The sequence below is a fragment of the Dermacentor albipictus genome, chromosome 7, assembly GCF_038994185.2.
Source record: "Dermacentor albipictus isolate Rhodes 1998 colony chromosome 7, USDA_Dalb.pri_finalv2, whole genome shotgun sequence".
Classification (NCBI taxonomy): Eukaryota; Metazoa; Arthropoda; class Arachnida; order Ixodida; family Ixodidae; genus Dermacentor; species Dermacentor albipictus.
This window is the reverse complement of record NC_091827.1, coordinates 119,987,728-120,059,816: the sequence shown is the minus strand read 5'-3', so window position 1 is coordinate 120,059,816 and position 72,089 is coordinate 119,987,728. Positions and strand designations below refer to the sequence as shown.

Genomic DNA, 72,089 nt, shown 5'->3' with positions numbered 1-72,089 from the left:
TTTGCGGTTTATGCGATCGTCAGTCGGGACGAGAAAAGATTAACTTGGCTTTCGGCAAGACGAAAAAAAGCAGGCAGAACGTATTCCAAAACAATACTCGGAAAACTTATTGCTGCCAAGATTCAACATTAAATAGGCTTCATCGCATGTTGTGTTTGTGTAGAAATTGCTTCATTCGGAACATTGCGTCCGCAGCATCCATACGCGCGAATACGACAGTTTCGAGTAGCTGAAGAAAATGGTCCGAACATTAAAAGAAACCCACCCAGATCAAACAAAATGTTGCAATTTAACTGACATGAACCTTGTTTAGGTTGGCGAGGTAGCAGCAGCAGCACCAGATCACGCGAGCGCGGCATCGTCGCTCACAGTCAGGATGACGAAGGTGATGTGTGACGCTTGTCGAGTGAATAAGATTTGTCATAGCAAAAGCTGCGCTAAAGAAACAGCAACACAAGGCAGAGAAGTACACAGGACTGGCGCTTGTCATCAACATTAATGATGAAATGTTTATGCAGTAGGAAGTACGGCGCACATTTCAGTTCATTTAAAGGAGACAAAGAGAAGAGAGGAAGGAAAGGCAGAGAGGTTAACTATACTTAGTTCCAGTTCGCTGCCCAACACATGGGAAGGCGGATGGGGAGTGAAACAAAGAGGAAGAGAGGACACGAGTCTTGATGGCACATTCACGTGCACTAAGCCAGCTGCAGCATATCTAAAGTCAACCACTCAAGTCTGTCACCTTCAGGTACGGTAGAAGACCTCGAGTGGCGTTCTGGCCTGATGAGCTGTGAGGCCACGCTCCCATGACCTTCACTTCTGTAAATGGTCTATAGTTCAGTCTATTCAAGGCACACTGGAGGGTCTGGCGTTGTTATCGAAGCGAGAACAGCGACATAGGAGATCATCGATCGCCTCTTCAAACATGGGTGAGTGAGCTACTCAAATGCGATAGTTGTACGACATAGTGAAGGCTACTGCTACCCACAGCCGACACAGAAATGCTGCGTCCCGTCGTGAAAGGTTTGTTGGTAACTGCAGTTTTAACGATGCTGTATAAGCGAGGCAACATAATCAACGGTCAGAGTTCCACGGAGTATTCCAGTGACTCAACGCGATCATACGCGTGAGATGCGAAGCTCTCTTGCAGCGTCTATTCTCCATAAAGGTACAAGAAGCGTCGGTGCTCCAGCCTGAGCATGTCGAGCAGCGTCATCGGCGAGACGTTTGCCGACGATGCCACGATGACCCGGCAGCTGTTGAAAGATTATATCACGTCCTCGTTCAGAAACGCAATGGGAAACTTCGTTGATTAGGGAAACCAGTTGGTCGTACTTTCCCCGTCGTAACCTTCGCGAGCTTCTGCAGGCTTCTGTCGAATAGTAAAGTAATGCCCATTTGCTAGGCGGTTCTCTTTCAATGTATTCCACAGCAGCGCGAAGAGCGGCTAGTTCAAAACCCGTAGGCGTCGTGCACATGACTTGCGAAGTCTTAAACTTGACGACGACCGATGGAGAAGGTATTGCGATGACACTCGTCGAAGTTTCCGAGACCGAACCGTCCGCGTGACTATTGTGCGAAGTATGTAAAAGCCGCGATCTGATCTGCTTGATAACCGCGCAGGTTAGGCTAGAATTCTTCGTGTTGGGCCCTTCTCATGGCGCGACGGCGCATGCGCCTTGCCCAAACGGATTAGTCGCGAAACATTTTAGAGGGGTCGCACGCGTCGGAAAGCCCCCCGAAAAATAAAATAAGCACTCGGACGCGCGCCGCAGCAAACACTCGTGCCATGTACCGCGTTGAAATTCCTTATGGTAGCTCGACGTCGTTTCGATGCCGAAAACGTGCGTAGCGTAAAACTGCGACTCCACTTTAAAACAGAAAGTGGCCAGGACTTCGTCTGCGTGGTTCGGACTGTACCGTGAACAATGTAGTCCTCGCCTTTCATTGATGGCTAGCAAATTTAACGAAAAAAACCGTGCGTTACACATGGGCGACGCTTAAAAGCATCACGTTGCTGATGAAATCTTCTTGCAGCGTTGGTCCTCACTTGCTGGTGGTGGCAGTGCGTGCCTGACTTCACGTATTAAGACGCGGAAACAATGGGCCGATACGAGACCGACAAGACCCTCACACCAACGACTGACCGACTATTCAGTAGAGTACGTCACTGAAAGCATTTTATCGTTCCCTGCCGAAAACGACGTAACCGACGAGCGCGCGTTGTCGCACTGCGACGGGCATTCTTGTCGACGGCATCGGCAAAATAAGCGTGCCGACCATCATTCGACCGAACCCTGCGCGATCGGCCCTCGAGCTGACAACGCGATCGCAACAGCGCCTTCGCTTGTATATATAATTAATCGCGCTCTAGGTAAGTGAGAACATGCCTACGAAGTTCAAATGCACGAGCTTGAACTATCTCAAGCCGTGCCAACATCTGTACCTCACCGTACCGTACGGTAGGCTGCCGGTCACATTGGGTGGGTCTGTACGTGTTGTTAGGCTGACACATTTCTCAATTCCAGAGATGTACTGTTTACCTCTGCGTCAAGCAGGAAACAAGAGACGGTGCATGTCGGTATATACCAGCATAAACAACCGCCAACAACAACAAATGCGATCGGCCACCAGCATAAACAACCGTCTCGCTTAGTTATACCAATGGTATCAGTTATGGTATCATATATATCATATGAACAACGCAGCACCTAATTTATGCCAGCACAGTTTTCTCTAATAATGTTTTATAGCACGCGCAAACTGCAAGTATGAGGGAGTTAACGGAAAACGAGAATCAGAAATAAGTTAATAGCCCGTAATGTGTTATCTGTAATATAGTTACCATTGTTTGAGTGGTTCCGCCGCTCATATTGACTCGTCTGAGGGTGGAACAACACATATGCACAGATATGTATGCTTTGCTACGTTTTGACATTATTTCATATGAGCGATGCACCTTTTTCCACAATATTCGACGCTAACAACGATTTGTGTCTGCAGATGTCGACGTAAACAAGTGCACCGCTTCTATAAATCCGACGCAGAAGGCTGCGTTCAAAGACTTCTTGAATGTGCAAAATGTATAAATAAACTTTAAGACGATTACAAAAAGCGAGCTCCAAGTGCAAAAATCAGCGACAACAAACTGCAACGCAGCCGTGTCGGCAAAGGGAACTCGGCGTGCCTTTATCGGCCGCACTGTTAGCACAACAGTGCACTCAGGCCTGGTCACCCAGTAGTCATTGAGTGCTTCATGGCTTCGATGAACGACATGCTGTCACAGAGAAACCATTAATAATGTTTCGCAAATCCACGAACAACTGACGCGCACTCAACGTGGGCGCACACACCCCACATCAAGCGGCGAAAGCCCCGGCACCCTTCCAAAACGTGTCTAGCGGCGTGCGGCAGAGGGCAGCACAGGAAAATGAAAAAGGTGGATCTCGTAAACAGCAAGGTGCACAGGACGCTTTCTCAGGCGCCACAGAGGAGACAGCGTTCTTGTTGAGGGCCCTTGTTGTTGGGGAAGACGACGAGTGATAGGCTCGCTTCCGAACGCCCGTCTGTAATTTTAAGTCTTCTTTAGCCAGTGTAGAGCTCATTTTTACTCTTTGTGCCTCTCTGTCACCGAACGCCGGTCTGGGGGTCACCGTCCTGCGAGAGAAGCACAGCAAGCGGCTCCCGAAGCGCCCCGGACCGAAGCAGCGAGGCGAGCCTCCGCCGTCGGCCGCCCTTCGTGATGCTCTGATGGCATCCGTCGCAAGCAATCAGCAATCAGGTCAGCACGTTGCTTCTGTAGACCACGGAGAAGAAGAGCAAGCAAGGAAAAGGCTACGTGAAGATGACATCGACACAGGAGAATCTGCAGGAGAAAATGAAGAGATGGATCAGACAGCCTTCACTGTTGTCTCTTACAAAAAGAAAAGAGCCGCAGGTGTTCCTGTTATATTCAAGCCAACTCAGCCTGACAGCAGCTTATGGAGAGTAAACCCAAATCTTCTGGCTTCAGCGGTCGTGACAACAGCCCAAGAAAAGCTACTCAGCCATCGTCTCAACAAGGATGGAAGCCTCTTGGTGACAGTGTCTACACTTCCCGCAGCCAATCGTCTCCTCACAGTGACAGATCTATCGGGTATTCCCGTAGAAGCTCGAGTTCCATACTCCTACTCTGCCACGTACGGGAGGATACAGGACGTTCCTGACGAATACTCAGATGACGACCTCAAGGAGTATTTGAGCGAACAAGGAGTCATATCTGCTAAAAGGCAAGTTTTCTACGTCCCTAACGAAGATGGCGTAGTAACGGAAATCCGAAGACGCTCGGTCATCCTGGAATTCTCTAAGGACGCCCCTTTACCAAACCGAGTGTCACTTGGATTCTGCAGTCATCCCGTGACGGAATACATGGGATCTGCTACTCAATGTTTCAGATGTCAAAGACACGGACATATAGCGAAATATTGTAAAGGCCCCATCCGCTGCAAGATATGCGCTGGTCCACATACGCATAAGGAGTGTACGTCACGTTCCCAGCCTCGGTGTGCCAACTGTGGAGCTGAGCATGCTGCGTCATACGGAGGGTGTCCTAAAAAGAAATCAGCCACTCTTGCACGGACGATGGAGCAAATCCAAGGAAAAGTACGGAAACGACGAGAACCACCACCGAATCCGGATGTGATGTATACATCTACAAACCAAAATCAACACGACACGGTGCAGCGCAGCGACACAGCTTTGAAGAAGTCCTACGCCTCAGTCGTGAAAGAAAACCAGCAAAGGCCTTCAACTGCAACGAATCCATCAAAGACCTCAAGTGATATAACCTCAACCCTACAACAGCAACAAGTGTCCTCAAGGTCGCAGCAGAAGAACAAGAAGAACCAAGAAAGGTTGTTAGATGGTAGCACTGCAAATGAGATATCAAGTATGCTGATTCCCATGATGTTCGCCGCAATCAAGGCTATTCTCCGCGCCAGCCCATCGTTTAAGAGCATCCCTGAAGTAGAGGCCGTCCTGGCTTTGGAACCGCTAGTGTCGTCTTCTTTCACGGCGCAAAGCCGTGATTCTTCGCAGTAGCAACGATGGCTTCGCCAACAATCGTCTCACAAGCGGTGTCCACCAACAAACACTTCCGCACATGTACTATATTCCAGTGGAACGCTCGCGGATTGCGCTCAAAGTTAGCAGACTTTAAGCATCTTACGCGAGTGTACCGATTCCCTTTTTTAGTTATTTCCGAGTCTCGCGTCGACGAGCACTTTAGGATAAAGGGGTATTATTTTCTTCATTCAAGGCGACAAAATGGAATTAGCCGACTGCTCGTTGGATTTCGCAACGACATACCTGTCTCTGCGATTGACCTAACTCCACATGACAAGAACGAATATATTTGCGCAACCACAGTGATTGCATCCAAAGTGTTTACCCTGATCGGCGTCTACTTGGAACCAGGATCACCTTTCGACGTGACCAGATTGGAAAACTTGTTGACAAACACTCAGTCTCCACATATTATTTGTGGCGATTTCAACGCACATAACGAGATCTGGGGCAGTTCACATACATGTGCTCGGGGTGCCAAGCTGGCGAAGCTTTTTGCAAAATACAATATAGAGCCCTTGAACGATGGCAGCATAACATACCTGAAAAATCCGACGACTGTTAGCTGCATTGACGTCACATTCGTATCAAGTCAAGTGGCCCCTATGTTCGGATGGTGTACAGATTTCGAGACTCGAGGTAGTGATCACTACCCGATCCTAATCTCTGCCCTTCATTTTCGGACGTTGCCCAGAAAAGTGAAACTGAAGTCGGTAGACTGGCAAGCTTACACAGCAGCCGTAGACAAAGGAATCACAGCCTCGACTACGAATACAGAAATAATACCGACAATAGCTCATTGCCTCAAACAAAGTACCCGCTCTGCCACTAAGCATTGTAATGTACCAACAAACGACGAGGAATTTGAAAGGTTATGTGCAATTCGAAGGCGTGCCGAAAGGAAGGCTCTACGTACTAAGAATATCGAAGACCTCAGAACTTGTCGACGGGCACAAAGACATATACGACGTTACCTCACCAAACTGGACCGAAAAAGGTGGAGGGACTTTTGTGGGACACTGGACATACGACAACCGCTGAGCAAAATCTGGAGAGTCGTCAGAGGCATTCGCAAAGAACCGCAACAGCTTTATCCTTTTATCGCCCTCTCATTACATGAGCGCGCATCCCTGAAAGAGGTGGCAGAGCAGTACTGCAGGCTCCTTTCCAACGGGGCACAACCTTTGCGGCAAATTGCAAGTCGTCAGCCTAGTCCACCTCGAGCTACCCTTCCTGACTTAGAATTACCATTCACCATCGAAGAGCTCACGGCAGCAATCAGCGACGTAAACAAGCGATCATCACCTGGCCATGACGGCGTGAGTTATGAAGCGCTCGCATATCTATGTCACACATCTCGCCTACGCCTTCTGGAGTACTACAACGCCTCATGGATAACTGGGGAGGTTCCTACGGAATGGAAGCTTGCGAAAGTCATTCCTATATTGAAACCATCGAAGCAGCCAGCAAATTACGCCTCCTTCAGACCCATATCTCTGCTTAGCTGCGTAGGGAAGCTATTCGAAAAAATGATCTACAAACGACTAAATTGGTTCCTGGAAACTGCAAAAGTTTACCCGGAGGAAATGAATGGCTTCCGGCAAAATAGATCCGCAATTGATAATGTCATTGCCTTGGTCTCATCAATTGAAGAGGAATTGGTCTCTGGCAACATACCTACTGCATTATTTTTAGACATTAAGGCAGCATATGATTCGGTCTATCATACAGCAATACTTGACGCTTTGGAAACCCTTGGTCTTGGAGGGCGGCTCTACGCATGGATTGCAGACTATCTTCAAGGACGCCAACTTTTTATGTGTACCCCGGATGGCCCCACGGCGCTTTATGCCGTCGAGAAGGGAGTGCCACAAGGAGCTGTGTTAAGCCCGGTATTATTTAATTTAGTCCTCATCCATCTGAAAAGAAACCTGCCCCCTGGCGTCAAAATCACACTGTATGCGGACGACATCTGCATTTGGAGTGCGGCGCGTTCCCGCAGTACCACCCAACAACGCCTCCAGAGAGCGCTAGCAAATATATCGGCCTACCTAAATCCAAGGGGTCTGAAATTGTCCCCCGACAAAAGCGTTGCCATGGCTTTCACGCGGAGGTGTATGGAAAAATACCCACTAGTGTTGGGTGGTCGCGCCCTTCCATACGTCAAGACGCAAAGGTTTCTTGGAGTGACGATCGACAGGAACCTCACATGGTCGCCCCAAGTGAAAAAACTGAGTGAGAAGATTTCCTCGGCGTCCCACGTATTCCGATTTCTAGCCGGATCACAGTGGGGCAGCACCTGTCGATCAATGGTGCTCCTCCATAAGGCCTACGTCGATGGAACACTCCGATATTACCTCCCGATCCTGCACAAAATATCTCCCACAAGCAAGAGAAAACTTGAGGCAGCACGAAACAACTGCCTTCGCGTATGTCTTGGCCTTCCGAAGGGGTCGTCCCGCCCAGGGACTGTAGCAGAAGCTGGATGCCTGCCTCTGGAAGTGCTATGTTCGCAGGAGACACTTCGGATACACCTCCGCCACGTCATTCATACGAAGACTCAATTTTTAAAGGATATTTCCAGAACCCGTGCTACATCTAGCTTTGGGCAGGCCGTCGGAAGCATATCTATTTCGATTCCTGCTCAGGCGTCACAAATTATGCCGCGAAACATTTCACCATGGACACTGTCCCCACTGGAAATCGTGCCATACATACCTGGAATCAGTGCGAAAAAGAAAATGCCTCAAGCAGCGACTTATCAGATAGCTTTAGAATATATACACAAAGAATACGCAGCCGCAACGCACATTTTCACAGATGGCTCTACAACTCCACATCGTTCATCATGCGGACTTTTTGTTCCCTCTACAGGACAACGATTCTCGTTTCGTCTTGAGCGAGCGACATCATCTACTTCAGCGGAGCTCTATGGCATTAAGGAGGCCCTTGTGTATATACTTCGACAGCAGCCGCCAAAGACATGGGCGATATTCACAGACTCAAAAGCAGCCCTACAAAGTATGTGGAACAGACACAAGCGTTGCAATAACCAACCAGCAGCATTTGACATTACTTATCTTCACCACAGGGCTAAGATTGCAGGGCATTGCATAAAGTTCCAGTGGATACCTGGCCATGCCGGCATTTCGGGAAATGAAAGAGCGGACGAAGCTGCCAGAAATGGACTCCAATACCGCAAATTCAGAAGAGCATACTTTACAAAAGCCGACGCTTCAACCATGGCAAAAAAATATGCCTATCAAGAGAAAAACCGCATCTTGAATCTGCCGCTTCACCAAGATAACTTCCTACGTTACATTGATCCAGAAATGAGACCGAAAATTCCACGACCACTTCCTCGACACTTAGAGACATTGTACCATCGTTTCGACTGAACCTGGCATATACGAACAATTATCTGTACCGCATAGGACTTACCACTAACCCATACTGTGATAACTGTCGCAACTTAGAGACAATTGAGCACATATTACTAGAATGCCCCGCGTACCGCGACGAGAGACAATTTTTTGAGCACCAAATGGACATGATTCGCCACGAACCGTTAACATTACCCAGCATCTTAGGTCCAATGCCCGGCCCATCAAAACAGCGACGGGTTTTGGATTTACTGTTCAAATACCTGACAGAAATTGGTCAAATAGGAAAACTTTAAAAATTGCATCCTTCCCATACAAAAGCCTAAGTTAACCCGCCATGTCACGTGTAAAAATTAGTATCAGGTCCACTCGGACATTTCATATTTATTTTTATCCTTTTTTTTCTCCCACTCTTTTCTGGAATCTTTTAATCCCATTCCCCATCCCTATACAGAGTAGCATGCCAGCGGTTATATACGCGCCGGCAAAATTCTCTGTTCTTCTAATAAAGAGCCCTCTCTCTCTCTCTCTCTCTCTCTCTTGAGGGCGATTATCGCAATCCTTTGTCTCTCTCAGGCAAGCGAGCAAGATGGTGGTCAGGAACTCGGGATATATGGCTTACATGCCCCAGAGTGCGTCGGCTGCAGAAGTTGTTAGTGGGTGGTCTATCACAATGGCAATTGTTACTACGTTTGAATCACACCGTGGTAGCCCTGACATTTTCGAAGGGTTTGGCCTTAGAAGCTCTGTAGGACACAAATGTTAGTTTTTTAGCATTGGATATCACTGGTGTGCTATATCGGAAATATCCTAGGAAGAGCTGCCTGCATAGTTGGAGCACCGATGCCACGGACGTGCCCCACGTTTTACCGGCAAGAAACCTTAGTTATGGGCGACAGAAGCCTCTTCTTCAAGTTTGAGATGTAGGGGCTTCATGAAAGGTCTCTGTCGATAATAACGCCTAGGAATTGGTGAGATTTTGTGCATTAAATTGTTTGGTGGTCAATATAATTGAGGTACCACCAGGTCGTGGGCTTTTGGGTAAAAGCGACTAAGGCGCACTTCTCGGTCGAAACGCTGAGGCCTTGAGCGCGCAGGTACGACGATGTCAGGGTCACTGCTTTTCGGAGCCGTGCACGCAAGTGAGGACTTGTAACTGCCGAGGTCCAGATGCTTATGTCGCCAGCATATGTAGAAAGGTTGACTGTATGTGGCAGTCTGTATGTGGCAGAAGCTCGGCGCATCCAGTGGGTGCAAGATTGAACAAAGTGGGGCTAAGAACCCCGCCCTGCGCGACGCCACGGCAATGGCCAGCGGATCGGCCATCCGTATTTCGCACAAAGAAGGATCCTTTGAATACATATCTCCATATCCCTCGAAACATTCATCCACCCATTCTATTGTTTTCTAGGTCATCAAGAATAGCTTCGTGTGTTAGGGCTCATTCACACAGGTAACTTGGGGAAGGCACACGATCGATTGCGACTGGATACCAAAAAGCGACTCAAAGCGACCGATGTTCACACCGGCAAGCGTGATCGACCAGTCGCCTCGCGATATGCTGTTCGCGAGGCGACTCGATATCCTGTTCACGTCTCGCGATATGCTGTTCACGTCTGCTTGCAATGCCATCACCTCGTTAAATAAGCTTCGGCGTACGCAGACGCCCTGTTTATGAGCATCTGATTGGTTCAGCAGTGTTGCGATTGCGGTCGTGCGACTGGCCCAAAAGTCGCTTTTCGAGAAAAGCGCCGATTTGCGACCAGCTTGATCACACGACCTCTGTCGGTTGCCAAAGTTATCATTATCATAGGCGCCTTTCACATCACGGAAAAGTGCAAGCGATATACGTTTGACGAGCTTTTCTTGTTACACAGATGTCACGATGTCGATGACTTTGTCAACAGAGGAGCAGCCTCTTCTAAATCCAGCTACGGCTTTGGGATATATGTTTTGGTGCTCAAGATACTACTCGAGCCGTGTGAGAACCCTTCTTTCCATGACCTTCCCAACGCAGCTGGACAGCGCTAGGTAAAATGATGATTTTCCAGTCTTCAGGGGCGCTTTAATGTAAAACTATTCCAAACTTTTCTATTACATTTCTGCTATCAGCCATCCGCGATTGGTCAAAAACTTTTTTGGACCACACCTACTTCACCTGTTTGTCACGCGATGTCACGAAAACCAAGATGGCTCCCCATCTGGTATGACGTGCACACGCTGATTATGCATGATTTGACCGAACAAAAGAAAAACAATTATTTCTGATTCGACGCCTTTTCGCTATTAGCCCTCGGCTATTGTTAAAAAGTTTTCGGGCTACACCCACTTCACTGGCTACTCGCAGCTTCCGGAGAGCATGAGTTTATTTGCGTATAATAAATCTTTTTGTGTGGCTGTGTAACGTTTTCGAGTGCTTTCGGGACGTTTACGACCTCGCTCAGTAAAATTTTCTTTGCTGAGGATCCTTTTTAGCGGCATTCTTAACCTTTCGTTGCACGCCACCGCAATTTTCGACCACACACCGCAAGATAACTAAGGGAAAGCGGACCAGTCGCAGACGCCAGCACTACCCTCTTCATCCGGTTATCTATTTTCAGTGCACTGGCTCAGCCCCATCTAATCCCTCTCCAGTTGCGCGTGCTCCTCGCCTCTTGTCAGCCAATTAGATAAGACAAGCCGCTCAGTGTTAGCAGCGTTATTCGTTTTTAAAGCAAACAAAAGTGACCTCCTATAAACAAGATGAGCGTTTTATAGGTCTCTTCAGACAACCCTGCGGGTCACCACCCGATGCTTGCGTCGGCTGCTACGCAAATTTGACATCAGGAGATTGTAATAAAAACATATTGGAATAGTTTTACGTTATAGGGCCCCAGGAGTGGTATCAAACGGATGTACTTCCATCATTCAGAAACGATGCCATCATTTCATGACTGTAACATTCCAGAAGTCGACCTCAGCCATCTTCACTTAGGTGGCATAAAGTAGGGTATGTGATGCCGTTCGGCCCCGGCAACGATAATCGCCAGCATGTTGCCAGAGCAGCATCCAGGTCCTCAAATGAGAAGAACACACTCAATTCTGAGAAGCGTGTCACAGAAAGGTGGCCCAAAGTTTCAACATTGATGGTGACCACACTACCCGCAATCTTCAGACAGAAGTATTCAGCTATATCAACTAAGGAACGGTCATGATGGAGGGCTTGGACGCAAGATGTATGTCATTGTCGTGGAGACAAGCGAACACAGCAGACCGTCCTCGATATGATGGATTGTGGCTTGCGAGGGTCAAGGGATTCGCAAAATGTCTTCCATCCAGCTTGTCCATACGGTATTGGATTTACTTTTTTTTTGTGCGTGTAGCGTCTCTAATGACATGAATTGACTTGGTGCGCCAGTATCATCTCTCAGCCTTTCTACGAATTCTTCGAATTCGCTCAAGTTTCACGTCTAAATCCTTACGTTTTTCGCGCATATAGAAGTGTACTTAGACCCTTTCAGCACAGTTGTAATGCGGTCATCATTGCTGCAGGCTAGACCTTCCTTGCATGCCTATTCACCTTTGTCTTATGCGTTGACCATGTTACCTGGCAAGAAGTAGAAAAGGAGGAGCTGCTAAACCCTATGATTCTCAAGGTCAAATCCAAGCAACTGCTATAAGTGGAGCCACGCTAATACGTTGCACTGCCATCGTTCATGATGCTCAGTTCCTGGTCGGAAGCCAATTCCACAAGTTCTTAAAAAAATTAAATTATGGGGTTTTACGCGCCAAAACCACTTTCTGATTATGAGGCACGCCGTAGAGTGGGACTCCGGAAATGTCGACCACCTGGGGTTCTTTAACGTGCGCCTAAATCTAAGTGCACGGGTGTTTTTGGATTTCGCCCCCATCGAAATGCAGCCGCCGTGGCCGGGATTCAATCCCGCGACTTCGTGCTTAGCAGCCCAACACCATCGCCACTAAGCAACCACGGCGGGTGACACAAGTTTTGGGTGCTTCTCCAAATTTTGCAGCTTCCCCAAAGCAAATGTCTAGCATTGAAGTCATCAGTCCAAGAGTCGCCGTCAGGATGTCTCGCTGTCTGTCGCCATCGAGCCGACTCGATAGAGCGATGTAGCCACCGATAAGGGTTAAGACCACTATCTTAACGTCGAGGCACACGTATTGGTTTCTATCATGAATTTGCACCAAATGGGGCCTGTAGGTTAGCTCTGTACGGCTGTAAACATTTACTTTGCTGTACTCCCCGCACGCCGATGACCTAAAGTCTTCGTACCCTGGGAGCCTCATTGGTTCTGACTCTTTTGGTTCACATGTACGAAATCGGTTGGTAAAAACGTATTGACGAAAACACGAGATCCGTGATTCAAGTCATCTGGTATTTCCATTGGAAGATTGTTGCACTTCGCATTTCATCACTGAGTTAAAACAGCGGACGTGCTATTCTGCCTACGGAAGATTCATTTAAGGCTTCTATAGAGCATATTGCATAGTGGCGCAACCATTCTTTGAGATGTGGACAGAATAGATGCACACACGCAATGACACGTACCCAATAGCCCTAGTTGTTTACGTGGCAAGAAGCGCCTCGCAAAGCGAAGTGCCAAGGAAAGTTTTCGTTGAAGAAAGGTGCTGGGAGGTAATAACTGAGCTAAGCGAAAACGTATTCAAACTATCCACGGCAGTCCAGAACATAATGCAATGGCTTTTATCGGTTGTTCCAGAACTCAAAAACTATAGTAAACATGTTTATGAGCTGGGTTCCATCGAACTTCATATAAGCACCAATGAGAAAACCGCACGTGCCGAATAGACTACTTGTAAAAATACCCATCGAAACGGTGCCTCTATCATAAACTGAGACTAGCTCCTACGATCGTGGATGGACAGATAAAAGAAACTGCATGCAATGAAATGTTAAAGATGGTGCACCAGGCATGGTACCCTCATGCTCGTCGAACTCCTACCAAAGCACAAGCTGGCCACGAAGCGCAAATCACTTGCATAACGCACTAAAAGCAGCGCATAGGAACGACCGTTGCCACCTCCGATGTGAAATACATTTCTAGAAATTTATTGAAATAGAAAGAGATTTCCTACACATAGGAGACATTTAAGCAGTTAAATCACTACTAACAAGGCATGAAAAATGTTGCAGTGATGCGTGGTGGCGGCACAATCGAACCAGACCCCATATCCCGAATTCATGTGTATGAGTTACCTCCCGTTGTACTTTTTGCGTAACCGAAGTACTGTCTTGAAACGTACTAATGCACAGTTCTGTTTAGTTGTCTATTTTAATCATGTGAATAAGCTTCATCAAGATGATCATTTTCCTTAGATGATAAACTTGATCTTCTGATAGCTATGCGTAAAACGAGAAACGAACATAGAAGAAACACAGCATTGACTTCTAACTGGTCGTTATCTGTATCTTTCATGTCTTGTATGTCTCTTCTATCTTCATTCCTCTTTTTTGCGCACTGGTATTCGATGTTCACGCATAACCGAATAGAACGAACGAACATGAAAGTGACGTGTGTACTTCTTGGAAGCAAATTGATGTCACCTTTCCTTTTTTTCCTAGGTTTATATTAGCTTGTTCTGTCACTTTTACACTCTCTGTCAAGTGCTACCCGTAAAACCACTGTGCACTTTTGGAGGCCTTATGTCCTACATAGTATCTTTTTGCGCAATACAGATAGAGAGAAAGACACACACACACACACACACAATCTTTAATTAAATTATGAGGTTTTACGTGCCAAAACCACTTTCTGATTATGAGGAGCGCCGTATTGGAGGACTCCGGAAATTTCGACTACCTGGGGTTCCTCAGCGTGCACCTAAATCTAAGTATACTAGTGTTGTCGCACTTAGCCCTCATCGAAATGCGGCCGCCGTGACCGGGATTCGATCCCGCGACCTCGTGCCCAGCAGCCCAACACCATAGCCACTGAGCAACCACAGTGGGTGCACACTCAATCTTTACTAATATGTTAGAGAAGTTAGCGTAGCAGATCGCCTGACATATTAAATGACGCCTCTTTGTTAAACAAGTTGTAAACTTATACGGGCTAGAATGTGCAGTGCTTCTGCGACAATGAACTGTTAATCGCAGCTCGTTTGCGAATAGCGCTTTCACGAATCGCCACTGCGTGATAACCTTTCCTAGGGGGAATTCGTGCTCCCCGTGCTAATTGCAGCATCGCACGAGGTTCCCGCTCGTGGTCTTCCATACTCAACGCTGGACGGAGCAGAGACGAGCGCTGAACCATGCACTGGGCCGTGTCCTCCTTTCTGCTGTGCGCCACGCTCACGTCACCGACGCTCCTGGCAACCGCTGCTGCAGCCAAGGACGCTGCCCCTTCGGCCCAGCTTACGGTTCAGGACACGCTGAACGAGGTACGTCCTAACAAGCATCCCGTTAGCGGCGCATTCTTGCCACAAAAGAAAGTGCATTCGTCGTACAAATTGCCACCCAAATCTACGTATTCATCTTCATCAGCCCCCTGCAGGAGGAAGGCCACTTCCAAGAATTTCTAATTACTCCATTTTTTCGTGAGAAAACCTCCACATTATCACTTAGTCGATCAATCCATCAAACTTCATTTTTCATCTATACAAAAATACAGACAGAGGAGTGAGTGAAAAAAATAAAAAGAAAAGAAAAAGACTGCAATGACAGCTTGGCAAGGTCGCAGCCCTTTAAATATTTCGAAACGGTTAAGAAGAAAATATTTGAAAGTAAATCACTGTAGAAAATTTCAGGCCGCCTTCTCAGAGCAACTGAACAAATAATTATTGATTATATGTTAAATAATAGCTCTATATTACCTAATCCAATAACATCACCCATCCTGCCGGCCTCAAATCCGTTTTCCTTTCCTTTTCTATTACCTATTACCTATTCTATTACATTATTAGACAACCACTTGTTTACATCTTGTGCAGAGGGCCCCCAATCCTATAGAAAGGGTAAAATACGTATTAAAACAGGGCGAGTAAGCTAGCAGCATGCACAAAGTTCAGAAAGTTTCGTACACAAGCGTTCACGTTTACCCATGTGCGGCCTGACTTCCGGGTCCGCTGACCGTGTCCCCGCCTGTTATCAGTTAGGTCACCGGAAAGCCAGTTATGTGCTGCACGCGTTTCCCGATAAGCCCAACCGTGCTTCTTGCACTTAATCTTAGCCGTTCAGTGACGCCATAAAGCAGCACGCTTTCACATTTTTGTGGGTAACCGCCACTCCTTACATTAAATCATTGACACAACCACTCCAGACAATGTGTATAGAATAGACGTTTTAATGCAGTGGCATGATAGGCGGATTTCACCACCTTGCAGGTATCCATTCCTCTGACCCAAAATAGGGACTAATCTCGAAAGCCGTGCACTCTGACATCCTTGTTAGACGTGTGCCCTTAACGGCGGGTAAACTTACGGGAGGTTACTCACTGAAACAAAGTTAACCCCAACCACATTCCGAAGGACCTAAATGGGCATTCATATTCATGATTCACGGTGGCGATGAACAAGTCGTTAGTTTGAATTTCCACTATAATGCCAACACAGTGCAGTGGAAAATGGTAAACCAAGCTCCAAAATTAGCGTTACGTTTCACACCAGATCTGTACAGTCTGAACAGCAAGGCAATACGGCCCGCAGACACGCCACGTCTGGCAACTTGACAGGTGTCTCGCCGTGTTTGCTATCGAAGCGATCGATGCAGCTGGCGCTTGTGCGCAGAACTCCGATGGAGACGCATCGGCACATAATGACGGCAGGTTTTCTTGCACATAATTCGTCATGCATGTTCGCTAAACCGTGTCACGCGCATAATTCGATTGGTATAGGAAGTTACCGCTATCACTTGCTCATATTGTCGTGATTCAGCTGCGCTTCTTTCTTTTTGTACCGTCCTTCGTATGCGGGAAGAGTGCTCTGTGCGTTGCATCATCCTCGCATGCAGATACGCACATTCCTAGTATTTCGCCGCAGTGGAGCCAGACAATCCTCCCAAATTATTATCATTGCCTCCGTAGGCGCGCCACATCAGTTCACGCGGTTTTAGGAGAACTACGAAGAACTAGGTTAAAACACGTTGGCGGGCTAGTTGGTTAGGAAGGAAGGAAGGAAAAAGTGGAGAAGGAAAGGTAGGGTGGTTAACCAGTTTAGCTTAACCGGTTTGCTACCCTACACATGGGAGAGGGAAGGGGGAGATTAAAGATGGGGAAGGGGGAGAGGGAGAGAGAGCACATAGCACAGCACACACACATCGTCCGTTGGAGTCCATCAATCTGGCATGGTACGTGACATCACTCTCACAGCCGCTTGTCCAATCCCGTCTCTTTCAAAAACTGAAGTAGTCCCTTTGTCGCCTTCACCTGCGATGTCTTCTGTCGGCGGCATGTGAAAATCGTGTCGAGAGACAATGGTCTACTGTCAAGGTGCGCCAGAACAGATGCCAGTAGTTGGTTAGAATCCATGGTAGAGTGTATAAGCGCGACTGGACGAGGACGAAGAAAGAAACAGATATGCAGATATAACAGATATGCAGCTGTTGACGTGCCGTCCGCCATCTTGACCATTTGGGAAAATTCGCTTACTCTAAACGCAGGTTACCAAGCTCAGTATGCAGTTAGCGGCCTAACCACCATTTCGCCGCCTGTGCAACTCCGTTAACCGCGTTTAGTATAACCTCCGTTACATTACCTACGCCTAAGGCCACCCGTGTAGCAAGGCTATAACATAGCGTCTCAAAGCGCCAGCTGCCATGAGAGAAGAATGCGAGAAACTGGCACGTGACACACGCATCACACATATCGAAGAGTGGCTATCGCTCTAGAAATTAAGCGTGCGTCCGATCGTGGTCTAAGAGTTACAGCATCGGGCTGCTGTGCTGCGAGGCAGAGGTTATATGCCTCCGAAGGTAACGCATGGCTCATTAGGCCGTTTCAGAATAGCGTTTGCAACCACAGGTAAACGCATTACGCACGTAATGAAATGGTTCGGTCCACACTACGCATGCTCCGGACGTTATTGGGCTCCTGTGGTTTGCGTGCGCTATGATAATGTACGTTAATTCAAGAATTTAATGTTCGCAATGTTAGCGGACGCTAAGAAATAGCGTTGTCGAACATGGCGGCACTCATGACTCCCGCCTCAGCGTGAATTTTCGTGATTGCTGCGCTTTGACTCGAGTTGATCACCAGTAACTATTGAAATCAGCTTTCCCTTTCTTTAAACTCACCTGAAACGTTAGTCATTGGTCCGTAGCACGTCCAGTTTTTGAGATCAACAGGCCTGATCATTGGGCTAGTTGGTACGGTTTTCGAGTGCCCGTATAGCCTAACGAGACGCGTCGGCATAGTAACAGCAGGATGGTTGCTAATGCATTATCTAATCATTATCTTGGCTTGGATACGTTTGGCACGAGGCACCCGCGTCCGATGCCGATAGCGACGTCCGACGCTGTACGCTGACGCCGGATTTTCTGCGCCTTGGGTCCCTTAACACTACCGCGTTAACAAGAAAAGCGAAGCACTACAGAAATGAAAACACGTTCAAAAGCCAGGCAAGCAGGTGCAAGCGTCCAATAAAGGCATCCAGACCGGCACTGTTTTTTGTGCAACAGTACGAAAGTAGAACAAATTCCCGAAAAAGCGACTGATTGCTTCCGCCTTTAAACTTTTTCACGAAGATACTTCGTTTTTCGGAGAACCTCAAACGAAATTCGTAAAATTGAGGAATAAGCCCGATATTGTAAACTTTACGAAGGATTCGGGAGAGTTTAAGGCAGCGCCTTGCACTGCAGGTCCGCCAGGTGCTGCCGGTGTTCGGGCGCATGCTGCGGCCGGCGTTCCAGTCTGCGCTGGACCTGCTGAGCCAGCATGTCAGCTACAACGTGTTGGGAGCCCTGGCCGTGCTGCTCACCAGCGCGGCTACGTTCGTCTTCTGGTTCCCAGGTACGCTCGGCTACGTCGGATTCACGCCGGGTAAGTCACCGCCGCCTTTGTAGCCTATGGGCTTTGAGTTCAACGGCAGTGTTTTTGTGGGCTATCTGTTGCGCCAACACGAGGCAGCATCTCTTGAATGCTGAATTTCTGCAACATCCGGTACATCTGTACAGCTGAGACGTGCACGGAGTCCACGTTTCGTAATGCGCTTATTTTTAATGAGTGCGCGTTTCCTAACGGCGTTGTCTCGTGCCTCACTGGTAATGACCAACGTACGGAAAGTGGTACTGGCTACTCGCTTCGTCAGATCTCCGGAGCTTATCATTTCTCGATGAAACGCCTACTGGCGACTACGCACTTTCTATATGAAAGCAAGTACAGTGAGGAGTGCATTCGGTTAGGCAATGGAATGACATTGCGGAATGATATTGTCAGGGATTGCGCTTACACTACGGTGCCATAGTTTATCAGTGTGCTACTCCGAGTGCATTGAAGATGCTGAATGTTGACCATTTATGCATTCGCCTGGCCGCAGGGGCCTTCAGAACGAGTCCTATGCAAAGTATCTGCGTGGAATAAAATGAGAGGTCACTGCACCTGCAAAGAACATAATCCAGCTTTACATATTTAGTGAATATAGGCTATAACTGTGAACTTCCTTGTTATACAACCGTAAACTATTTGGCGTAAGCTACACTTTTCTTTATCTTCGACCAACACAGAGAGTCTTTCTTCTCCTTGCATGTGAGGAATCTCAGTGAAGACATGGGTGTTCCACAAATCATACGTCGCCTAATGACTCCAACGAAGCTGTCACCGCCAGAGATGCACATCAGGATGCACTTCCTTAACTTGTGTCCGGTAGTCTTGCTAGCAATTTCACGCCGACGCATAAAAGTCGCACGTCGGCGTATCTTACGCAGCAGTCGTTTCATTTTGGTCAGAATCTCATGTTCTCCTTATGCAAACTAGTATACCTTTGTGACAGAGGCGTTTGCAATATTGCCAGCAGCGGAACTGATCAAGAAATTTACTGCCTCTTTAGGCGTCGTAAAAGCTTGAGCGTCTATAAAATAGAAAAAAAACTAATTTTTTCACTTTGTTCATTCCTGTACGCTATTTATACATCTCATCGACATGTAATAATGTGCCGAGTGCCTGGCTACAATGGTATCGACGTTAACATGCTTGCCGATGAAATCACCACTTCGATGGCAACTAAACGTAACAATTCTCGTATAGCTGTACCTGCTACAGATTTGCAGCGTTTCTTGCGCAAGAAATTGGAGCGCTATTGGCAACGTATGCGGGACTGTGAAACCTTTAATAGGCTGCATAGTAGCAACCCCAACATAGGAAAAATACATAAGCGCGACAAACTGATGTCATCTTCTGTTGACTCAGAATACGTCACATGTAACAGCACAAACATTTATTCATTGGCCGGTGGTAGACAGCCAAGCTGCGATATATGGCAGGAGATGCTGACCATCGTCTACGCGTGGCTAGAATGTCGAGAAACAGAGCCCTAAATAATAACGTACTATTATGCTAAATGACAACATATTCCTCTCCATCCGGCAATATTCTTTGGCACAGGCTTGTTGTTGACAAGAGAAAGGTTTAAGCTGATGTTTAAGCTCACATGATGTTGGCTCATTTCGTGTTATCAGCCCAAAACATTTCCAGCACATCCTTTCACCAGAGGCTGCTGCTGTGACACTATCGCTCTTATAGGTCGTGGTTTCGTGCCCTGGCGTTCAAGGGCTATGTTAAGAAGTCGTGCTTTACGCGAATTGTTGCCATTGACACGTTTTAGCACACTGCCCCTTTGTAACCTAAATCAGATCTTTATAGCACACCTCACGTGTCACTGACATAGTTTTAATACATACATAATTCACACACTTCCGTTACGCGCCCCCGTTGATCAGTGGCTATGCCGTTGTGCTACTGAGCTGAAGGTCGTAGGTTCGATGCCAGCTGCGCCGGTCGCATCCCAGTAGAGTCGGAATGCAGAAACGGTCGTCCACCGTTGCAATGCGTGCACGTTAAATAAGCCCTGCCGGTCAAAATTAAACACGGCGTGCGTCATAATTAAATCGTGGTTTTGAAGCGTAAGACCTCAGAATTTGATTTTTAGCAACGTCTGCGGCTAGACCTTTTTAGAGCTATGTTACATCCGCCCTACGTAAGTCATTGGTTCATCGATAATTCATCACCACTTGCATGGTGTTCCTTGGCCACACCTGACCCTTGATCCGCAAAACGCCGCATCACCGCGAAGATAACGTGAATTCACGTAAAGATACAGAAATGTATTACATGCTAGTACTCAGGCATTGCATAAGTGGCAAAACTACAGTGTGGCCAAAAAGCAAAAATTAATAAAAAAGCAAGTAAATATTTAAGTTAAACTCATTTTCATAACAAAGTTAGGTACTGAAAATATGTGTAGGCCTCACTATGCACTATAATCGAGATGCACATCCTAGTATACGGCTGTTATCTGCCATATTTCAGAAATATTTGAACTTGACCATGGTGAAAACCTCTTGTAAGCTTACTGAAATTTTCCCACAAGGTCAAGTTGGTGGTAGACAAGTTTTGTGCAATTATAAGCCTACTTCCTAATATGTTATTCACGTAAACTGTTGGAGCACATCATCGATAAGCACATCGTCATTCACTCACATCATTCACATGTTATTTTTGCTTTTAAGGGGTACCCCAGGAATTGGTCTTGGATTACTGACTGTCTTCTTAACTATATGAACTATCTCCCGCATACTATCACGTCTAATATCCGCCTAGATGCATATGATTTTGCTCTTATTAGCATAATTACTTGTACAACAGATCATTATTGTTTCAATTACCTTCACTCACATTCTGTACATAATGCGAGAAAGGTGAATATAAATTTTCGGAGGACAGCTTTAGTGTCATTCAGCCCCAAACTAACCCCATCATGTTTTGATTATTTCTATAATGACATTGATATAAGAGTATCATCATCATCACTAGCAGCAGCAGCGTGGCTACGCCCACTGCAGTGCAAAGAGTGTATAAGAATTCAAATAATTAGATGTCGTCTGTATGACTAAGTTATCGCGGCAGAAGCAAATCAACCCAATTTGTGGTGAAACTATAAAAGTTGAGTATTGCCGTCAGTTACCTATTGCATCTGAAGATGCTACATTGCTACAATACAGATCGTTAGTCCGCCCGATTCTCTCATATGCTTTGGTGGTCCAGAACGCTTATAAGGATCTCGAAACTTATACTTTAGAAGGCCTAGGTGCTGTGCGTTGTCCTGTTCAGCAACACTTGAGATGAATTGCAACAAATGTTTGGTGATATTAAACGAGAGCGTGTAAGGCTAGGGTTCTAGATTAATATGCAGAAGAGAAAGGTAATGTTCAAGAGTCTGTCAAGGTAACAAGATATCATGTTCGCCAGTCAGTACTCTAGAGTCTGAGCAGAAGTAACTTTATCTAGGGCTATTGCTCACAGGGGACTCTGATCATGAGAAGGAAATTTGCAGAAGACTCAAAATGGGTTGGAGGTACATACGGCAGGCATTGCGAAATGCTGACTGGGACTTTGAAAAGAAAAGTGTACTATCATTTCATTCTGCTGTACTAAAGTATCGGATAGCCTGGCACGGCAAGAAGTGCCTAAGGCAGATAACCGGTACACGATTAGAGGTAAAAATGGGTGCAAAGGGAAGGGAATCGCAATCGAGGACGTCAGAAAATAAGGTGGGGTGATGAAATCAGGAAATTCGCTGGCGCAAGTTGGAATCAGCTAGCGCAAGGCAGATGTATAAGGGGAGATCACTGGGAGAGGCCATCTTTCTGCAGTGGACTTCAAAGTATGATGATGATTATGATTATGGTTAGGATTATGATGATGCATACGAAAAAGCAACTTCTTTAGTTTTCCAGAGGAATGGCGGCAACGAAACTCGGCACTCCAATCTGTAAACGTACAATAGATTTGTTGTCGCTTGTGTGTCGACTCCTTCAACTTGGTGAAAAGGTATACAAGACCAGACGGGCTTCCGTCAAACATTGAACTTCACTCCTTAAACTTGCTCATCAATGACGGGAAATATGTAACATTAGCAAAAAATTCTCTACTTATAGACACCGGGACGTTACCACCACCTCTCTTCCATTCTCGCACAAATATCTTTAAATACAGTTTTTTTTCTCCTTCTGACGACACTTGTACCTTCTTACCCACTTCTAGTCATTCCTATCAGTTGCCTAAATTGACTTTTTTATAAATAGTCATTGTTCACAGATCGTTTCCTGCCAGCTTTCTGGGTTTCTTTTGTTTGCGGTTGGCATTTATAAGCGCTGTATTATTCGTTGCCTTGCTTTCATAATGTAAAATATGTATTTTCTTTAGTGTATTTCCTTGTTTTTCATGCGTGTCAACTTTCATCACTGTGTACTGCTTTCACCACTCTTGCTATAGGCCAATAGGACTGTAGTACGTCAAAATCAATAAATAAAACGTGCGCTTATGCTCAAGCGACAACAGAGCATGGAAGTGACAAAAGTGCGTAGTTTATGAATATACATCGCACATACGTTGCATTTTTTTCTAAGAGAGAACAAGCAGTTCATAATATACTTAAGCTCATAAGCCTACATTATCTTCTTTGTTTTTCAATTTTGATCACCCTGTGAGAAAGGTACCAAGAAATGGTCATTTTGTAATCGCACCCGTAGGCCAGTTCCTTTAACGAGTGTTGCAGGTACCACGATTGCGCCCCGTCGACGCGCGCGAGCTTAGCTTCCAAATCACTGGAAGGGCCACGTGCCGAGACAGTGCAGGCAGTTGCGCACAATCGCACAGTGCTGCCTTGAGAGCGAAGGCACCCTTTCCGTGTTGTGCGTAGCGGGCGTTGTGTGGCCGGCGGTGACCCTGAGTAGCACGTTCCGGCCGCTGCCCTACGTGCGTCTGGCCGTCAACGTGAGCCTGCTGACGTCAGCCCCAGTCGCCGCGGCCACTCCCGCTGAACCCTCGCCCATCCTCGTGGCCGCCACACGTCGGCACGGTCAGATGCGCACTTCTTGTGTATCCAATATCGCGTCCATGTTTGGTAACAACGCTGCACGAAAAACGAAGACGAAGGTGTGTGCCTTCGTCCACATTCACTACAGGCGCTGATTACCGACAGGAAAATTCACTGAGGAAACGAGTTCCTCAATGTACACCAAACAACTTTCTAATATAAACTAAACGAGTTCCTAATATACACTTCGATTGTTCAACTGTGCGTGCAGTTCAAGTGCACACGCTGTTGAAGTGAATATTAGGAACTTGTTAATGTATATTGATGAACTTGTGTCTTCAATAAGTTCTCTAGCTGATAGTCAAGGTTTCTGTTGGGTCTAGCCTTCGTCTTTGTTTTCGGTGCGCTGCAATTTTAGGCATGAACCAACTTGCAGTTTTCTGTCTTCATCAATATCGCATCGTTCCGACACGACATGATAGTGTAGAGCTCCCGCAGTTCCCGCTAGCTTGTGACATGTGATGCGCAAAAACATACACAATGGATGACATTACACGTCGCATGGGATGACAATAAACACAACTAAACGCAACGAATTTAACTGCGTGACATTTCATTGCCTACTTCCATAAAGTTTCGCTTCGCTAAGATTCGAACATGTTCGCTAACTTTTTTTTTTATCTGTGTGAGATTGTGCCGCTTCAAGGACGCAAGCCAAATCCACCATTGACGAAAAGCCTAGGTCCAACTGTAATCGGTGGCCGTATTCGCACAAAACTCACTTAGCATAAATTGGTGCGCTAGCTGGTGGGGCAACCTTTTGGGCTGCGGCGCTGAATAGACGGCGGGACGAGAACATAAGAACACCCACCGTTGCTGTTGCGAGACAACCGAGACTGTATTGTTCGTTGATTAACATGCAATGGACTCTCAATAATCGAACACCACGGAACCAAGGAAATAAGTTTCGTTTATCAAATGTTTCTTTTGCGGGGAGACTGAGCTCGACGATAAACACGATACCCTTTTAAAACGGGCAGATGTTTTGCTGCCAACAGCAGATATCAGGTGTAGCAGATCTGATAACAATTAAAGCTTTCTCTTACATAGTTCTTACTCGCGCGCAGCCGAAGACTAGACCTAGCAGCAGAAAACATAATTACGTAAAAAAGTCATTTCTCAAAAATAAATTGCCATTTTAGTGAAGCAACCACTGTCGAAGTCATCGAGAACTTTAGTCTTCGTCTAAAGCGCAAGCCCATTGCGGGGCCGTTTACGTTCCCCCATGGGTACAGGCTACGCAAGCTCGCAGCTTGCCGACATCTCCAACGCAAGGAAACTGCAGCAGTACCCACGACCATGGTAGAGTCACATTGACCATTGCACCCACAAAAGCCAGCAAAAGCCGCCTTGGCATTTTGCCGTTGCATTTTTAACGAACGTTTCTTTGCATTGTCTTTATGCAAAGCCAACTAACTGTAAGTCGGTTGCACTGTTTAAACACCAATACCGCTTATTTCCGCTTACCGCGACTCCCCTATAAATCTATATGGCAAATACGTGCTTAATAATTTTTAATTCTCGAGTTTTGCGTGCCATAAGCACCCGATTTGATTAGAGGCGAGCCGTAGGGCGGGGCTGCATGCTCGTTGCACCCCTGTGGTTCTTTAGCATGAACCGAATGCACAGTACAGGGCGTTCTTGCATTCCGCCCCCCATCGAGATGCCGTTACCGCGGCCGGGATGGAACACGCGATCTCGAACTCAGCAATGCAACACCACAGCCACTGGGCGGCCGCGGTTGCAGTAATCCACCAACATGTCGAACTGCATGAAAGAAGAGACAGTGCAAAAGATCGAGTGGCCGGTATCTCGACACACTCGTGAACACGCAACAAAGCATACGCACTAATCGCTTGGGGAAAACGAAGTTCATTGTCCGATAAGACCACCCCGTCGAGCTCAAACACACGAGGGCATTTTCGATTTTTTTTTTTTGCGAGGGCGAGAAATGAACCGTAGGTTTGGAAGGAGAGCTGGAGAGCAGGTCCTGGCTGATCAAAATAAGATGAAAACACGCACCAAGTGGGGCTAACAATGCAGTAATTGACTTTCCGGTCACTCTGTCCTTTTTTTCCTGTCTGTCATTGTTGTACTTTGACATGCTGCATGTATTTTATAGTTTGCCAATTAACGCGTACAAATCACCTCCTGTTAGTGCGCATGGCGTGTGTTCTTACCTTATGGTATGCCGCTTGATCAAGTAGCAAGTTACAAAATGTACGTTTATTTAAAGCGGGCTTTCAATTCCTATTTTCTATTGTTCTACAACACCAGAGACAGAAAGAGAAACGTTTATTGTTCGACACAGTGTCCCGAGTGAGGCCCGGTATCAACCTGAGGTGGGAAGGTGCAGGAACGCTCTATCTTCGACTGCCATCTTGGCCCTGGCAACGAGTTATCGTTGGTCTTCCAGGTCCCGGAGGGCGAGCCTGGCCTCCCTCGTTTCGAATAGGTGGTCTTCGTTTGCTTGTTGTACTCGTTTCGCATCCGTTCCCGGTTTCATTTCGCTGCCTTCCTGCCACGGGCATTCCAGGAACAAGTGTGCCAGAGTGTCGGTACGTTGCAGAGTGGGCAGAGGCAGCCGTGCAGCTTTGGGTAGGGCCGGCGCATTATCGTTCCGGGAGTGTACGTGATACTTCGTAGTCGTCTCAGGATCAAGCTTTCTTCTCTGCCGAGTTTTGAGTGGGGAGGAGGGTACACCCGGCGCTCGAGCCTGTAGTGTTGTAATATGGCCGAATAGTTGGTGGGTACGGCCTCCCCCTCTCCCACCGCGGGTCGGAGAGCGCGTGGGGGGAGGGTAGCCCAGCTGACGTGCTCGCGGGTAGCAGCGTGGGCCGCTTCGTCCCCCTCTATTCCCTCATGTCCGGGTACCCACGGTTACGCAGGTGTACGGGAGCGGAGCGCTTCGTCGTTTTAGCATCTTGAGTGCATCGGCCGAGATGCGGCCCCTCGAGAAATTTCTACAGGTGGCCTGAGAGTCGGTGAATATAACCGCTGCATCTGTGCATGTGGTGGTGGCGAGAGAAATTTCCGCTCCTTCAGCCGTTTCCGGGTTGCGTGCCTTGATGGTTGCCGATGCTAGCTCGGGACGACGCTGAGAGCGCACGCGTTTTGATACGCATACTTTGCCGCGTCGGTGTAGCGGGCGTCCGGGTATTGCTTGAACCTTCGTTTCATGGCGTTGGCTACAGCCTGTCTTCTACATTTTGAGGAGAAAGAGACGCCAGAACGCTGGAGGCTATAAGACGTGCGACGGAACGGCTTCGTTGAAATCACCTGAAACACCAGAAATATCCACAGCATTGGTGCCATTTTCGGCATAAAGCAACGCGAAGTGTGCCGGCACCTCAGGACGCATTTTGGGGACAGTTCAATGTTATCTCAAAGCTCTACGGCTGCTCCTCCGAAGACTACGTTTGAAAGGAGTCGCTAACTCTAACCGCCGGAGCCTCACCGGCGGCTGGACAGGTCGACGCCTGAAGCATCATGGATGAAGAGGCAACCATGGAACCGCACGATCAAAACGGTGAGGAAGAATTCATTACCATACCAACCGTGATACGCCACGCCAAGCCGAAGACCGTCATTCTGCGGCTGGGGACAAAAATCAACTTAACAGAAGCCATGCCCTACCTTGTGATTGCTGCCATCAGGGCAGTAGCTGGAATTACGAGAGCCGAATCTCGAGACGTCACTACCCATGTTAGACATCTGAAAAACCTTGTAGTTGCGGAAAACCGGCGGGAACCTGCGACGCAGAAGCTCACCGCACTCAAGGCATTGCAGTTCGGAGGGGAACAGCACGAAATAACAGCATACGTGGCGCACGATACGGACAACGCAAGGGTTGTATTTAAAGGGCTCCCACTTGACGTCCTGGACGACGAACTGAAAACAGTCATAACGCTTGAAGATCGGGAACTTCTAGCAGCGAGAAGACTGGGCAGATCAACAGCTATACTCATTACTGTCAAGGGACCAGAGCTACCCAAGAGAGCCCTACTTGGGAGATCAGTCACCAAAATACAGCCATTCCGTCCCAAGGTGGTCCAGTGTACAACATGCTTCACCATTGGGAAGAGCGCAATCTTGTGCGGTGTGAGAAATGCGAGCTACAATTCCCACCAGACCAAAGACCGGACAGAACACTGCCCGAGTGCGAAATGAAGCGTGCGCACGGCCGAAGACCTCCGCTCCGCAGGCGGGGCCAGAGATTCCGACTGTCCAAAGAAAAAAAGCAGACCACATGGCCAGATTGGTGGCCGAAAAACGCAAGCAACAGATGCCTAGGAAAGAAAACACCAGCAATCAACACCCGAAAGCATACCGCAATATGCCACCACCGAAAAACGACACCAACTACGGAACGCTGAAGACACAGAATCGCTTCGACTGCCCAAGAGAATCAACACCTGAGAACGTACTGAGGCGCTCGGAAAACCACGGCAGCCTACCTGACCTCAGTAGGCGACAACCACACAAGGGCACTACACGACCAACGAACAACGCCAATAACAAGACAAACAAGAAACGTCAACAGGGTGGTGCAGAAGGCAAAGGAGCATGGAGGCCGCGGGCAGAGGTAAGTCCGCCAGCTGCCACTCCTCAGGGTCGTACTGACGACAAAAACAAAACTAACCCTCCTCATAACCTCACGCAGTGGCATGCCCGACAGGAATCATGGTCAGGAAAGCTGCATACAGGAACACAGCAAAACCCAATCCACGAAACAACCAAGTACAACACGCTTGCCTACATTCTGAAAGAAATACCAGACATTTGAAAAAAACAAGTATATTTGAGAAAAGAAGATGTAGAACGTGACAGAATGACAGCGGAAATGCAAAAACAACTCGTTTCTATTACACAACTTTCCGAGATAACGCAAAGCGTGGAAACGTTGCAACGAACCTTTATAAAACGACTTCCCCCAAGGGAGGAAGAGCTTCCCTATAACAAGGCCACTCTAGCAGTTATGCAGATTAATGACAGCAAACGTAACTCACGGCACGAAACGGCAGTTACCGTATCGCAATGGAATTGTAGAGGAATACGCCGCAAAAAGAACTCTTCAATACAATGCCTAACACATACTGCGCATAAGCCGGACGTAATACCTCTTCAGGAGACCAATGCACCGGTCTCCCTACCGGGTTACACGCAATCCGAGTATTACACACGTCCCCCGAAGGCGAACCGATGATGATCAGATTAGCTATGCTACAATGACGGTGACACTGGTGGTGAACCAACACACGGCCTTACACGAGGACCTCAGTCATATTGTTATGGAAGGATGAAAGAAGAGGGAGAGGAATAAGATCGGCGAAACGCTGGCTGATGGGTGCTGTTGCTAGTCAGCCATTTCAACCCCACTGACTCTTCTTGTATATACATTGTAAATACAGTCTTATACTCCAAACATCCCCGTAACACATTGGTGGAGGCGCTGGGTACTACGGCTGGAAACGGAGCTCCGCAGTGGACGTCGCCTCATTGACCTAACCATGAATGACGGTGAGCACTCGGGATCAACGTCGTTGCCACCTCCAACGTCATCACCTCCCGCTACGTCGTGTCCCCTTCGGTTGTGGTTGTGCAAACCAAGGATCCCGGAACATTCTGCGGGGCTGATGGCGTCGACGTTGAAGAGTGGGTGGCTATGTACGAACGTGTGAGTGGAATAAACAGATGAGACCCTACGCGTATGCTAGGTAACCTGGTGTTCTACCTAAGAGGCACGGCATAGGTGTGGTTCGAAAACCATGAAGAGGTGCTGAACAGCTGGGACCGATGCAAAGAGAAGTTAACAAAGTTGTTTGGCAAACCAGCCGGCCGTAAAATTGCCGCAAAGCTGGAACTGGCCCCTTGTGCCCAATCGCCCACCGAATCCTATGTTTCGTATATCCAGGACGTGCTGACGCTTTGTCGTAAAGCCGATCACGGCATGACAGAACCGGAGAATGTAGGACATGTGCTCAAGGGAATTGCTGACGACGCCGTTAATCTGCTCACGTGCAAAAGCTGCTCTACAGTTGATGCTATCATCATAGGCCAAAAGCCGACGCGTCCTCCACCCATTCATTAGACTTCCCAATACTGCCGCAACGTCTACGCGTGATCAGCCCGCACAGAAGCATGCGTCGCCATCAGAAGACCTGGTGCATATCGTTCCACGTGAGCTGGACGCGATGGCGTTCACGTAGCCCTGACATTTCCCCTTTTTCAGTACCTCTCGTGCAAGCCATCGTTCGACAGGAGCTTGAAAACTTTGGCCGACATTCTGTCTGTGCTGTCACCAACCCCAGAGCCAATGAACACCCTTCTACTATTTTCGCTCCACCCCATTGCTTCTGTTCCTGTTATCGCAACCCGACTGAGTGGAGAACCGCGGACGACCAGCCGGTACGTTTCACCTGTCGCCGTATTGGTCATGTCGCCAGATACCGTCGCAACTCGTCGCTCTTAACACCTCGCACGCCGACCAACCTGAGCCTTCTTAATGGAAATGCCCTCAATGTTTCGTCCGCCGCCGGGTCTAAGGGGGCCGACAATGCTATAGACAAAGCTCTTGCTTGCGCTAGTTGGTTCATGCTTGAATGTGTAAAGAGCAAGGCGCAATAGACCAGGACAGAAGAAGCCATGTTCTTCTTCTGTCCTGGTCTATTGCGCCTAGCTCTTCACACATTCAATTCCGCTAGGAACACGTGGTACAGTCGCTCACCGTCACCGCACGGACACTCGTCTCGCTCACCGCAAACACGTCACCCATCTTCCCGTTCGCCACAGCCACGTCGCCTTTCGTTCCCTGTGGCTTTTAGCCGTACCCTTTCGGAAAACTAAGAAAGGCAGCCCTCGGAGGTGGTGCCACTTTGCCCACTACTGCAGCAGATCCACTGTGTGTGCCCAGAATGAGAAGTGTAATGGACGTTAAAATAGACGGCTTACCTGTCCAAGCACTCATCGACACTGGAGCCCACGTATCTGTGATGAGTGCTAGCCTACGTAGACGTTTAAAGAAGGTCCTCACTCCAGCAGCTGTCCGAGTGCTTCGTGTGGCTGACGGCGGCGTGCTGCTTTTACTTGGAATGTGTACTGCGCGCATAAGTAAAGCCGGCCTCCCTACTTATGTTCTCTTTGCTGTGATCGACAACTGCCCTCACGACATTGTCCTTGGGTTTGACTTTCTATCCCATCATTCTGCTCTCATCGACTGCGCAACCGGCGTTCTTCAGTTGGAACTGCCTCAAGTCGCCCATGCTCCAAGCACTGCTCCACCGCACTTATATTCGCTTCAAGATGTGCGTCTGTCACCTGAGGCAGTCACTTACGTCGCTTTGACCACAGAGCCACAGATTCCCAACGGTGAATATCTCCTTCGCCCCATCATCGACGTGCTTTTGGACCGGAACGTTACTCTTCCGCATACGCTGGTGACTATTACTATTAACAACGTTGTTCTTCCGCTTCTGAATTTGAGCCTGTGCCCTCAAGTGCTTCCAGCCGGCATGTTCTTGGACAGCGTTTCTAATACTTCGGAATTTGACTGAATGTTGAGAGCGGTTTCTTAGCACCAATTGCAGCTCACAACTCTGGTTCCCTAACGGATGACTTGGCGAAGATAATTCCACCTGATCTCACCTCTGCACAGGCCACGGACGTACGTCTCCTCCTCGAATCATACCTTGGCATCTTTGATTCCGGCGACAAGCCTTTAGGACAAACATCTATAGTTCACCACCGTATCAACACTGGAGACATGAATCCTATTCGTCGGCGTCCCTATCGTGTATCGCATGCTGAACGCCGAGTCATCCAATCAGAAGTGCACAAAATGCTCCGCAAAGGGGTCATCGAACCATCAGCCAGCCCTTGGGCTTCGTCTGTCGTCCTTGTGAAAAAAAAGATGGTACCTTGCGCTTTTGCGTCGATTTTGCCACTTACATAAGATTACCCGAAGAGGCGTCTACCCACTACCACGCATCGATGACGCCTTGGACTGCTTGCATGGAGCTAAATACTTCTCTTCTGTCGATCTCCGATCCGGCTACTGGCAGATTTCAGCTGATGAAATGGACCGCGAGAAGACGGCCTTCATCACGTCGGATGGCTTATATCAGTTCAAAGTCATGCCCTTTGGCCTATGCAATGATCCTGCGACATTTGAACGTATGATGGACTCTCTTCGGCGAGGCTACAAATGGAAAACCTGTCTCTGCTATCTTGACGACGTTACTGTTTTTTCTCCCACGTACGGCAGCCGCCTTACCCGACTCGTTGCCATTCTTGCGGTCTCCCGAAAAGCGGGCCTCCGACTGAACTGCACGATGTGTCAATTCGGGCGCCGTCAGATTACCGTGTTGGGACACCTCGTTGACGCATCCAGCGTCCAACCAGATCCGGAAAAAGTCCGCACCGTACGCAGTTCTCCCGTGCCACGTTCAGCTACTGACGCGCGCTGCTTCGTCGGCCTGTGTTCTTACTTTCCCCGTTTCGTCAAAAACTTCGCCGACGTTGCTCGGGCTTTGACAGATCTTCTAAAGAAGAACACGCCATTCTCGTCTGGCCTCGAGCAAGCTCACACATTCACCTCTCTCATCGGGTTTCTGACCACCCCTCCCATACTTGACCCCTTTGATCCATCTGCACCGACCGAAGTCGCACTGAAGCAAGCGACCACGGCATCGGCGCTGTTCTCGCCCAACGGCAGAATGGTACCGAGTACGTGATAGCTAACACCGCCACCCGGGGGTCCTGTTATGGAACGATGAAAGAAGGGAGAGAGGAAGATCGGCGAGACGCTGGATGCTGCGTGTTTTTACTAGTCATTTTAACACCATTGACTCTGCTTGTATATACATTGTAAATACAGTCCTATACTCCAAACATCCCCGTAACAATATGAACGACGGGGAAGAGGAAAGCGTATTGGTTAAATGCCGCTTTTGCAAACGATACGATATAACCGTTATTAACACCTACCATACTCCTAATGGAGGGGTTTATCGCAAAATATGGACTAGCTTGCTCAAAAAGCATAGCAAGAAGGACTTGCAGTGGGTAGGCGACTTCAACAGCCACTATGAGGCGTCGGACAACAATCATAGTACACTAAATGGAAGGGTGCTCCTACAAAACGAAAGTGATGCCCACCTAACGCTTCTGAATGACATAGAAACTGCCACTCGTATTGGAAATTCAGTGGAAAGAGACACGAACGCAGACTTTACTTGGGGCCGGACAGCTAAGGAAGTGGAGTGGAAGAACACCGGGGAAACTTTGGGTAGTGATCACAGCGTCACAGAAATAATCATTCCCACACCACAGAAGCAATGCGCGACTAGAAGAAATCGCACTAGAGTTACAAATATCACAGATTTGGATGTTTTCAGGAGACTTCTCCAAAGAGAGTGTGCTGATAACCTGGAACAATGGGCGAAAACACTATGCACCGCGTACAAGGGCACAACCAAGACTGTACAAAGAACTCAAGACCACCCGCAAATAGGCAAACACCTACTTAACCTATGGGACAATAAACATAAGCTACTCAGAAAATGGCAAACGAACAAGCTGAACAAGCGCCTAAAAGCCCGTATATATAGCATCACCAAGGAGGCGCAAGGATACGCCTACAAACTATGACGACACCGAGGACTGGATCCTATACATGGACGCCTCTCCATATAATCAAGGCTTCTGCACAGGGGTGGCAACCGACTCTACACTTATATCATGGGGCCTACACTACAATATTACATCACAGCATCAAGCAGAACTTACAGCTGTCGTGGAAGCCGCGACCATGCGAAATCCACACGAACAAAGGCTGCTCATACGAACAAATAGCCAGGCTGCATGCAAGACAATTGCAGCGAGAAACGTTTCCGCGGCACTACACTCATCACTAACAACGCACCTCAACGCACACCCCAACATTAGAGTGCAGATTCAGTGGATTCCGAGTCACACAGGCATCAGGGGGAACGACGTAGCACATGCCACAACCGGCGCAAATCTCCGGGGCCCTCCTCTGTGGTGGCCAGACCCACGGAGTCAGGATGAGCAACATGTCTTCGCGAGTCGGAAAGGCACAAAAAGCTTGACGATTTTACGAAACAACTCCATGAAGTATGCACAAGCAGACACACACATGAAGCAAAGAGAGGTGCTACTATGGAGGCGTGCACAGACGCTCTCACTCTTGTCCCCACACTTCAAAGTTTCAAAGTTTTCAAAGTTTATTTGTCAATACAGCATACAAATACATAAATTCTGACCTGCCTAAGCATGTTGTGCTTGTTGGCAGGCCTGCCTAAGCATGTTGTGCTTGTTGGCTGGTCAGGCAGCAGGTGGAGAATCTTCTAAAAGAATACAAGGTTTGCCTGGTAAGCCTGCTTGCATCGCATGTGGCGGCTTCCGGGATAATGCTCACATTCTGTGGGATTGTCCGGAGAGCCGTCCCTATTCAGGCTAGCCTTGCCAAACTATCCCCCACCCGTAGACTTGCGACACTTAAGGAGTGGCTGGCGGACTCCTCCTCCGACTACGTACGTGCTATGATCGAGCTCATCACGACCCTCGGCTTGGCAGACAACTAGAACAGTAGGACAAAGTGGGCGAACCCGGACTGAGGTTCTTTAATAAAGTTTATTCTCTCTCTCTCTCTCTCTCTCTCTCCACTTTGCCCTATATGGAATGCATGTTGCGCGGGACACGTGCGATGCAAATGGACTCTCGCATGTGCGGTGGCATTCGCTCTTTCTTGTCCGTGTCTGCGACGTACGTCTCGCTGTAGTTCAGGTGGCGGAGTTCTACAACACGCAAAAAAAATGAAAAATTTTATTCCAGCTCTAGATATAGCGATGCCTCGAAAAGAATGCACATGCATGTACAAAGAAGCTTTCGTCGAAACCGTGTTAGGTAACTTCTCCAAATGAATGCAAACATCAGTCGCGTTGTCAAAACAAAACTATGCTTTTAAATATGCTAAACGACGAGTACTTAGTTTAGAGATCTATACTGAGCTAAATACGCGTTTGACAGTATAAAACAACAGCTTTTGCAAACGAAGTTTTGTTTATATGGCATAGATGGCATAGCATAAGGGCATGTGAGATCATACCAACGATATATAAAAGCTGGTAGTAAGTTCAAATTACGAAACGCTCTCATATACAACTCGAAGTTTTAGAGTGCCTCAGGGAAGCGTATTAGCCCACTGCTCTTCACTTCTATCTAGATGAACGATAGTATTAACGTTGCAGAACCAGGAAGCAAAATGTATAATGCATGACAAACACACTATAAATCCTTGGTTTGATTTACAAATGCTGTAGAGTTTGTTTATGGCTGAATTATACGTTCGAAAAGATTTGTGTTGTCACCTGAAAACGTTGTAAATGACACTGATCTAACTTATTGTGGTGCTTTATATAAATAAAGAATTATCCCCGTATTCAGAAATGTATCTTCAATTGAAGCCCTTGCTTGACTTGACATATATGACGTCTGGTGCATATGCGCCCAAGGCGCTCATTGCACAAGACGTCATATATGTCCAGGCATCTTAATGATGCCTGGTCACGACAGGCATCATTTAAATTAAGTAAAGCGCGGGCTTCAAGTTAAGATGCATTTCTGAATACGGGGGTTATTTTTGGCTTGGGAATTCTGAGTGAGCTCTTGCAAAGAGGAATATCGCTATGTGTATCAAGTAAGGGAGTGGAATAATAATTTATAGCCTGAACGTGACACTAATGTACATACATGTACCTGCGGCATCGTGCACACCCCAATCTGCACTCGAAAAGAACCAGTCGAACGCAAGGCGCATGGTTGTGCGCCAGCCATTTCATCCTACGAGAGCTAGTCACACGTTCGGCTTGCGCACTTGTGCTCTCCCTCCGAGTTCATGGAACGCCGGATCTGTCAGCTTCTGCTTCGAGGGATGGACGCGACCAGTCGAAGATACTGCTACGGAATAGTATTACCGATTACCGGAATAGTATTACCGAATAGATTACCGATTACCGAGTTATTCGCAACATGCTTGGCAATAACATCATAGAACCGTCATGTAGTCCATGGGCGTCACCGGTTGTACTGGTAAAAAAGAAGGATGGCTCATGGCGCTTTTGCGTGGATTATCGGCACCTTAACAGGGTTACCAAAAAGGACGTGTATCCCCTACCTCGGATCGATGACGCCCTTGACTGCCTCCATGGTGCTCGCTACTTCTCTTCTATTGACCTCCGCTCCGGCTACTGGCAGATTGCTGTGGACGATCTCGACCGCGAGAAGACTGCTTTTGTAACTCCGGACGGTCTTTATCAATTCAAAGTGATGCCGTTTGGTCTATGTAACGCTCCTGCCACTTTTGAACGCATGATGGACTCCCTTCTTCACGGTTTCAAATGGTCCATATGCCTGTGCTACTTGGACGACGTCATAGTATTCTCCCCAACGTTCGCTACGCACCTCGAGCGCCTCTCGGCAGTCCTGGACGTTTTTCGTTGCGCCGGTCTGCAACTGAACGCATCGAAGTGCCAATTCGGCCGTCGCCAGATTACCGTCCTTGGGCATCTCGTTGACGCGAACGGAGTGCAACCGGACCCAGGCAAGATCCATGCTGTTACGCACTTTCCTGTTCCGAAGTGTGTCAAGAATGTGCGCAGCTTCATCGGCCTTTGTTCCTACTTCCGCCGTTTCGTGAAAAATTTCGCGGCCATAGCACGACCACTAACCGAGCTTTTGAAAAAAGACGCCCCTTTCCAGTGGGGCGATAACGAGGCCTCTGCATTCTCGCATCTAATCGACGTTCTCACAACGCCTCCCGTTCTGGCCCATTTCGATCCTTCTGCGCCTACCGAAGTTCGTACTGATGCCAGCGGTCACGGCATTGGCGCAGTACTGGCACAACGCCAGCGCGGCAACGACCGTGTTATCGCTTACGCCAGCAGGCTCCTCTCACCCGCGGAGCGCAACTATTCCATCACTGAGCGTGAGTGTCTGGCCCTAGTTTGGGCGGTTGCGAAGTTCCGCCCATACTTATATGGCCGACCCTTTTCCGTTATCACAGACCATCACGCGCTTTGTTGGTTATGCTCATTGAAAGACCCTTCAGGAAGACTTGGTCGCTGGGCCTTACGCCTCCAAGAATATTCGTTCTCTGTCACCTACAAATCTGGCCGACTACACAAGGACGCTGACTGCCTGTCTCGCAACCCGGTAGACGAGCCTGACGACGCTGACAGTAGTACCGCCGACGGCATTTTCTCTGTGTCTGCCTTCGCTAACATCGCCGATGAGCAGTACCGAGACCTATCGCTGCGAGTACTCATCGAGCGTCTGCGCTCTACACCTACCGACGCATCCGTTCGCCGATATGTCCTCCAGGGCGGCATTCTGTACCGAAGGAACTTCCTCCCTGACGGATCTGATCTTCTTCTTGTCGTGCCAAAACATCTACGACAGACTGTGCTCTTTGAGATGCATGACGCACCTACTGCAGGACATCTTGGCGTAACCCGCACGTACGACCGCGTCCGCCGCCGCTTCTATTGGCCTGGTCTCGCTCGCTCCGTCCGACAGTATGTTGCTGCCTGCGATACCTGCCAGCGTCGGAAAACACCTCAGGTGCTACCTGCCGGTCATCTCCAGCCGATCACTGTCCCTATGGAACCGTTCTTTCGTGTTGGATTAGACCTCCTCGGTCCCTTTCCCACGTCATCCTCTGGGAACAAATGGGTAGCCGTCGCAACTGATTACGCCACCCGATACGCTATCACGCGGGCTCTCCCTACCAGTTGCGCCACTGACGTCGCGGACTTCCTCTTGCGTGACATTATCTTACTTCATGGCGCCCCGCGACAGCTGCTCACTGACCGTGGTCATAACTTCCTCTCGAAAGTTATCGCCGACATTGTCCGTTCCTGCTCCACTCAACACAAGCTGACTACCTCATACCATCCTCAAACCAATGGCCTGACAGAGCGGTTAAACCGTGCTCTTAGCGATATGCTGTCAAAGTACGTTTCCAAGGACCACCGCGACTGGGACATTGCCCTTCCTTACGTCACATTCGCTTATAATTCTTCCCGGCACGACACCGCCGGATTTTCTCCCTTTTATCTGCTCTACGGTCGCGAACCGACCTTGCCCCTTGACACGGCACTTCCTCCTGCTTCGATCTCAACAAGCGAGTATACGCGCGACGCCATCGCTCTCGCCGACCATGCACGCCAGCTTGCCCGTGCTCGACTGACGGACTCGCACACCACTCAGCAGCGTCAGTACAACGCCCGCCACCGTGACGTACAGTTTTCGCCTGGTGCGCTCGTGCTCTTGTGGTCGCCCTCCCGTCACGTCGGACTTTCACAAAAGCTCCTTTCGCGATATGCCTGTTTCACATGATGCGATTTTCGTCGCACCGGAAGTGCGATTTCCGTCGTTTGCGATGAAAATCGCAGTCGCAGTGCCTACCCCCCGATTTTCGGCTGCGACCAACCGGTTGGTCGCACAGTCGCACCGTCGCACCGATCGCTGCGATTTTCCGTCGAAATTGCGCGGAGAGCTGCCAGAGCTATTTCGCTGGTTTGTTTTGGAAAATGGCGTCTCGATCGACAAGTGCAATACGCGGAGACGTGGATCGTCGAATTCGGTACGTACGCGAAGGGAGAATAAAAAACTTGTACCGCAGATTGCATTCTCCGATTTCTATGCTTTTGTTGACACTCTGCACAGCAAATGAAGTGCATTTTCACGTTTGCTTCGTACGCCTTTGGGAGTTGTCAGTGCTAGGAGGTGTTCGATCCCCAGCAGACGACGAGGTCGCTACAATGTTTTGAGTAGCATGCAAAAATCGCGCTTACGGAGCAGCTTGAATTATTTCAACCTCGTCAAGGGCAAATGACAAGACAGCAAAGTACCCGAAGTTTCAACGTTGCGCTGAACGCGGTACCGTTCAGTTGCATTTTCTTGTCGGTTTTCAAGCACGAATTTCCCGATGCATCTTGAAAGCTTATCTTGCCTCTTATTAAATCTGACAGAGCAAAAGTGTAGGCTATCGTAATGAATTTGCTACGATAGCATTAAATCCGTGGCTTGAATAAAATATTACGTGCACGTTTAGTTGCACCTCTTCGCTGGAGAATTTTTTTTTCTTGCACAGAAACCAATAAACATTGACTATGTTGCGGACTTTGTATCCTTACTGCATCTGTATGAACACTTGCTCTGCAAGGTAACTAACTGCACAGCTAGTAGATTAAGTAAATACAGTGACAACGTACCCTCCTGCACAATTATGTAGAACTCGTGCAACAATGCGAATAAAACAGTATAAAACGACACGCTGAAGAAAAGTAAATCTAAACTGTGCAGTGAAGTCAGCCAGTACAAGCAGTTCTTGCACGTTCACAGCTGATCAAGTGTGCAGAAACATTCATGCCTTACATGTTTCTAGTAAGTTTCTAATAAGTTTGTGATCACATATATTAGTGTGTAAACCCATATAACGATATCCGCTGCGATTACTATCTTTGTAAGTAATGAAATACCATGCTACTTGCAAGAACATATATCACCTGAGGATTTTAGAACAAATTTCTGCATTTCAACTATACACAATATGTGGTTTATTCAATAAAAGAACACAAACTGGGCTTTTTTGCAATGACAAACTTATTCCAAACTTTACTTACATACAGGCAAGAAAAAAAATTATAGACAGAAATATTGTTCTTCAATTTGTTCACCTGCCACTGTGGCTATAGCATTCTGCTGCTAACACAAGGCGAGGGATTGATTTGCCAGCCATGGAAGTCGCATTTCGATGGGAGTCATAGGTGCGAAAAAAAGCTCTTGCACTTAGATTTAGTTCATCACCTTTTATTGAACCCTTACACTTCAAAATGCTATTGCACGGGGGGCATGCTTATGCAAAATCTAACACCAATAGAAAGCAAAGCGCAGAATTGTAAAACAACCATCTTTTGTGATAATTCAAGTGTGTAAATATTCATTGCATCAATATGTATTGTTCAACAGCACTGCACAAGTAAGCATGATCAGGTATAGCAAGTACTCTGTCAAGAAGCTGGTTATACAGATGTATAAATGTCAAGGCATGAATGCTCATACTACGTCGCACACATAGCACAAAGAAAACCTTTTTCAAGAGTTGTCCCTTCTGGCAGATATGAGGGGGCCATAAGCAGCAGAAACTTTATTGCAGGACATTGTGTAATACCGCTTATGAAAAAATGAACAGAGTGAAGAGGCTTTTAACCCTTTATTGACGAGTGTTGCCTACAGGCAACACACCAAAAAAGAATTTTTTTCTTGTCGAGTTTAAGTATCGAGTACAAAGTTTCTAGCTAAATGTCTTCGGCCAACACTGAATGACAAGCAGCAAGCGTTGTTGGTTGTCAATTTGTTGGTTTAGAGCAGGAACACTGGACGAGGAAGAAGAAGTTTGGCACGTGACTCACTGTCTTGTGCAAGCAAGTTCAGAGGAGACAGGCCAATGCAACGTATGCAGCTGCATTGGTGTCGCACATCTGATGTAAAGCAAATGAAATGGGCACCTCTGGTTCACATATGATAAGAGCTGTCTATACAAATGGAAAATAAAGCTAGGTGGCTTCAATGGGGTGAAGCCCACTTCCAGTTTCCTGCCTGGGGTTTTCCCTCTATTGCTGAAAAATTTCTGCAAAATATTTTTTCTTTTTGTTGATTATGCTTACTCTTGACGTGTTTTGCATATTTAGATAGAACAATAAACATGTTTTCTCGGTATTTATATGTCTCGTCATTAAAGGGTTAACAGCAGTACCTCATGCTGCTCTAATAAGAGGAACGATGTGCAAAAACATTTCTGGTAGAACACTTAAACTAACTTTCTGAAAGACAGAAAATTCCAGGTGAGAGTTGGAGGTACGTTTAGCCCACACACACCAACAACACGGGCATACTACAAGAAACACTACAGCCTATGGTGTATTACAGTCTGTGGGAAAGCTATCTTATACAGAAATCAAAAATGATGCAACAAGCCCTCGACAACACTGCAGACTTTCTTGGCTAGTCTGGCCTCTCGCTTTCTGATAAGTCAGCTCATATCGACGTCAGAAAAAAAGAAAGACTAGAATCAAGAACTACCCCAGATTGCACATAGTGATCCACATAGCTGGACAAATATGCCCGCAAATCAACATCCACAAATCCTCAGCTAGTGTAAGCCCATGACGGCAGAGCCAGCATGTGGGTGAAACAATTATGCAATGCCTGGACGCAACTTCCACACCTGGTGAAAAGAATAATCTCGAAATAACGGGGGTGGGCGAGCGGATACTATAGAAAATCGCAGATGCTGTGCTTGTGTCCAAGGTATGGTACGGTATGAATTACCGACAGCACACAAAAAAGACAACTCATCGAATACAGGCATCGGGTAGTAATAACAGGTCTTTCCAACTGTACCATGCTTGAAGACCTCTATGAGAAAGAGCTAACGAACAAGCACCTAGACAGAGTAGAGTTGCAGCCTGCAGCACAAATTCTTTGTCTCAAGAGCTCAGAACCTCGTCCCAAGATACTATGCCAGTTAGCATATGAGATGCAAACACCCCTCCCTTCAGAAAGGCAACCTCGGGAGTACGTGAAGTTGAAACACAACAGGCCCATACCGTGAAATATGGGGACAAACAATTAGGCCAGGAGATTATATGCAGCTGCCAAACAAACACAGGAGGTTGCTAATCACGAAGATGCAAGCAAACATAAGGCACATATAGTACACTGATCTGGCAATAGCAGTGTAACAGTAGTATGACACTACATAAAACTAAACCCCATATAAGTGAGTACCATTTTAGGTCATCCTACACCTAGAAAAGCTGAACGGAAAGCAATCAAAGCAGCACTTGTAATGCAGATTACACCCTGCACAACACCCTGCATGGATTCACCAGAAACTGTCTGGGCCTGCACATCACACAAGATTGTCAGGAAAATCAAGAGATTAACACGCGACTTGCCAGCACATGGCCAGAAATTAAATTACAGGATACATAGCCATGCAGTTATTCCAGGACACAAGCGGGCTTATAAGCCTGACATAATAACTGAAAACTAGATGAGTTTGTGTGTATTCATTATTAACTAAAGTGCAACAGATAGACAACACACAAGAACGAAGCGCTCTGTGTGTTCACTTCGTTCCTGTCCATTGCATTTCTGTTGCAGTATAGTTAATGAATTCATAAGGCTGCACAGGAGAAGACTGATACCTCTGCCCAAGGGCCCGATCTCGCATCCAAATCCACACGTGTGCACACATACACACACAAATGTTGCAAGAGTGCATAGCATGGAGCAGTATCAACAGGATGACACTAGATATGGATGAGGACTAACTTTCAACTGAGGTTCATTTGTAAAAATGTGGCGAGTTGTAAAAGGGCGATGAGCAAAACGAGAACAAGGTGAAAGCAGGAGCCAACATTTCGACAAGTGGACTTGTCTTCTTCAAAGTCCACGTGTGGAAACGTTGGCTCCTACTTTCACCTTGTTATCACGTTGCTCATCGTCTTGAATTTCCATCTCCTGCCTTCCCCGAATTTTCCCCAGAAAAAGAAAGACATCATTGAAGGATAGATAAAAATTGGTGCTTGATGCAGCCAAACATAAATAAATATGCTACAGAAAGAAAATAGAGAAAAATTCCAAGTGCAGGAAAAAATAATTACAATTGCCAATCCTGCATGCCAGCACCTTTCAAGAAACACTGTTGTTATTCCAATAGACAGACTGACAGTTTGCTTATGCAATGCAAGCACATTCTTCCAGTTCCATGCCATTGGGGAAAAAATGAGTTTCCTGGAAGGTAGCCACTTGCACACTTGATCATCACTGTTTTTTTTCCCTGGACTTGTATATCTATATGTATTTTCCCCCTTTCCTGCTTTTATGTTTGGTTTCATCAAGCACTAGTCTTTATCAGGTTTTATTGCTGCACTACTTTGTGGTAACCTTTATAGATCACTGCACTTTCACAATAAACCTTTTAATTAGAAGTTAGCATACCCTGTTCTTACTGCTTCACACTGTAAATTCTTGCTACATTGGCCAAATAAAAGATTTTATAAGGTATCATGAGGGCTATTAAAGTGACTTGCTGCAGTCTAAAAAAAAAACGAATAGCCTGGCTGCAAATGGCACCAAAGAACACATAGGACAAACAAGAAAACCGTGATGATCTAACAATCAAAAGTTTAATGTACACACCGAGTAAATGCTCGCTGACAAGCAATAGACTGAACATACACAAAAAGGAGAAGCAAAAATTCATGTGCATTTCCTGACGGGAAATGCATCCATTTTTAGCGGGGGCCGTGATGTCAAGATTAACCCAGCATTTTTAGATCTACAGCTTCCGTAATTTCTCTAGGCAGCCGATCTGCACAGAATGCTAGCTTCTTCCTCTACGATGCACGCTCAGATGTGGAGAGTGCATTGTAGAGGAAGAAGCTAGCATTCTGTGGAGATCGGCTGCCTAGAGAAATTAAGGATGCTGTAGATGCAAATACACTGGGAGAATCTTGTGTCAGCATGGCCGCTGTTACACTTTCAGAGATGGATGCGTTTCCTGTTGGGATCTGTATGGACACGCATCAGATCTTGCTTCTGCTTTTTGTGTAAATTCGATTTATTGCTTGTCGACCAGCATTTACTCGGCATGGTCAATAAACTTTCATTTGTTAGAACACCTCATGAGATTATCTTGGTATCTAGCAGAAAGGTGTTCATTCTTTTTAGAGTGAAGCTGTATATGCCTAGGCGAAACACTCATGGTCCGATCACAAGAACCCTAGCGTAGGGGTATGAGTCATTGTTTCGGGGGTTGTGAGCCATTGTTCGTCTTACATGAGGGACGGAGACATTTCTTGTTGGGTAGACATAGAAATTGCTTATGCATTTAACACATAAACATTTATCTACGCATTATTCCAAGGAAGGGACACAGAGTGGGACGGGGTTAAGACAAGATCATGATGTCATAATTATCTTGCAGCAAAGGTGTGGCGGGCCAATGGCTACACCGATAGTGACGTCATTTCTCTCTAGCAGCAGAGCGCGCGTGCAGAAGTCTCTCTCAGACTTCCCTATAGGTTCAAAAATGTGTCCCTGTATTTAATTAAATGAAATGTGCAGCCCCGGTGTGTCACTTGGTAACTACAGTGCATAACTGAGTCATAAACATTATGATTAACGCATTACAAAACACAAATGCGTAACATAATTCAGAAAGACTTCGACGGACCACCTGGATTAACACAATGAACCGCTGCTCATTGCACTTTCGAAGATGGTGATCTTGCAAAGTGCAATGTGCGGCATTCCAAATAAACAATGTGATAAACCCAAGCCAAACATGTGCATAACCTCATTAAGAAACACAGACGTAACCAATAATATAGAAAGACTTTAATAAGCCATTGGAATTAACCCAGTGATAAAAACCGGGGCTGCACATTTCAGCTTCGCTGGTTTACCGTCTGTACAGGGTGCATGGGCAGTAACTTTTTCTGTTATTGTTTGTTAAGTATTGTATAATGTGCCAGTAAAACACGTTGGGCTAGTTGGTGCAATGTAGTGGTACTGCTTTTTTTGCTGTTTTTTTTCTTAATGTTGTGGCCTTCTTCCTTTTGTAACAACTTTTTTATTCCCCCTTGCATAATACTCCAACCTTGCAGCCTGCGAGGTATATAAATAAATAAGTACATAAGCACGTCATTCATTCATCTGCATACACCTCGCACCATTCCTTGCTCAACAAACGTCACTGTGTTGATGTCTCGCAGCGTGCATCTACATTAACTGCCGTTTGCGTTTCGGTATGGTTTGTGAACAGTGTAATGCATAAAGATTACATGACATTAAGGTTGTGACCTATGCGGTGCATAAGCAAACCTTGCAAAAGATGACAAGTTGGATTGTTGAAAATAAGACAAATGGTATATATCGCAGTTACTTTAACAGCATTTAATTGACCACTTGACAAAAACTTCACTTCGCATAGATTCCAACACGTACACTGAATCTGCAGTTTTCTTTTTTGCTTATTAATGCAGTCGTTACTGCATGGCCACATTGTAGATTTGAAAACAAAGTGAAATAAATTTGTTTCTTGCAATATAACAATATGTGTAGATCACTGCGATTGTAACCCCAGAACTTAATACAAACATACACACTATAGGACGCAGACAAATGTTCAGGACAAATTTCAGAATGTTTGCATTCTGATACATATGAAAGTGAACGGTTTCATTCCATGGCTGTCAATGAGAGGGAGAGAGAAAACTTAAAAGTGTTCGTGGAACAAAAACGCACTGATAAGCTTAGACATATAGTCATTGCTTAACACTTTCGAAATGAATAATTATAGCTTGCTATCGACATTGAAGCAGCCATTCGACAGCAAGAAAAGGAATCAGTTTTTCCAGCTCTGAACATTGAATTGCAGGAAATGCAAGCAGGCATAAAATTCTGACAATATAATGTATAGGAATACCAAATTGGAATAAACATTGAGGCTTGCATTTTTACTTTCTCTGGCTGAGCAATCTAGTTTGAAATGACTCCCATAAGCATGTCGTAACAATGTTGATCTAATATAGGTTAAATGCATGACTAGCTTAAGAAATCTGGACGATTGCTATAAATTACAGTGAAGAAACTATAATATCTAATAACATTAATAATATAATAATATTTATTTCCACAAAACAGGCTAACCGTGAGAGGCGTGCGAGGCTGAGCAGAAAGCTGAAAAATTCTACGGCAAGTGCGCCTGCCGTGGGCCTACGATCCTGCATTATGAATAGCGCGTATTGATATGGTCTTCTTGTTAGAAGTTCCGAGTATACTACCAGCGCGAGACACGGGACAACAAAGTGGACGAGAAGCGTGTCTTTTAGAATGCTATGTTACAACGTACAGGTTTCTACAAAAGTGACGGTAACTGCTCGAAACATTTGATGCGTCGGCTTTTGCGCCTTTAGAAATATTGAGAGGGGGCTCCCATATATATATTCGCAGCGCAAGCACGGCGATGGACGAACCAGGCTAGCGCTAAGGTTGAATTTCACAACACAATTTTCATTCCACGTCGTAATCACACAGATCGTTTGAGGCTTCGTTCAGGGGCACACGCGGGCGTTCGGGTTGGTGCTTCTTGTTGCGTTTGGCGTAAGAATATGGCTAGGAGCAGGCACCACATATGCGCAATGACAGGCAATATACACGCATCATTTCTCTAGACGCTGACGCCGAGCACGGGTAGCGCGAGGATCTTGTTGGGCTGACACGACAACTTCGTGGCAGCCGAATTCCGAATACTGCATATACGGTGAGGGTAGCTATATGAACTTGTCGATAGGTCATCTTGCAGATTGTTGTAGCACAGGCAGAACAAAACGGTCATAGAAGGTAGATAAGGCAACACACACCGCTGAACCACCTACGAACAGCTGTTTACGTGCGCGATGTCGCACTGAACTTGCAAAACCGCCGTTGCGCACTCCAAAACAAATCTTAACTTCAACGCGTTTTTAAATGACAAAACACGCATATTATTTGCTCCTAATCAAGAAAAGTCAATAATATTATAACGTAAATGTTTTATTCATTACAATAAAATAATTATGCAGCGTGTGCCACGAAACCTGGCACTAAGCAACCCTGGGCGTCGCACCAGTCGCATTGTTAAAATCGCAATCATGTGAAATGAGCCCTCTAAAAATCGCATTGCGACGCGTGCGACAGCACCGATTTTCGTCGTTGCAGTCGCATCATGTGAAACAGGCTATACACAGGGCCCTACCGCGTGCTGCGCCAGGTGACGCCTGTGACGTACGAAATTGCCCCTGTGAGCTCAACCTCGTCATCTACTGTGGCACCTAGTGATGTCGTGCACGTCAGTAGGCTCAAGGCCTACTACACTGTTTCCAAGTCCGGCCTTTAGTCGCTCCGGGACGGCGCTTTTGCCGCTGGGGGTAGTGCTACGGCATAGTATTACCGATGACGAAGAGGCGAGCAGTAAGAAGACGACGACAACGATTGGAGGCTAGCGCGGGCTGTTGCCTCTTGGCCAAGTGCGGCGTATTACGTTGTAAATATACTTGTATATAGCTTTTCATTTGCGTCTTCTTACGTAACAATACTATTGGAAACCGCGGTGCTCGCTGTGCATGTTCGCGGCGTCTTTTCTTTGCATGCGTAGCAATGGCGCGTTCCCTGTGGCACAACAGGCGTCGCAGCGTCGAGATTAAAGCAGCGACCGCGTTCGCGCGGTTTCCATTTGTGCTTCGACGCCGTAGCGCTCGCTGTGAATCTTCGCGGCGTCCATGCGGTTGCGCATAACCCACGTTCACGAAGTGCAACGTCACTGTAACTTTTATTGCGATAGGAATTATACGGACACTCCACGCCCCTTTCTGCCGTTGCCGTCGGCGTCGCTGTCGCCATGTGCACCGCCGTGAGGTTCCGTATGAGTGAAAGCGCGTGAGGGCGAACCAGCGAACGCGGTTCAATCTCGCGTGCGTGAGCGAGGAACGCGGCTCACATCCGTGCTGTGAAGAGTGGGGAGTCAATCCCATCGCTCGGAATTAGTTGTCAAGATTGGAGTCGGGCATGAATTAGATGGTAGCTGGCCCATGCAGTCGTCCACCTATCCACGCTGAGGACGTTGTTAAAGGGAAGAACTGCTTCTCATCGAGAACGAGGAATATAGGTTTATTTACAATATCCACATCAGGACGTTGCAGTTCATCAGTCCAGCATGACTGCGAGAGAAAGTACCCTGAGCAGCCGCACAACAGCGGTTTATAAACAGTCGGTCCCCCTTCGATCCCAAGGGGAGAGAAACGGCCGACCAGGCACCGTAGACGGGCCGCCTCTTTGCGCTAGGGATTACACACACACACACTTCCGCACAGGTTCACGCTCCTCAACCGAGGTCAGACGGTCTTCGCAGAATTCTGGGCTGACGTCAGGAACGGTGCGTGGGAAGGGGCCTCGAACTGTGTTCCCTCGGGGACTCCCTTGTTCACAGCCGACCAGGTCGGCGGTGGCAGGTTCCGTCACAAAGCCTGGTTCGTCGAACTCATCACGGCAATCCGGCAACGCATAGTGGCGGACGTGGCGCATTGTCCAAGAAAAGTTGACGCCGCTGTCGCAACTGGCTGGCAAAACTTGCACCTCAGCGGGCCTTTCTTAACAGTGCCCTCTCCTGTCGCGCACAAGGCGGATTGTCAGGCGAGGGAGGAGGGGCGTTCTTCTCCAGAGGCTGCTAGGGTGCCTCGATGTCCTCTTCGCCCGCCGCTCCGTAGAGAGTGGAGACAACCGCTGCGTCTCGTACGGCGTTGGCTACGCAAATCGCGTACGCCGTAGTAGACGCCTTTGGCAGACGCTGTAGGGAAGCATTGCCGGCGCTCGCGCGTCTTGAATTAGGTCTGCGACGTGGCTGAAGTGCGCACCTGCGCGGGTCTCATCTTCAAACTGATCTGCGATGTTTGCAGAGTGCGCGCAGTGCCGGTAGCTTCGTATGCTCTGTGCTTTCGACGTTTCGTTCGCGTTGAAGCGGCAGATGCATGAAGGTGAATTCGCTTGCTCCTGCCGCGATTGCTCGCTCCAGAATTTTGACAGCGAGTTTCTGCGCTCATCGAGCGAGATGTGTTCATGTTTACCTGTGCGCGCTTGACACCGTGCTGGTCACTTTACTTAAAACACGTTAGCGGGCTAGTTCGTTTGAATCAATAATTGAATGTGTAAGCGTGATTGAACGAGGACATCGAAAGAAGCAGACACAAAGACAGCGCTGTCTCAATGTGTCTGTTTCTTTCTACGTCCTCGTTGAGTCAAGCTTACATAATGTATCATTGTTAATTTCGTTAGTAAGCAAACGTTTACAAAGTTATACGTCCTATAAAGCTTCTATATTTACTTCGTACAGCTATCTATTAACTTGTTATCGCAATCGGTGTTTCGACTTTCGGGTGGAACAGCGAATTTTTCGTTTACCATATTCCTGCGGCTGCGTGTCTTGCCGAAGATTTCCACCAATTTCGCAAACGCAGATCAAGAGCCTCAGTAGAACAGCCACATCCACAAGACCTGTGCACCCACTTTTCTTTCCGGCTGTCCGAAGTTACTGCCTTAGGATGAAGAGCCTTCCTGCATCTTCAATCGCATTTTTCTAGTAAACTATTTCACCTGACGTTTCCGTGACATTCGTTGTTCAACCTATTTTGGTCACTTCCAGCATCATGGAGAAGCTTATCTAGGCAGAGACAGCCACGCGACGATATGACGACACTCTTTGGTGACGTGTCATATACTTCTATGGGGGCATGTCTCACATTTTACCTGCTATCCCTTCATTTATTCTTCGGCTGACCTCGTTTCGTCGCACAACCTAACCTTCATGCCTCGTTAACAGGAACTGAATGTTGCGGAAAGAAATAATCTGAGTATTAATGACACTTTTAGCTAAACCGCCGGTACTTTTGCGTTTAGAGTACGCACATAGGTGGCATTCCATGGTCTATGTGCGTAATATCTTATATACATAGATTATTTCACCTGCGCTGCACCTAATATGCCAGAGTACACCGTTTTGCGTTTTGAATTGACCGTTTTTTATGGGATCGCCGCTGTTATCAAGTTATCGCTGTGCGCAATGCGCGCCTACTGTATGCAAAATCCTTTGAACGCAGTCGCTTGTTTAATCAGACAGTGCGCGCAACGCAGAGTTTGTGTCGTACGTTCTCAAATGTGTGTAAGAACAATGGATTACTCCTGAATGTACAGTAATACATCAATAAATAACAGGAGGACTTGATTCGTGAGATCATATTCCATGACCACCGACCACATAAGCCACAGTCGTTGTGCTTCACGCGTTGCTTGCCTTTCTGGACACAAGTTCTCCCAACAAAGCTATCGATTGTTACCTCATGGCTTTTACAGTGCGTCTTGCCGTTCGGCTCACTACAATATGATAATATGTGGCAAGTATGCGTTGTCTGCGGTGATATGTACGTAACAACTTGAACATGCGCATTTCAAACATGGCTTTGTTCAGTTGGCGTGGTTTTGCTTCAGTACAGCGATGTTCGTCGCGCAGTAAAGCCTTTTGGCTTAGCTGTTACGAGAAAGTCCTGATAAGTACTCAGCCGAACACGAAAAACATTGAGCTATGAACCTGTAACTGCCACACTATTCAGCATACTCGGCCAGGAAGTCAATGTACTTCTGCCTTGCATGTGCCCTGCACCTTTTTAGGTCCTTGCAAGCTAAGTTCTTCCGGCTGATGGTGCAACCACTCATTTGTAGGATTAGCTGCCACCAGAACTCCTTCAAATGATAGCATGTTTCGGTGTTTCTTGAGATTGTGGAGCAATGTAGTCAGAGGAACACAGGCCAGTATGGTGAATTGGGCATTATTTAAAAGCCTAGGTAAGTCAGTTTTTTATTGTTTCATCTTTAGTGCGCGACAAGGCAGTATCACGCAACAGCTTTGTAATGCTACACATTTGAAGAGCTTTCATTGACGTGTTCCTCTGATATTCTTTTTCAAATTTGTCACGGAAGCACAGTAATACTCTGCAATAATGGTTGAACCTTGTTGAAGGTAGTCCAACAGCGGAATTTTTTTCTTATCTAAAAAAATTGACTATTGCCATTTGCTTCCGCACCAACCATTGCACATGGAACTTTGACCTTAGGGAACCAATGTGCAGCTATTCCTTGGCCTGAACGAGGAGGAAGGAAACAGGGGGGCGCGATGTTTTGTTAATCATGACACTATAAAGCCAACAGGCAACAAAGCCTAGGAAAGCCTATAGAGGTAATTAACGGTGGCTGAAATTTAAATGTAGAAAATAATAAAGAAAAGAGACAATGAAAGTAGACGAAGAGATAACTTGTCGCCGAGGGGAGACGAACCCACAACCTACGAATTACCCGTGTCTTGCACTACCGATTATGCTACGGCGACGGCCATCAATCCGTCCACTATCTTGTACATATGTGTGCACTAGAGCTAGCCCAAGGAGTTTTAGCCAGCGCCACTCAGGGTCATGAGGGTAGGATGTGGAATATCACTTTTTATCCGATAGCGTCGTTTAACGCTTACTTGGAAGAAGAGGCATCTCGCTAAAAAAATCTCACATGTTACATAATGACACCAAGGCTGCCAGATTCCAGACCTTTGTTATGAATGAACGAGGAGACTGGAAATAGAGGGACTCGACCTTTTGTTAAACACAACCCTATAGCGCCAGCAGGCAATGACAACGATGATTTCGCCTCGAGATCATAGAAATCCATGTTTCATCTTGCATTACCAGTTTGTCCAGGAAATTTGACAGATTTTTAGCAAAATGCTGCAAAACTTCCATTGATGTCTGCGCACGTTTCCTCTTTTGTTCAGCTGTCGAAAATTTTCAGATCCACCTTGCTGCACGCTTTCTTATTTCCTAGTTTCCGTGAGAATTGGCACCTGTAACATATTCTTGCTTTGTAGCTCGAGGGGCACAGACGAAGACTACAAGAAGACGGGTCAAGTGCTACAAACCAAGAATATGTTATCGTACCAACTCACTCAACTCTCCATCCGTTTGCCGCATTGGCACCTGCTCGCTCACGTCACCTTCCCAGGTGTGCAACAGTAATTTAGGCTGATATTCGGCCGTCCTCCATTATGTCCTTGTAGGCTTTAACACTTGCAGGCACACTTCAGAGATAGAAACCGGGCTTTCATTGTGTTTCTCGGTTTTAACAGCCTTATGGCTACTTTTGAAGTTGCGCGCTCAACGTTTAGCGGTAGCATACGAAGTGTCAGTGTTGCACCATGTTTACGACATTTCAACAATTGCTTCGAATGTTTCCCTCAGAGGAACAGCAGCTTGAGTATAGTCCTATGCTCTTCCACAGTGAGCTGTTCCTGAAGGTGCTGCCGTATTCACTTTAAACTTAGAAAATAAATATGAGCTTGAAACATAAGTAGCTCATCTTTGCACCACTTAAGATAGAGAAATCTGCTTACCTGCTCTGCGATTCAGAGCTGCCTAGCTGAATTTATTTCTGGATAAAGCTCCATACATATTAGCACCTCCTCATATCTTCTCTTACACAGAACGCCTTAAGCGTGCTTCCAGAGGTCTTCTCTCCGTGAAAGGTTTGCTACTTCAGGTGCCTACCGTTCTGCCTTCGTCGAAGTAGGGGAATCAGAAAGACACATTGTCGAGAGAAGCGGAACATGGTCAGCCACTTCTAAGCATTGGTTGGAATATAATAGCAGAGATAGAGTGCGCAGCCCGATCAGCCACTCCACAAGAGCATGAGCCGAGAAACTTGGAGTCCTTAAGGGGTGGTTCACGGTTCGGTGCCACTACCATAAACAATTACCAGCCGCCACGCAGCCATTGAAATGTCCTTGCGCCCTGCAAGGGCCGGCATACATAAAGCCGACCAGTGTACTAAGAACACGGGCCAAATAATGCTTCTTCAGACTCTGTAACGCTGGATTGTGTATTTGTGATAGAGAGAGAAAGAAATTTAGGTGCAAAAGGGCCGAGAGGTCGGCCTGAGCTATATCTTGATCTGGCCTGCTAATTCATGGGCTCGTCAGGAAGGCCAGATGGCCGCCAGGCGATGCGTCCATCTGGCCTCTGTGCGCCCCACTCTGACGAATAAAGTTGCCTCTCTCTCTCTCTCTCTCTCTCTCTCTCTCTCTCTCTCTCTCTCTCTGGCCTGTTACTCTACACTGCGGCAGGGGGGACGGGGAAGACAGAAACAATTACCTACAGTCAAGAATCTGGCTCAGGGGCCTAAGCAGTGGGCGAGGGGGGGGGGCTTCTCTTAAGAGTTATAAACAAAACAACTGAATAATAAAGAAAAAAAAGCAATTACACAGAAATTCTGATAATTGTCTACTCATGTGTAACCATTGTTTGGCTGGGATGTTACTTAGCTTTCGCTGTGTTTTCCCAAGTTTCGCTTATCCCATCCTCAAATTTTCGTGGCCCAAACCCCAAATTTCAAGTTGGCTTATGCCAAAATTTAAGTTGGCCCACCCCTAGTATAGGCTTCCCATGCATTCTTAAGGATCTGTATGTATCCCTATGGCAAAATGTCGCGCTTACCACGTTACGGAGACGATTTTGCTAGCAAAATTGCCGTGGTACTCGCCAACGAATGTTAAAGCATTAAAACGCTTTCACAACCTAACAGTCAAACCGGCCTCGCGTACGAGCTCCCACAGTGTCTGTAGTGCACAAGGGCATCGACATGAGGGGTGGCCATGCCTCCAGTTAGACAATGCCTTGTCTCATGTGCTTCTGCCTGGCTATCGCAAGACCAGGACAGACCGACAGTACGTGGTGCACATGCAGCGCTGTCAGACGGGCACTGGTATCATACGTAGTGCATGTCCGTTGGTTTATTTCGCTCTATGTATTTGTACCTTTTGTTGCCTAGGGATAGGATACGCTAGAATGATAATTAAGTTTACACACTGGCGATGACGTAAGTGTCGTTAGGCTCTATCACTTGCTCAGTTTCCTTGTCACGAAAGAAAAAAAATTGATGGCGATGGTGATGAGAACATGTGCATATACAAGTCGACCACGTAGCACCATCTACGAAGTCGCAACGCTTTGGAAATGTGCATGCACAGCTAAATGCGCTCCCATGTAACTGCATTGTGTGTTTGTGTGCTGGTTCCTATTACTACAGGCTGGGGTGGCAACCGCAGCGAGGACAGCGTCTCGGCGCGCTTTGACGCCGTGCTGAAGCGTTACAACGTGGACCCCGACGCCTGCCTCAAGGTGGCCATGTGCTCCGTGGGACGCCTCGGCGCCGATGGCGGCGACGGGATGCAGAGCAAGCAGCGCCGCCAAGCCGGCCCTGTCGAGGTACTCGACTCCATGCTAAGGTAACGTCACCTTCACAAGGCCGCTCCTTCGCGTGCGGACACTTTAAAGCTTCAGGCACACACATAAACAACGCAACCATTCTGCACTAGACGCTGTGTCAAGTGTCACTTAGAGCCATTACGGAGTTGTAGTTTCTCCGTAAACGTATCGCCCATCGCACAATACGGGGTTGCCGTAGACGTGGACGTCTGCATGTGGTCACCTAACATGCAGAGTTGCTTTTATTTTTATTGCGATACCAATTATACGGACACTCGAGGCACATTTGCGCCACCGTCGTCGTGCTGTGGCAGTACCGGTGCGCATGCGCAGTTCGGGCCCGACAGGTTAGAAGGCCTCCCTAAGATGCGCACTGCGTTAGGCTGCAAAAGCAGCAACACCAACTGCGTTTGCCGGCTCTCCCCTTGCCGGAGCAACGTTCTGTCTTCCGCTGCCGGCACTAAGGTTGCGCGCATACAGATATCATTTCTGATGAGCAGCTGTGTGTATACCACACCGTGGTACATACACTGGCCTCAGCGAAGCAGACAACAAACGTCAAGCTAAATCTCTCTAATGCTTTGATTGGGCGCCGGCTAACGCCGATGGTGTTCCGTTCGTCTCAACCACCAAGGTTCCAAGCCGGCAGCGCTGCTGCCCCCGGCATTTCTCGTGGCGCCATCGTTGCGACACATCCATCAAGGCACTGTTCCGCACCAGGAGTTCACCGGCGTACTGCGCAGTGCCACGTCGTTTGCACGTATTGTAAGAAATCCGTACGAGAAGCTGGAGCTCAACGCTAAACCATGGTATCGTGTTCACTGATTCGCCTTCGGGCAAAACTGCCCCTTCTTCGACATGTACGCCCACGTAACACAAAAACCTGCCTAACGCGTTGTGGTCGAACGCAGCGTCACAAGTTGTCGTTGCCAGTGTTCTTGCTGCAATTCACGTCTACAGTAACTAGGTGTTTCGTGAAGGTAGCTACGCTTACGGACTTAAAACCGTGGGGGACGTAAATACTTACGGGAGGGCATAGCGCAACACGATTGAAGCCAAACATGTCAGTCCAACACGCGATCGTCACATCAGAGTGCGCAGTAGGTTCTTTCTCCTCCAGCTCTGCAGGCAGGCAGGGCAGCCGAAATGCGCATCGAATAAAACCTACGGGAAACAGTTCCCGGCCAATAAATATACTGTGTCTTGGAGGTCATGTCTGGAGCCGATCGTGCGAGCGAAGAAGCGGAGGGGATGGCATCACGAAGAGCTTGCTTGCCAAGGCTGGCTGCGTGTCGCAATGCTCTCTCATTTTATTTGTTACCTCCGTGCCAGGCTCTTAAGACACGGCTAACCACTGCTTCGAGATTGCTTCGATGACCGAAAGAGCATGTTCGAGTCATAATATGTGCCCGTGGTGGATTGGACATCAAGAAAATGGGCCACCTCAGAGTTTCCCAGGCCCTCACTACCGCCGCTAGACTTACGGAGGCGGATACGGCGGAAGATATTGTATGTCCGAACATGGTGCAAAACATATTGGTGGCAAGCACACCATCAATGCGCAGTGCCATAGCCTACGCCGATGTGAGAGTGTGCTTATTGGACAAGCAAGTTACGAAGTTAGTGCATATGTGGCAGCCCCCGAAAACTCATGCAAAGGAGTTATTCGCGACATTGATCCAACCATTCAGCTAGAGGAGCTCAAACGACTCATCATTCAACCCAATCATCCAAGCACCCTCGAGGTCAAAAGAATCAAGAACACAAGCACGGTAGTCATACTGTTTTATGGACTCAAGGTCTCGGACTACGTAATATACGGTCCCACATTGGTCAAATTCTCACTCTATCGCAAACAAAATTGGTCGCAGAGTTGACGTTTGCCCAACCCCTGAAAATGCAATCTGCCGCGGCTGTGGTGCGAGCAACCCGGACGATAAGCACGAATTTACACCGAAGTGCACCCTCTGCAGAGGCCCTCGTCCCACGGCCGACAAAACCTGCCAGCAAAAGTTTCAAATTCCGTTTGTAGTTAGACAACGGAGAAGAGAACGGCGCAACCGCACACAATCCAGCCCACCAACTGGGTCGCCAACTCCTCTCAAGCCGGCCCTCAGCAGCTCGCACAGATCCAGGAGCCGATCCCGACACCCCGGCGGCGAGGATGGCGGCTACCAGGGCCGTGCCCCTTCTATGGTCACTGACGGAACGCTCGTCTTCCAGAGGCCACAAGGCCCCTAGGACACGCTCCCGCTCCCGTTCTTGAGGCCACTCGCGTTCCAGGAGACCAGCAGTTCAGATCCAGGAGCTTGCTTAACATATACTTAACATTACTTAACATATAGTTATTTATACTTAACATATACAGTGCACCCAATGACCTCAGGCAAAGATTCACGGCAATTCTCAACAGGGCTACTAGCAAGGCCAATACACTACCACTCCTGGTTGCCGGAAACTTCAACGCTCCGCAAGGAGCATAGGGGTACCATCAAGCCAAGCACAAGGGCGTTGACCCATGGCAAACTATAGTCAATAATACCCTCACGCTTATAATAGATCCGGCTTTTCCAACAAGGATAGGCAACTCCTGCTCCAGGGATACCACGCCTGACCTCTTTTTCATACGAAATGTGGAGTCGGCCTCTTGGTCCAACCTCCAAGTGGACCTGGGCAGCGATCATAATATCCTGGCCACCTCTCTCAACGTGAGAAGCGGGGACCTCAAAGAGTTCACTATTACAGATTGGGAGTACTGTAGCAAGATTTCGAAAGAGCGAGCACAAACACATGACTCAGTACTTAGTGTAGAGCAGTGGGCTGACCAGTTAAAACAGGATATCAGTGCGCCGACAAAGAAAGTCCAGACTGAACTGGAGGTGGACAGGATGATAGCCACCTCGCTCATCTTCTAGAAGCTAAAACGTCACTTTTGAACAAATGGAAAGGGCAGAAACTCAACCGAAAGCTCCAAAAAAAGATCGCAGAGCTCAACAAAACTTAAAAAGATCACGGCCAAACCTTGAGCAGGCAACAGTGGGATGAGGTCTTCAATCCCATGGATGGCCAGATGGGAGTTGGAGCTGAATGGAACCCACTCAAAGCATCTGCTCGATGATGCCAATACCTAGTCCAACCAACGACAAGTGATAGCGAAGGTTCTGCACGAGGCATCACAATCAGAGACAATAAAGACCGTACTTGAAAGACTCGCTCGCACGTATCTGCCACTGGGCAACTCGAGTGACGAAGACTATCCGCCCTACAAAGGCTCATCCTGCCCCGAGCTAGATAACACCTTCAAGACTTACAAAGTAAGGGAGGCCTTCCAGAATCTAAATGGCAGCTCGGCCCCTTGTCATGATGGCATCCCAGACCGGGCCCTTAGAAACCTGGACGACGGTTCCATAGAATGGTTGACAGAGATCAATGGAATATGGGAACGAGAAGTTGTCCCGGAGTCCTGGAAAATGGCCTCGGTCATCCTCATTTCAAAGCCTGGAAAACCCCCGGCTCTCTCGAACCTCAGACCTATTTCTCTTGCGTCCTGCGTGGGGAAAGTGGCGGAACATGTCATACACAATCGCATTTCCAAGCATTCCAGAAACAAGGATTGCTTCCGTACAACGTGATCGGTTTTAATCCGGCCCCGTCAACGCAGGACGTGATGAAGCTCATCAAGTGTCAAATTATTCACAACACCACAAGAGATATAACAGGCCTCTTAAACCTAGACCTAGAGAAGGACTTTGACGATGTATCTCAAGCTCACATGCTGAACTCCATCTCGGTGCTCAAATTTGGAGACGCCTTCCACAGATACCTAAGCTCGTTCCTCAGGGATCGCAAGGCCATGGTCAAAATCGGTGACCTCAAGTCCGACAATTTCAGTTGGGGCTCCACAGGCATGCCACAAGGAGCGGTAGTCTCACCACTGCTTTTTAACATTACCACGAAGAAAGAACTATCGCAAGGGCTCTCCAACGTAGAAGGGATAAATCATACGCTCTACGCTGATGACATCACAATCTGGTACACCAGAGGAAGCGACGCAGACGTTGATTTAGGATTACAGGAAACTGTAGATCAGAGATGTACCTGGAAAATACGGGGCTTAGATGCTCCCCGTGCAAGTCTGAGCTCCTCTACAGGCCAGTCAGGAGAGGACCCAACCCTAGAGGCTAAAAACCGTTGTCTGAAATAAACATCAAACTCTACACTAAAAGCAGCTGTACCATCCCCAGAGTAGAGGCCATTCCGGTCCTAGGCACGTTCATCGAATCCAATGGCTGTAACAATACGATGCTCGACAAGCTCACAGCCAAAACTGAGAACATGATCAGACTCATCAACAGAGACTCGAGGGCGTGGAGGCCTTCAAGAAGACAACCTCTTTTCGTTCCTGCCTTCCGTTCCACGTCGTTCCACGCCTTCCTCATGAGTGATATAGTTTCTGTGGCAGCCATGCACAATTGGTATAACTCCGAGAAGAAAAGAATAACACACTAACAAGAAAAAGTATCAAAAAAGTACTAGGCATTCTGTTACGGGCGAGCACGGACCTCCTTATGCAACTAGGAGTGCACAACACATTGGACGAGATAATCGAGGCCCAGGAGTCAGCCCAACTGGCCCGTCTATCGTGTACCCCGATTGGAAAGAAGTTCCTGGTGGTTCTTGGGATCAACCCTATCCTCATGGAAGAGCGGAAATATGAAATCTCAGAAGATCAAACGAACAACATACGAGTCTCGCCGTTTCCCCGTAATATTCATCCTCAACACAACGTAAGCGGACGCAGGGCAAGAGCCCTGCCCTCCTTAAGCGTACCAAAGACTATCCCTACTCGGCATGTTTTGTCGATGCAGCTCAATATCGGCAGCCGTCTAACTTCGCTATTACCCTCGTTGATCACAACGGACAGATAGTGAATGCGACTTCCCTGAAGTGCTCAACACCAACCAGAGTGGACCACGTCGCAGTTGCTATAGCACTCCTAGATAACAGCAGATCACAAATCTTCACTGGTTCGAGATCGGCGGTCAGGGCTTTCGCTTCAGGTTCCATCGCTGAGGAGGCTCACAAGATGCTCCTAAACAAGATAATCTCTCCGCGCACCATCACGTGGTTTCCGGCGCATCTCAACCCCCAGCTTAACTCCTTTCCCAATTTCAATGACATCGCCCACTCCCAAGCGCGAGTACTAACCTACCGCGTGGGAGCAGGGTCGAGCTCAGACTCCGGGGTTATCGAGTTTCGGGACACTCTCAATACTTTAAGCGAAATCACTACGCACTATCACCTGGGTAGGAGGACTTATCTTACGCCTCGTAGCAAACTGGCTAGACCTCGGGCGTCCCCTTTACGCATGCTTCAGACTAACTCCTATCCAAACCTGGCCCTTTTCCATACGATCACTCCAGAGGCATTTAGCTCTACTTGCCCCCAATGTGGGGCTGTTAGCAATGTCGCACACATGCTCTGGTGATGCCCCTCGTTACAGAGACCCAATCGCATCACGAAAGGTTGGAGCTCTGCCATCCAGAGCTCAGAACTTTCACGGCAAACTTGGGCTGTTCAGAGAGCCCATGATGCGGCGGTTAGGCTCGGCCTACAAGTTCCCACGTGGGAGCGGCTCGCAGCTCTGCCCTAGGGCAAAGCTTTTCAGGACCTTGTAAATAAAGTTCTTTATCTGTCTGTCCATACCTAAAGCACTTTATTGCGTACAGAATTCTGTATGAGTCTACGTCCTAACTGAACAAGTAGTCACGTTTGTTCGCCGTAGTAGAATAAACCAGTCTAGCCATCGTTCACAGTATCGTTTTTTCCGCTGTTGTCACACGCTCACTATCGTTGCACAGAAAATGTATCGCCTCTCAAAAACGTGATGTTCCATCTAGTAACGCTTTGCAATATCGAGAAAGATGCTTGGTAGCGAGCAACCTGTCAAACGCTTAGCAGTCCCAACTTAGATTCCCAAGAGGGATCGGCACTTTCTTTTTTTTCATTTTAATAGTGCAATGTGTCGTAGTGGTAGTGCAAACGTCTTGATTGCGTGTAACGGAGAGTGAGGGAAGTTACTAGAAGCACAGTGAGAACAAGAACTCGCTCAAACCACCACGCAACCCGAACCTGACGCACCAGATTCGAACAAAACGCCTCTCAATGCGTAAAGCACCCGTCGTGACGAAAGCAGGTCCTGGCTCTGGCTACTACCAGTGGCGCTCAGACACTTGTTGTCTATGGCTTTGCAAGCACGAGCACTCTAGCTTGCACAATGTAACTTTCTGCAGAAAATGTCGCGCTACCCACAGCATCTGTATGCCCGCAGGAACCGGACTAGCGCTAACTAAAAACAGTGTTTGTGACTAGCGTGCACTACTAGTGCGATTCAAGTGTTTTTCATTATTTTTATTTCAAGATTGTAAATGTAGAAGAAATAAGTTTGTGATCCATGGACAAAAATTCTCGTAAGCAATCTTAAAAATATTCATTGACCATCACATATGACAGCTAGTAATGCAGCTGTGTAAAAACCGTCTGTGTACAATAATATCACGTTGTGATTCTTAATTGAAAAATATTGAAATAAACGTACACGTTATGTGACTAAAATAATTTATTGCATGAACCATCGCAAAAGAATTACGAACAAAGGAGAAAAGTTATTAAAAAATTAAGTGTTACACGCTTGTAAAACGTTAAGGCCGAAAGCATGAGCACACACTTGGCACACTTTATGTCACGTTTAAGATACCTTTATGAATAACTGCGGCAACTATCCATCAGAGCGCACGACAGGACTCACCTAAATCGCCGCCCCTACTGGTAATGGGCCAGTGCCGTCAGCGCCTACGCAGCGGGAAAAGCAGCATGGAAACGCTGGCACGACGAGGGGCATCGGAGGCAGCGGTGGAAGAATACGACGAATGCGCGAGCAGTGGCAGGAGCAGCCAGTGCAGTGGCAGCAGCAGTGGCACGAGCAACATGTGCCGTCAGGCACGCACTAGGCACACCCTTAGTAAACCAGTATCGTGGAGCAGCCATGGCTTCAGGGAAACGCGCTCGTCTCGCACCCCAGAGGCCTATGTGCCAAACTTTCTTTTCAAAGCCATTCATTTACTTTGTTTACAGGAACCTCCCTGAGAAATGTGACGTCTATCTGAGCTTTTGTTCGCATGATTTTTTACTCTTCGTGGCGTCGACCATTTTCGTTACGGCGCAGTTTGGCCAAGGCAACCGCTAACATATAGACGCTATGGCGTTGAGCTGCAGAGCACGGGGTCGCGGGATCGAATCCCGGCCACGGCGGCCGCATTTCGATGGGGACGAAATGCGAAAACACCCGTGTACTTACATTTAGGTGCGCGTTAAAGAACCCCACATGGTCGAAATTACCGGAGTCCTCCACTACGGCGTGCCTCATAATCAGAAAGTGGTTTTGGCACGTAAAACCCCATAATTTAATTTAATTTAAATTAAAACATAGACACCTAAGGCTTTCACTTTAATAACATTGTTGTGGTATACTACCACTATATCTGTTTCTTAGTGAGCGAATACGCTAGTTGAAAGCCCTACATCCGATCACCGCATTTGGATCGATAGCGTGGCACGTCCCAGCTCTCGCGAAACTGATTGCCACGTGTATTTTAGTTATGTTTCAGGCATGGTTACCCTGAAATGAATTGCGTTCCCTTTCTGTGTTCCATTTTGTAGCGCATAATGAGCGCTGTTGGTTCGTAAATGTCGAAAACAGCAACTGAATTAAGAATTTTGCAAAGAGTGGTGATTCATGTGTGATACGCAACAACTATCGGTCACCATCACCGAAAGTGTTCGTACAACGAGGGCATTGGACAAGGAAGTTGCTGATTGCCTTCACTCGATGTGCTCGCAGCCTGACGTTCATGGACGAGGTTTTGCTAAGCCGCAGCCTACGGAGCGCGCGCCAGGTGGGGGAGGCAGGCGGCGACTGCGACGCCTTCAACCGCGGCGGCCGCTGTCCTTTCAACGCGGCTGCCTGGAGGGTCCTGCTGTCCACCATCAACCGGACGCTCGCGTAACGCGACACCATCACCGCCTTGCCTTACATCGTCACTCACAGCCCTGGAGTGGAGACGCGCCCCATCCTGCGGCCTTTACGCACCGACTGCCGAACTGCCATGTGCTCTTCCAGGAAGGACAGTAGCTGAGTGTGCCGTGACGTGCAGAAACAGCTGATATAGTAAAGCACCATTCGCTTACTTTGACATCTCACACGGGAAAAACAAAAATTGCGTGAGTAAAGTTTTGCACACAAGTCAACAAGCTTCCCCGTGCCTTTCCTTCGTCTAATATGCGCACATTGGATGGTAGGACGAACGGCGTTTTCAAGCAATAAACTGGAGAGGATAACAGGTAAAGAGAAGGAGAGCAGAAGAAAGGTAAGGGGCGCGTGAGTGGTTGGCGTAGGCGACAGCAGTCACGCGCAGCGTGACATTATCGAGATAACGTACGGTTAAGACACGCATAACTGCATCGAAATTTCTTTAATGTTGTGACCGATTCTATGCCAGGAAAGTCTCGTCGAATCAAATTGGGCGCACACGGTTCACTGTCAATCGCGGCATGGCACAATGATAGCAGTGTCACACAAGAAAGCTATCGCCGACCTTGGCAATCGTCTACGATGGTTTACTGCACATTATTTTAAATGCGTAAGTGTTTCTATGCTTGCCCAACCATAAGATCGGCCATCCTCCGTCCGTCCGTCATGTAAGACGATCGCTTTCAACATAGCGCCGGCAGCAGCGAGTGAATTCACCTGTGTGCTGCCTCTCACTTCCACGCCAACGAAGCGGCGAGAACACAGCGCTCACGGAGCTCTCAGCCCACGCCGCACTCTGCCACCTTCTCAGATTGTTTTCAAGATACAGGCCTGGGCGTCTCTCTTCAATGCTAAGTAAGCGGCGACATCGCAGTGCACACAGCTATCAGCAGCTGGCACTATTTGTCGTCATTGCAGAACCCTTCCAAGGTACGGTCCGCGCGGCGGCGATTTACGAAGCCGCCGCCTGAGTATGTTTGGTGGCGGTTGAAGCACTCACCCACTCTCGAGCTGCTGCTTTTCTCGCCTTATCAGCTTAGGTCAGTCGATGACAAAGCCATGGTTGTGTTTGCCATCCTGATATTGGCAAAGAGGCGGCAGCATCACCGCGTTAGCACAAAGAAATCGGGAATTATAACATCTTTAATATCGAGACGAGTAGATACGTGGCGTCAGTTTAACAGCAAGTGACACCAATAGTCAAGCAATATAGTTACCTCGGCGTATACATAAACGTTGGAAAGAATCAATTGCCTGCCCAGATAATCTGAAAGTAAAGAAGAACCGAAACGCAGCAATACTGAAACATAGAGCTCTTTGGGACAACAATAAATATGAGGTGGTGCGTGCAATCTGGAATTGAGTAATCGTGCCAGGGCTAACGTTCACAAACGCCATTCTTTGCTAAATATGTGATATGTTGTCGGGGCTGGAAGCTAACCAAATATAGGTAGGCCCGCAGTAAAAGCACAAATGACGCAGTGCAGGGCGACGTAGATTAGGCCTCTTTTGAAGTCAGAGAAGCGCACAGCAAAATTAATTTTCCAGGAAGGCTCAGGGACGTGAATCAAAATAAATGGGCGGTTAACGTGTACTGTTATCTGTACCGGAAACGCGTGGATACAGAATGGAGCTGCGGGTAAAGAAACAGGCAACCAAGTACAAGGTAATTGAAAGTGTAAATAGACAACCAAGAGTCATCAGAAACAAAGTAAGAGACACAGAGACGGCCAATAGGATGCAAAAGAATACAAACAAAACAAGGTCATGGTGATTTGAAAGAATGGGAAGAAACAAATTAGAATGATAAATCTGTACAATAACACAAAGGGCAGTGCATTGCTATTTGAGGCTCCACCTGGTCGCCTAAGAAAAAGAAACATACCGGAGCAAATATTTGCAACAAGTTCATGCATGTTGCAGCAAAAATCCGGAGTCTCTTTATTGCATCCTAATCGAATGCGAAGAGATTCGCCCGGCGAGACCCGGAGGTCGCGGCGCCGGACACCGACGCCGGATTTTCTGCGACACGGGGCCCTTAAAGGGAAGCTGAAACACTTGTCGAAAAAAATGAGTTCCCTGCGGCATTCTACAGTTTTGAGACCATTGAACACGAATATTTAGTTTAAAAAGGGTGGAAACAAACGCAAGCGGCTCTTTTTTGCAGGAAAACGCGCACCAGCGCCTCAGGGCATCGCGCGACCGCCGCTGTTGCCCTGATTGGTCGGGACCGCTGAACGTCATTCACGGGGATCACCGGTCGGCGCCGCCGTTTCAGAGCGTAGCACCAGGGGGGTGAATCTCCGCATGATTGCCATTGGTTGTTTTCGAGCAGATGCTCTTTCGACGCTAGCGCCAAGGTCCCCTTCAGTTACGACCCTAACCAATGGGCGACGCAGAAGCAAAATGGCGGCGCACACGATTGGCTGCTCTTCCTGTTGTCATGACAACAGGAAGAGCAGCCACGCGGCACCTCCTTTCTAAAACGTTTTTCTTTTTGTTTTTATCATGCCGACTAGCTCCGCTCACTTTCCCCCTTTCCCCATGCCGCCCGCGCACTTTTTTTTCTGTACGAGGCGCGCCTTTTTTTTTTTTCGCGCGCGTGCTACGGTGCACCGCGCGCCAGCTCGCAAGCAATGCGCGCGCTACGCAGCGCATTGGCATTGCTTGCGAGCTGGCGCGTCGTGCGCTGTTGGCTATGCGTTGGCACGCACGCAGTCTTGCCCACACTTATATTATACCAGCATGTGCCGGGACATTAAAAAATTCCACTTCCAACACAATTGATCTTTGGTCTCGCTTTATTGACTTCGTTTCCGAAAACAGATTTTACTTATAACGTGGTGTGATACACGCTCAAAAAGTGAAACATGCATGAGATATGCAAGAGTACTAAACACAGAAGTTCACAGACGGTGAACTAACAAAAGGAAGCGCTAGAAAACGCGAAGGCCGTTTCATGTACACACACATAAAAAAACAAGCCTTTTATATAACGCCCTCAAAACCGAAATGTAGACGAGCTTCTGATATATGCATTAAAATATTGCACAAAACTGGACGTTATGTATGACATAGTCATGACAACTATAAAAAGGGAAAGCTCACTGGTAATGGCAAAAAGAATGACACGCAAAATACCTAAAAAATAGAATAAAATGCTAACATTGTTTGATTGAGAGCCATATAAAAGAAGGGCTTACTTATAAATCTGCACGAAAGTATATAGTGGTGGAGTGTGCTTTTCAGTCCTCCGTCCTCTGACTCCCCGCTCAACCTCCTGGAGCTTCGATCGGGTCGCCGATTGTGCCAGCTGTCCGCCAGTTTATCGCAGGACGAGCCAACAGGCACTTCTACTTCCACCATCTCGGCCTCGGCTACCCCGGCCTCCCCCCCCCCCGTATTGGGTTGTCAGTGGACACCAGCGTGATCCCCATCTGTTTGCTGGACTTCGCGGGGAAGACGTCGAGGATTGGCTGGACGACTACGACCGAGTGAGTTCGGCTAACCGTTGGGACGATGCGTCCAAGCTACGTCACGTCGCCTTTTATCTGCCCGGAGTAGCGAAGACTTGGTTTTTCAACCACGAGGTTGATTTCAGCAACTGGGGCGCTTTAAAACAGCAGCTCCGCCAAATCTTCGGCACACCGGCTGTTCGTTCCGCCCTCGCAAAAAAGACGCTCGACACTCGCAAGCAACAACTCGGGGAATCTTATACGTCGTACATCGAGGGTGTGCTTGCTCTTTCTCAACGCGTGAACACGGCTATGACCGAATCAGACAGAGTTCGCCACATCCTCAAAGGCATCGAAGCTATTGCTTTCAATGCTTTAGCAATCCAGAACCCCGCTACCGTCGCTGATATCGTCGCTACTTGCCAGCGCCTTGACGAACTCGAATCAGTACGGTTGCAGCCAGACACCAATGCGAACACTACTGCCGACTACCCTACTTTACGAGCAATGATAGGCGCAATAATTCGAGAAGAGCTCCAGTATCTTGGCTTAGCCGCAGGGCCTATGCCTTCTCATGCCCCCGATACCAATCTGCGAGACATTATCAAGGAGGAATTGGCGTCCATGGCTGGTGCAGCGTACATGGACCCTCTAACCCCTAGGGCCCCATCCACGTACGCACAAGTAGCCGCAGCTACTCCAGTCATCGTTCCACCAATGCCTCCAAAACCAACACCGGCCCCGATGCGTGACATGTTCATTACTGCTGAACAAATTGAAAAATACATGTCAGAACAAAAATAACACTGTACTAAAAACTGAAATATACATTACCACATTATTTTGCACTTGGCCACAACTTGAGTAACGGTGGCAAGGGGAACAGAAGGTAGTCGGCTTTTGCAGCAGCACATGGACAACATTCGCAGAAAGGCTTATTCCTCAATCAAAGACCAGGTAAAATAAGCCAACAACATGACTTTTCTTTCGACCCGAATGCAATGCTTAGCAATAAAAGTACGTCACTTAAGGCACTAAGTCGTATCTACTGGGCACTCGTTTGTATAATAAACACGAACTGCAAAAATCTGCATGTAGGACACTTGCAATGCTCATGCTTTCCAGAAGAAATAAAAAGCGTATCATGCCTACACATGAAGGTTGTTCGCGCGGTATTTCCATCGGTGGTTACTGAGATAGCACACAGACACGAACAGTAATTTTTCAGCTGTTAGTACGTTTGTAGAACGTGACACACAAAAAAAGCCCTGAGGGCGGTATTGAAAGCCAGGCAAGTTACTGAAGTTGCAGAATGAGACTTGGCATGGAAAAACACAAGTCATAGACCAGGTGACAATGAGGAGGAGCATCTATTTGTCAGCTTTCTCTACCGGGAAGAGGCAAGTGTAGCATAATCAAGGCGCAACTACGTCCGGAGCCTCATGGAGCACACATATGAACAGGGCCAGGGGCTGAGCCAGGGGGGGGGGGGGGGACTTATGGGGCTTCAGCCCTCCCCTCGAAATTTTTTCGTGCTATCCATGCACCGCCGACTAAAGCAACCCCCGGTGCCGGAAATCATTCAGAATTTTGTCCAAAACGCCTTTTTCACGCTCGAAAAGCCATTTCACCGCGAAAATTGCGAATTGCTGGATCTCGAAGCAATGCCCATGCACCGGGAGTCACATAACGCAAGCACCCCACCGAAGCACAAAGTTTCAAGAACAATTTGATGGTGAACGCGCTCGCCGTGGCATCTCGCGGGGGCCGCGGAATCCACACTCTATCATGGAATCTACGGAGCGCGTGGATGTCAATTCCGAAACTTTATGGGTATAAAGTTCTCATAAACTTTTGATGTGAAAGGTGCATTAACATTTCCAAACTTGTGCTTTAGATTTTCAATTGGGGAACTGCAATCGAAAATTATGTTCCCATAAGTATTTGACGCCAAAGGTTGATTACCCTTTCCAAAGTCGTACATCGGACCATACAAAGAGACAAGCCAAATCAACACACTATCAGACAAGTTGACAAAGCCCGCAGCGAGGCCCGATGAGACGAAGAGTTGTGGTGGCTCATTCGTGCCGTCATGTCACTTAAAAAAATATCAACATTTTTTTTTCACCTGCGCCAAAGCATCCAGTGAAGACACTAAAGCCAGCCAAGGTAACTACATTCTTATTTATTTTTCTACTTTGACATTTAATCGCGATGACACATTGAGCCTTTTCAGCTTTCTTGTTCTCGCTCCCCTACCCGCGGGCTGCCAGAGCCAGCCAGAGCGCATGCGTTTTTCTCGTGTTGCCCCGTCCACCACGCGGCGCCCTTCGGTGCGCGTTCGGTTTTCTCTGGATGAGTGCATTTTCGTCTGGCAGAGTTTTGGACCCTTTCTAGCTTGCAGACAAGAAAAAGAGACAATGGTAGCTCGCCGCCATCACTGTGAGGACTCGACGGATCGCACCGCGTTCGCTTGAGCGCAACCTCTCCAGAAAGTCTTGTCTCGCCGGTGTAGGATACCAAGCAGTATGCGCATGGTTCTTGGTGGATCAAGCGTCTCGTGTTTTCTTCGATAATCCTTTAATAGTCACATTAGTTGCCCGAAATAGGCGTTCGATTGTGAGCAACATACCTTCCTTCGGGTTTTTTTTTTCATTACGGTGCCCCCGCCCCACAAAAGGCCAAAAAAACATTGTTGCGGCGCAGCGAATTGTTGCATGGTGAAAGTTCTATTTCGTTACTTCGTTTGCGGAAAGCAATGGGCCATGGGACGCTTCAGCTGCCGGATACTCTTATTATATTATTGCGATAGCAATTATATGGACACTCTAGGCGCATTCCTGCCGTCGCCCTCATGTTCCGCATAAAGTCCAAGGGCGATAACATCGGGACCGCGCGCCGCATGCTCTATGTGCGAGTGAAAGCGTGGGGGGGGTGGGGGGGAATGGGTGAGCCGACGAAGGTGGCTCAGTCTTGTGTGCGCAAGGGAGAAAAGGAGCAAGCGCGCCGCCTTCCGTCGCGCGCGATACATCGGGGTGAGTGGATGGAATGGGGGAGGGATGTAGGATTCTGTGATTCTGTGATTGCGCAACATGTTCATTTGCCTTGTTTGACCCATTATATACCATGACTTTTTCTTAGATACGTAGATTTATTGGATACTTATACGTATGTTTAGATATCTTGTGACGAGGTTCTGTGCATACATGCAGTGAACTTTGTTTCCAGTGGCACGTTTTTGCCCTTTGTCAAGTTGTATCTTCCCATTTGTATATTCCATTGTATCTCCGCATTTCTAATGTACGAGGGCGAGTGAAATGAAAGTAAGCCTTTCCAGCCTGCGCGTAGCACACAGGCATCTCTCATTTACAAAAGTGACACGCAGGTGTGAGGATAAATGTTCTTTAATGCACTCATACACTGGGTTGAACATGGTTGCGTAACGTAATGGACGCTCCAGAAGTTCAGCAGCGTGGTGCCGTGAGGTTTTTGACAGCTGAAGGTGTTTTCTTCAAAACAATTTGTCACCATATGGTTGCCGTGCACATTGAACATTGCATTTCATTGGCCACTGTGAAGCGTTAGAACAAACGGTTCAAAGGAGGACGTGAAAGTTGCAAAGACGATCGCAGACCGGACCAAAGCCATCATGCAATCACCCCTAACAAAACTGCAAAGGTTGATGAGCTGATGACACAAGAACGGAGGATAAGCATCAATGAACTGGCAGAGCGTGTGAACATCAGTCACTGTTCGGTTCACCGTCACCGTTCACGCCATAATTCATAAACATCTCGGTTATCGGCTCTTGTGTGCGCAATGGATGCTCAAGATTTTGAACCACCGCCAGAATACGGAGAAGTTCGGCGCTGCCTTACTCATCTCATCCGGTATCCCAACAAGGGTGACAATTTCTTCTCTGCAATTGTGATCGGAGACGAGCCATCATGCCACTACTACGAGCCTGAAACACGACGGCAAAGCTTACAATGGAAACATTCGAATTCGAGAAAGTAAGACATTTGAGAAAGTAAGTTAAATTCTAGTGTCTGTTTGAAGCGGAATTTCGATTCAGGGCCTGAAACTTGTTTGAGATATTTTGAACAATTCGAAACTTCGAAAAAAAGAATAGAAGCATTAAGTTTACAAATTAATAGCTCTGCATCAAGATCATATATCGCGGTTCTGTAAACGGCATCCGTTATACCATTCAAAGCGGACAAACTCGATATGTCTCTTTGTATTTTACGTGAATTGGTTATGTTATGTACAAGGGTTCTGCAAAAGCCATATTTCCACAATACGCGGATCTAGACAGTCTTTTTAGAAGGCTCAAAGAGGACGTTAACACCGCGACGAGGGTTGTCCAAACTGAACTGAACGTGGAAAGGATGGACGCGAGATTGGCACACCTATTAGAGTCAAAGAATTCCATCACGGCCAGGTGGAAAACGCAAAGACTGAATCGCAGACTACGAAAGAAAGTAGCGGCACTAAACCGGGAAATCGAAGCGCACTCGATCGAGCTTTCCAAGCAACAGTGGAACGAGGTGTGCGCGTCGGTAGACGGACAAATGAGAACCGGGCGCAAATGGAACCTCCTAAAGCAACTGTTAGACGACAAACAATCCAAAGGAAGTCAGAGATTGGCAATCGATAGGATTTTACAAAAGCAAAAGGAGCAGGGCAAAACGGAAAGCGAGTTCCTAAAGGAGCTGGCGGAGACGTATCTGCCACTGGGCCCGCCAGGAGACGGCGACTATCCACAATACGCCGGGGCAGAGGTCGAAGAACTCGACGCGCCTTTCACGGAACCAGAAATTTGGGATGCCTTACAAGGCCTCAACGGACGCTCCGCTACAGGCCCGGACGGGGTCTCGAACAAACTGTTGAGGAACCTAGACGGAAGGTCGGTCGAGAAGCTCACCGAAGAAATCAACAGAGTGTGGGAAACGGGAGAAGTACCAGAGGTGTGGAAAGAGGCCTCGGTCATACTTATACCGAAACCCGGTAAACCACTTGCGGCGGAGAACATGCGGCCAATATCGCTCACCTCGTGCGTAGGCAAGACGGCCGAACATGCCATACATAACCGAGTATCCCGATACATAGAGAGAGAGAGGGCCTCTTCCCACATAACATGGTGGGCTTCAGACCGGGCCTCTCCACACAGGACGTAATGTTGCTACTCAAAAAGCATATAATTGACGGCATGACCAGAGACACCAGGGGCATACTGGCCCTGGACCTAACGAAAGCGTTCGACACGGTCAAACACAGATTTCTAATGGAAACGATCTCGATGATGGGGCTCGGCCGGAAATTCCACTCTTACATAGGCTCCTTCCTCAGAGACAGGAAAGCCACGATCAAAATTGGACAGGCCACGTCCGATTGGTACACGCTGGGCGCGAGGGGCACCCCACAAGGGGCGGTGCTCTCCCCACTATTATTCAATCTGGCAATTAAAGGGCTCTCTGACCGGCTGACGAGAGTGACCAACGTCAATCACGCCTTGTACGCAGACGACATTACGGTGTGGTGCCCGGGAGGGTCCGACGCAGAAGTCGAGCAGGCTCTTCAAGAGGCGCTGGACACAACGGAAGAGTACCTGAAGGAAACGGGACTCCGTCTGTCACCCAACAAATCGGAACTGTTGCTGTACAGGCCCTCAAAACAAGGCATGAGGAATTTGACGCCGATCGATCAAATACCGATCAAATTACATACGAATGCCGGCCAGCCGATTCCCAGAGTGGACACTATACGAATCCTGGGGCTGCTAATTGAGGCGAAAGGTGGTAACACACAAACTGTCATGAAACTAACGTCCAAAACGGAGAACATGCTCCGGCTGATCCTCAGGGTGACGAACCGCAGAGGAGGGCTCAGCGAGAGCAGTCTCATCAGACTTTACCACGCCTTCCTCATGAGTCACGTCAATTACGTAGCCTCGGCACTAAAATGGACCAAGAGAGACGCGGCCGAAATAGAGACACTGATGCGCAAGAGCGTCAAAAGGGTGCTAGGTCTTCCGATCACTACAAGCACGGAGCAGCTCGATCGGTTAGGGGTCCACAATTCACTATCAGAAATCATCGAAGCGCAGACCAAGGCACAGGTCGTGCGGCTGTCGACCACCAGGGCCGGCAGGCGCATCCTAGAAGAAGCAGGGATAAATGCAGAGGCAGAGTGCAACGCACACAAGATTGCGCTCAGCGCGGCGGTAAGGGGCACTTTCAAGGTAGAACCGCTTCCGAGAAATGTCCACCCGCAATTCAACGAGGGGCGCCGAAAGGCGAGGGCCCGAGCACTGCTGAAATCGACCGCCAACTGCCCGGGCCTGGCGGCATTTGTAGACGCGACTCAGTATAGGCGCAGCGACCGGTACGCGGCCGTCTCGGTACGCTGGGATGGCACAATAATTAACGCAGCATCGGTCAAGGGGGTAACGTCCGAAGTGGTCGAACAGGTGGCAATAGCCATGGCAATGAGAGACCCCGAACGTCCTTACGTCTACACAGATTCGCGATCGGCGGCAAGAGCATTCGCCTCGGGCTCGATATCCCGGGAAGCGGCGGCCGTCCTCGGCAGCGAGGGAGCCGCGGGTCAGCACCTCGTCAAATGGTTTCCAGCCCACATGGGGGCCGACGTGCACCCCGAATTTCCCAACGCCAACGAGCTGGCGCACGGACGCGCGCGAGGACTCACGCACCGCGGCGATCGTGGCGAGCGAGGTGGCGGGGAGGGAGGGGAGCACCGAGACCCGCTGCTCACCTTCAACGAAATAACAACACACTATCAGCTGTCGAGGAGGACCTTCCCACTCCCCCACGCTAAACTCACTAGACCACAGTCATCGATATTCAGAATGCTTCAGACAGGGTCGTTCCCCTCGAGAGGCAGACTGAGCCGTTATTCACCAGAAGTAGAGCCGCAATGTCCGGATTGTGGCGAATCTTACTGCTCGCTAGCGCACATGCTTTGGCAATGCTCCGCGTTAAGCGGCACCGTGTTC

General features: G+C 47.9%; 1 protein-coding gene across 1 annotated transcript; it reads left to right on the top strand.

Annotated features, from left to right (window-relative positions):
* The first annotated feature begins 14,855 nt into the window (after positions 1-14,855).
* On the top strand, positions 14,856-61,816 carry LOC135909579 (uncharacterized). The gene is made up of 5 exons (XM_070521457.1): positions 14,856-14,891; positions 18,304-18,484; positions 23,361-23,519; positions 53,349-53,547; positions 61,428-61,816. Exons 2-5 carry the CDS (start codon positions 18,334-18,336, stop codon positions 61,591-61,593), a joined length of 675 nt encoding a protein of 224 aa, XP_070377558.1. The 5' UTR covers positions 14,856-14,891; positions 18,304-18,333; the 3' UTR covers positions 61,594-61,816.
* Positions 61,817-72,089: the final 10,273 nt, after the last annotated feature.

Coding starts and splice junctions, on each gene's coding strand:
- LOC135909579 (XM_070521457.1), top strand. CDS start 18,334: ATGCTGCGGCCGGCGTTCCAGTCTGCGCTGGACCTGCTGAGCCAGCAT. Junction 18,485..23,360: donor CTACGTCGGATTCACGCCGG/GTAAGTCACCGC, acceptor TGTTGTGCGTAG/CGGGCGTTGTGTGGCCGGCG. Junction 53,548..61,427: donor GTACTCGACTCCATGCTAAG/GTAACGTCACCT, acceptor ATGTGCTCGCAG/CCTGACGTTCATGGACGAGG.